At 61.7% G+C, this 68,706-nt stretch overlaps 3 protein-coding genes across 6 annotated transcripts; 1 reads left to right on the forward strand and 2 right to left on the reverse strand.

Moving 5' to 3' along the window:
* Nucleotides 1–3,577: 3,577 nt before the first annotated feature.
* On the reverse strand, nucleotides 3,578–14,324 carry SLBP (stem-loop histone mRNA binding protein; the record flags this gene model as incomplete). 4 transcript variants are annotated; one of them, XM_079705192.1, is made up of 8 exons in its annotated part: nucleotides 3,578–3,694; nucleotides 5,896–5,977; nucleotides 6,988–7,137; nucleotides 7,726–7,863; nucleotides 8,161–8,220; nucleotides 10,579–10,683; nucleotides 14,042–14,158; nucleotides 14,266–14,324. In XM_079705192.1, 8 exons carry the CDS (start codon nucleotides 14,322–14,324, stop codon nucleotides 3,578–3,580), a joined length of 828 nt encoding a protein of 275 aa, XP_079561318.1. The 4 variants fall into 4 exon arrangements, with proteins under 4 accessions (XP_079561318.1, XP_079561321.1, XP_079561320.1 ...); XM_079705195.1 differs by lacking the exon at nucleotides 14,042–14,158; XM_079705194.1 differs by lacking the exon at nucleotides 10,579–10,683.
* Nucleotides 14,325–15,678: 1,354 nt separating this feature from the next.
* TMEM129 (transmembrane protein 129, E3 ubiquitin ligase) lies at nucleotides 15,679–20,686 on the reverse strand (the record flags this gene model as incomplete). The annotated part of the gene is given in 5 exon segments (XM_079697046.1): nucleotides 15,679–17,278; nucleotides 17,401–17,608; nucleotides 17,610–17,678; nucleotides 18,260–18,734; nucleotides 20,482–20,686. Coding segments are annotated over 5 exon segments (1,206 nt in total). The 3' UTR covers nucleotides 15,679–17,029.
* A 2,745-nt stretch (nucleotides 20,687–23,431) lies between these two features.
* Nucleotides 23,432–33,109, forward strand: TACC3 (transforming acidic coiled-coil containing protein 3; the record flags this gene model as incomplete). Its single annotated transcript, XM_079714179.1, is given in 17 exon segments — nucleotides 23,432–23,593; nucleotides 23,755–23,897; nucleotides 25,371–26,282; nucleotides 26,835–26,910; nucleotides 27,082–27,235; nucleotides 29,214–29,266; nucleotides 29,526–29,629; nucleotides 29,800–29,861; nucleotides 29,864–29,888; nucleotides 29,890–30,013; nucleotides 30,206–30,310; nucleotides 30,903–30,979; nucleotides 31,055–31,098; nucleotides 31,617–31,777; nucleotides 32,454–32,560; nucleotides 32,658–32,778; nucleotides 32,908–33,109. Coding segments are annotated over 17 exon segments (2,496 nt in total). The 3' UTR covers nucleotides 32,974–33,109.
* Nucleotides 33,110–68,706: the final 35,597 nt, after the last annotated feature.

Genomic DNA, 68,706 nt, shown 5'->3' on the forward strand with positions numbered 1-68,706 from the left:
TCCGGTTTGTCAAGTAGCGTCACATGACTCTACCTGAGCGGCTTTTTGAGTTTGCCTACACAGGCAACCACGCTCCTGTAACCCCTCTGTTAACTAGAAGAGCCACCCACACGGGTGGAAGAGCAGCCTTTTGGTTCAGGTGGGCTGCTGACTCACCTGGGAGGATCTGCCACCATCTTCCTCTCGGAGGCAGAGGGACCAGCAACCCGATGTCAGGATCCCAGCGGGCCGGCAGGAGAGGACGACTTCACAGCACAGGAAGGAAGCGAGTTGGGGATGGAGGGTGACAACCCTGATAAGCTGACCACGTCTGTACTCAGGAGACAGGAAAATGAACCTCCACCGGGAACGAGATCACAATCAGCCTGGAACTGTGCAGAATTAATCATGCTGGACAAACATAATTGAGTTCTGACACCTCTGGGTTCAATGTACGAGAGTCAAGAATAAAGACCCCTCAGTCCCAGCCGATCGGCTCCTCGTCACACTCACACGGAAGTACCAGCTTATGTTAACAGTACTGAAGAGCAAGAACTAAAGTCTGAAGATTGATTTCCTTGGTGCCTAAGAGCATTCTAAGAATGTAGATGTGAAGTACAAGCCAGTAGCCGGGGTGATTCTTCTAGAACCTGAGTCAGATATCACAGCCCCTGCTCAAGAGCCCCTAGCTGCCCACTCCCCACCCCAGACCACACCCGTCACTCCCTGCTCCAGCCAGCCTAGCCTCCTTGCCCACTACTTAGGGCCACCGCAGTGCACGCTCTGGCCACAAATGATCTACAGTCTTCCCGAGGCCCCCAAGTCTCATTCTGCATCAGCGCCAGGCCAAAGTCCCGATCCCGTCCCAGGAATAGGCTCTGATGGAGGAGTCCCCTAAACACAGCTCCTGAGGTGAAGGTCCTCTCAGTCTGAAGAGGGACGACGTATGTGCACTCTGTCCCCAGGACCCACCACACACACACCGACATACGGTGGGCCAAGCCTGGGGTAACTGTTTCAACCGCTCCTGTAGGGGCGGGGGGTACAGGGGGGAGGGCTGGGCAGGACCACTGGCGTGGCTGCTCCCCGCCCAGGTCTCAGTCCTGCTGCGTCGGTGACTCTCCACGCCTCTGGGATCCACCTCTGAATTACGCTCCCTTTTCCATGAAACGCAGCCTGTGTTTGCAGCTGTGTAGTTTCTCCAACCTGCTTCCTGACACTAGAATCTTGAGGCTCTAAAGGCCTCTTTTCATTCTATACTGCCCGTCCATTTCAGTCCAAGCTGGCAGTGTTTCTGCCAATATGATTCTTTCAAAAGCTTTTTGAGTCTCCTGTGACTCTTACTGTGGTTCGATTCATTAGACAAGAGCCACACGCACAGGTCCCTCAAAATAAGCCCTTCTCTGCCTTGGGCTCCTGGGGGACATAAGCGTCTTAGACGTCCTGTTGTCTGATGCAAAGGCTCTCGACCTTCCGAGGTCCTAACCAAGCATTTGACAGCCACGGCCTCAGCTTCATTGCAGACCCGTCTCCCCCGGCATCCTCTGGGTTTGATCTTTGCTCTGAAGCCGTTTCTTCATATTCACCTTGTTTGCCACCCAGAAAGGTGGACATAACTGAGACCACAAAGGGCTCCCCCACACCCCGCAATTAAACAGCCCTTCCCTCTTGTGTTCTCACCTCTCCGAACGAGCCGTGGGAAGTCAGAGGCAGCGCCGAGGGTCTGCCTGGAAACCCTACCGGCCCATCTAAGCCATACGTTAGTGTTTTCCACCACCCTGTGCACAACAGGGCTGCCAGCGGTCACTACGCAGCAGGGGTGCACTTTGCTTCAGTTCCCAGTGTTCTCACCCATCCTGGGCAGCCTCCTCCAGGCCCTGAGATGTCCCCTGCCCCCCACCCCACAGCTCTTGTCTTTCTCAAACAGGCTCCAGCCCATGCCAGCTGCCAAGCCTCTCCCATGTCTGAGCACTGCTGGGGTTCTGTACACCATATTCCTACCCCAGGGCCTTTGCACTTGCTGCCCTCTGGGGTGAATGCCCCCACCCCGTCCCGGCAGCACATCTCTGCTCACCCACCACCTAATAGGGCATCTCCCAACCGCCCCCTGCCCTGCTTCGCTGCCCTCCTGTGAGTGCAGACTTCGGGGCACCCTGTCTCCTGTGTGTCCCAACATCCACGAGGCTGCCTGACATACTACGAGCTCAACACATGTGTGAAGCCAACAGGAAGGGCTTCTGGCCTTTCAAAGCACCTTGAACAAAGTGACCGATGCCCACCCCTTGCTTAAAGGGAGCTCAGCATCACTTCCAAGGGGGTGTCCACAGGGCACAAGCTGCCAGGGGCTACGCACGCCGCTGTGGGTGGGGCAGCCCCTCAGGCGAGCCCTCGGCTCTGGCATGGACTGCCCGGCCCTGGTCTGTCTCGGGACACAGGGAAAGGCCCTGTCACCCCAGCTGCCAACCAAGCAGCAAACCGAGGCCTCTGGCTTCCTAGTAAGTCTGTGGGCACACACTCCCTTCAACCAGGAAAGCCTGGGTCCAGGGAAAGCACACACCGGGCCCACCACTGACACCAGGTCTGGACCCGGCTCCAGCCCGACCAAGACCCCAGGCCAGAGCTGCAAACCTATCAAAGTGTGGTGCTCCTCGCCAGGTGGGGTGGGGCAGGACGACAAGCCCGGGCACGACTCCCCCACCACTGCGTGCCACCCTCCCTGGGCACAAGCCAAGGGCAGGAATCACCACAGCAGGCAGCCTATCTGGCAATGTAGTAAGTCAGTTAAAGAAGGTCCTTTTTATTTTTGCAATGTCATTCCATACAAAAGCCATAGAAACATAACAGTCTTAACAAGAAGTTTACAATTGAGTATTTGAACAGAAAATCTGTACACGTTATCATTTACAGCAATTGTACACGGAAAATTAATTGACTATAAAAAAGATGTTCTTTCTAAATCCTTCTGCTGTCTTAACTCTTGGAGTAGTATAGGTAGAAGGGCTACTTAGCGCTATTTACAAGTACCAAATTAAGACCATATAACTTACATAAACCCCATTAACCTACCAACTCAATTTAATATCTGACTATTCAGTGCTCTGTACGAGGAAAAAAACCCATCTTGACATACTGACAAATGGCCCAAACCCTAACCCTTTCCATAAAGGTATTAAAGGTATCTGATTATGAGAATACTGAGCCAGATACCACTAAAGAAAGCCCCGTGAACATATGCTTAAACCCAAACCAGCCCTCTGACAAGTAGCAATTAATGCCTAAAAAACTTGTGGAAAACCAGTTACGGTACACTTGTCAGGTTAACTTCAAGGATGCGGAGATTAAGCAATTAAGATTGTTGCAAGATTGCCTCGAGTTCAATTTTCCTCGGATTTAGTTCCATTTACAATTTAAAACATGCAAAATACATTCCCTATACACAAAATTAACGTTTCTTAAGAAAATAAGGCAAGAACATCAATTCACCAAGAGACTGTACACTGTGAACAGAAACCCCCAGTTACAAAGGCAGGACACATGCTCGGTGGCCACCCCGCCCGTGGAGGCAGCGCTGCTCCCAGGGGCCTCCAGGTGGCGCCGGTTAGCTCATGGCTGAGAAGTCTTTCAAGGGTTCAGTTAAACAGGCTTCCAAGTCAAACTCATCCCCCGCCTGGCAGTCCACGTGTCTAACTTTCGTAGGGGTGCCACAGTACATGTCCTAGAAAACAGAAGCACGGTCACAGCCGGTCCCTCGGGCACACTGGACTTGCTGCTGGAGGTGCTGAGCAGGGCCGCTCCCCCTCTGGCGGCTGAGCGCCTCCCAAGAACGCAGGACACGCCCGGGAGAACATCCAGCAGATACCGCCAAGCTTCACTTCAGCTGGATCTGTCAAACTCCCACCCCCGCCCCATTAGTGACCAAGTGACCTTTAAGGCCCCTGAGCCACAGCCGCTCACACCTAACAGGAGCCACTGTGTGGACGGGATGCACCACTGTGTGGACTGGACGCGCCACCGTGGCTTGTAAAGCAGAATCACGTCGCACCGCCGAGCGCTCGGCACTGGCGCTGGGCTGAGGACCGCCCCACCTAACCCCCAAAACGGGGGCCAGAGGGTTCAACCTGAATCTAATCCTCAAGGAGACAGTATGACAACTCCCAACTGAGGAACATCCTGCTTCGTAAAAACGGGCCTGAACCCTTCCAAAGAGGTCAACGTCGTGGGGGAAAAGCAGGAAGACTATTCTAAACTAAAGGAAATTTAAGAGACACGGCAATTAAACGTGTAATCCTTGATGAAATTCTGGGCCAAAAAAGAGAAAAAAAGACCTGTGACGAGGACATTACTGGGACAGCGGGAAACCTGAGCGCGGCCTGGTTACGAGGTTCCGTGAGCATGACAGTGACGCTGGGGTAGCGGCCAGTGCTCAGCGGCGAGCGCACTGCCCCCCAGTGCCTCGGGCTCAAGCAGTTCAGGCCCAAGCCGGGGGGCTCTGCTTCACCACCCAGCCTGCTCTCCTGTCCCCCGAACGTCCCGCTGGCTCCCACCTCTCCTCGGTGCCGCAGGACCTCCCGCCGGGACCGCTGCCCCTGATCTTCAGGGCCTGGCCCCCGACCCGCCCGTGCAGTCGCCGCCCCCTAACTTCTGTCACCACGAGCGGCACACTCAGAATCGGCTCTTGAGCTGGGACAACGGTCACTCTTAATCCACACCGAGGACACCACCCACTGAGATGGTCATGGGTTTTAATCCTGCCTGTGTATAAATGTCCACAAAACTAGGATAATCCTATGGTTAAGTATCCTGTTTTTATTTATCTTGACGATTTTCCACGTTATTTGTCTTCAAAAACAATCTGCAGTAGCTGTATTCCTTATGAATGTAATTTTGTCATTCCTCTCTTTTGGACATTAGTGTTACTTTTTTTTTTTTTTTTTTTGCCCACGCGGCTTGCAGGATCTTAGCTCCCCGATCAGGGATTGAACCCGAGCCCCCTGCAGTGGAAGCACTGAGTCCTGACCACTGGACCAGCAGGGGAGTCCCTGTGTTACTTCTAACGCCTCGAATAGTCACAAAGAGTACGTGGGATGCAGATGGTCCCCAAGGCTGGAAGGACACGTCCCAGGCTTATCAGGGTGACACAGATGGAAGGCAGGCAGGAAAAGGCAACTACGCACTTTTATTTTATATGCTCCTGACCTGTTCAACTACAGTACAGGTTGATCTTCTATAAAGCATGAGTTTTTCAAACAAATATTTATGAGTTCTAGTTCTTAACCTATTTTTTTAATTTATGTGCAAAATATTTCCACATGTAAATATTCGGGCCGTCTCCTTTAAAATAACAAAGGGATCCTTTTACTGTAAACTGCTGCTATGTATTTGGCTTGTATAAGTGCAGAGAAGTCTGGAAGAACGTGCACCCAACCAGTAACTAGAGAATTAGAGACGAGGCAATTCTGTACGTCGTTTTTCATCTTTGGAGGTTTTTTTCTTCCGAAAACATGTAATTTTTTAAAATTGGCAAATGTGGGGAAACCCCTAGGCCCAAAGCATTCCTCCACTTATAACAACTAGCAGATGATTCCCTATACTAGCAATTCACCAGAACAAACTAGACAGCCTAAAATTAAAATGTGACAAAGCCTGTGAACCAGACAAGAAAAGGCCTTTTACTTTTAAATGAAAATGGTGGTACTGATTGGTTGATTAAACCCAAAATCTAAAATAAGGCCACTACCTACAAACTCCATCAAATTTGACATTTCAATAAAGTCAGAGAAAGGGGTAAGGAGCCCCTTTTTCATAAGCATCAGAATCAAATTTCAGCGTAAATTTCAGTTTTCAGAGGGGCATAAGTTGTCAACAATTAACCTGTAACACTCACGTGGAGAGACAAAACCAAGGAAAGGTACTTACGAAGTTATCCTGAGAGCTCGTCCGGGACTCAGAGCTGCTCTCCACAGATTCCGTCTCCATCTCCCCGAGGTCCACAGGACGTCTGTGCGGTCAGAACAAGCACATCAGTCACCATGGAACAGAGCCAGAAGGCAAACGCCACCACAGCCACGTTGCCCGTGAGTGCTAACACGCACCTCCTCTGCTCCCTGAGGGACCCACCAGCTTTCAGCAACTCCCCGTGTGCCAGACGGACCCTCTGCCCAATCACCTCGCAGAGGTAAAGCAGCCACTGCAGGTAAACAGGTCCACCCGGCTCGGAGCGCACAACCACCTGCCCACTCTTGCCTACGGCCCACTATCTGTACACACCCACAGGCATCCTTCTAAGTAGGAGCGTCAATAATAGAGCCCAGTTTTGGGGGGAGACAGACACCGTGACAAGCCATACTACACATCATCACTCATCTGTCCAATTTCCTACCCATAGAGAGAATGGGACAATAGTGACACAGGGAAAAAAATCAGTGTGTGTCTGTGAGGCCAAACTTCTTTCTAATCAATTTCCCCAGCACAAAGCAGAAACTCCAACACTTGAATGAATAACTGTGTCTCTGAGGGCGGGAGAGGCTCAGGTCGAGGGAGCTGAGAAGAGAGTCCGCACAGACAGTCTCTCCGCCTCCTCGCTCAACCGGCATCCTGACCACGTGGCAAAAACTCAGGCCTGAGATCTTTCCAACTAGACACAGTTTAAAAAGATAAAAGCCTTCCTTAGATTTAAAAAAAGACCTTTCACGTTTATAGCTCAACGTAAATTACTCACATGCTTTTTAAAATGTTATCTTAAAAACAAACAAACCCCACATATCTCTAGGTTTCCTAAGATGAGTTTGTCCGAGCTAGAGAGTAAAGCCAGCCCAGGAAGCACACCCCTCCCTCCAGCCTCTCCCAGAGCCCGCCTAGCCGGCTTTACACACGCGTGCAGAGAAAACACACACACGAAGCTGTGACCACAGGCAGATGTTATGCACGATAACCTGCCACAGTGACAGAGCCACTGCAATCACTGCCCGAACTGCAGACACGGAGGACGAGAATGCAATAAAGACATACATTTCTTGCAAATCACATCCTTCTTCTGCTGGAGGATCCCAAAAATGCAGAGCCACCTTCCAGAGTTTGATCTGCTGGTCCCACGAGCGTCGACTATACTTCTTGAATTTGTTGGGGGTTTTGGGATGAATGCCAGGCTGTCGAAGGTGCCTACCGGGAGAGGGATTATCCTGTCACACACCATCCACATTTGCAGGTGAGCTTAAAAGCACTACCTGTCTGCCTCTGCTTCCCTTCACAATCCATGCCCCAGAACAGGACATCTGCACTTTAATCCTGCCAAGCAGCTGGTATACTCTCTAAAGCTCCCTTTGTATCGTTGTGTGCGTGGGGGGAGGGGGGATGCTGCTTATTACACAAAACGGGGCAATACTCATCTTTCTCTAATGAAATCTTTACAATCTGCAACTTGAACTTTACTTTTCCCCATCATGTACTTTAATAATCTTACATTTACAAGACAGCTATGAGTCCTGAGACATGAAATGTCATCTAACGTTCTAAATTATGAAAATGTTATTTATCTTCACGTCCTTGGTTTCTCAGTCACCAACCCATTCTTCTTTATTTATGTAAGTGACTGAAAGTCATTAATAATTAATAATACACTTAATATAATACACTTAATAATACACTTCTTAGCAGAACTAGACCCAGAGTCAGATTTACCACCAAAGCAACTCTTTAGACGGCAATGCCACATGACTTGACCAGGACATGCTGGCGAAACAAGACTACCTTGGGACTTCTTTAATATAGCGATCGTAGGCGATGGTGTTCTTCCCATAGTTGATCTGCTTCTGTCTCCTCATCAGGACACTTTCATCGGTCTCTAAGTCAGCTGGCAATGCTGACATAGACTCCTTCGAATCCGAACTGAAGAAAATGAAATGAACAGAACAAGCCTCACAATTAAGATCACTACATAAGAAAACGTTTAAACACAATAATGGAGTATTTGCCCTCTGGATTCCAAACCATATTAACCCCATGACAGTCCAGAATCTTTGAATATATGGGAATTTAGTACATGATAGATACATATTTCTAATCAGTGAAGAACAGAAAAACAGTAAATGCTATTGAGACACTTAGCATCTCATGTTGTTTTTTTTTTCATTAATAAACTACAGGTCTACTAAATTAGAAAAGAAATAATTACACAACATTTACCTTCCTGATGATGATTTTCTCTCTCTTCCAAAGTCATTTATGAGGAGTTTCCTTTTATATCTGAGAGCAAAGTAAATGTTGCTGTTTTTAAAAAGGTATAGAAATGAACACAATGCTTTTAGAGCTAAGAGAGAGCCACAGGGAACAAAGCCCCCTCAGAGCGTGGTCTGGTAAGTGGATTAATAACAGTAGGTGGCTTCTTTTATTTTCAACCTCCCTCAATCACCTTTGAGGCGAAGATAAAGGTTATGTGCCAAGATCATACAGGGTGCTTAAAACAACCAGGTTCTAAAAAAAAAAAACTACTGCCGCCAGTTAAGTAGTGAGACCCAAACGACACAGAAATTTACATCCCTCTAACCCTGAAGCCTTTAGAAAAAAATAAACATGAGTTGAAATACAAAGCTTTTATTTCTAATACCACAATTACTTATTAATGAGATGTGAGCCTGTTGGGACCGCTCACCTTCTTGGAAAGACTGCACACCTTCCCCCCTCCCCCCATCCCTTGTGGATTTCACCAGGCATTTGCCTTCTATCACATCAATGACCAACACCCAACTTTGCAAAAGTACGTCACCAAAAAAGCATAGTGCAATCTAACATGGAAACCGTGAACCACCTCTAGCTAGAAGCTCATGCAAGTGTCTAAAAGATGTCACGTATCACGGTGCCTCCTTCCAAATCTAAAATTCTCAACCTTCCCCAAGTTTGCTGGGGCATCCCAGTGAAGCCTGGATACCAGGAGATAATGAACCACCCCGTGAGAACTGCGAAATTAGTCCCTGAAATCATTTTCTGTAAGATTTCATTCCTTCTGGAACCCCAGTTGAAAAGACTGGCTTCAGGTATGACTAAAACCCATTTTCAAATTTTCAGACCGCTGGTATGTAGTGTGTGCTAGCCTCCTTGACATACAGTGAGCTGAATTCTTACCTCCCCCCTTCCTGGTGGGAAGTAAGACAGACCATCATCATCAAAAGCTCACATCACTTGGGTCTCATCAAAAGCAGCAGCTTTCCATCAGAAAGGATGTGATCCACAGAGTGGCCCAAAACAGTGCTCTGGACAAGATCAGGCCTGCTTTGCAAGGCAGGACAATTTTCAGAAAGGAACAAAGAGGGGTCCACCAACAGAAAGGTCAAGACAAACAGGGGTCTCCCTGCAGCACATAAGGGCTGCAGACAGTCCCCAGCAAGAGGTGACATTGGGGATCCAGATACACAAGGACATGATGAGAATTGTTATAACCCTTGTGAGCAGAACACAAAAACTGCATAGACCCAGTCAAACAGCCTACCGTTACAGCTGGGCAAAATCAAGATCTATATAAACATGAGAACTCATTCAAAACACTGAAGCCCACGGCTGTCAGCTCCAGTTCACCCTTCTACCCAGGCATCCTACTCACCTACACACATGCATTCTAATGTCTGAAAGGAATTAAGTGGTCACAACCAACCCCCACGTGTGTCCGAGCCTTTCCAAAGAAGGCAGCTCTGGGCTTCCCTGGTGGCACAGTGGTTGAGAGTTGACCTGCCGATGCAGGGGACACGGGTTCGTGCCCCGGTCTGGGAAGATCCCACAGGCCGCGGAGCGGCTGGGCCCGTGAGCCATGGCCGCTGGGCCTGCGTGTCCGGAGCCTGTGCTCCGCAACAGGAGAGGCCACAACAGTGAGAGGCCCGCGTACCGCAAAAAACCAAAAAAAAAAAAAAACAAAGAAGGCAGCTCTAAATACCATCGACCACTGCAGAGGGGGAGGAAGCAGTCTGGCCCTGCTTCCCTGCTGACAATGAGGACATATTTTCTCATCAGAATTAAGAACAGATTCTTGGTTCAATATACTTCAATTAATTTCGAGCCACAACATTTTAACTCAACGTTCATTCCCTGGGTTGGATGGCATCTATCAAAGGGAAGAAAGGCCCCAAAATACCAGGGAGAACGTAATCCAAGGGGGTGAGCAGTGGTGAAGGATGCATCATCTGAACTGTAATGAGCTGAGGAAGAGGAAGTGGCTTGGAGTTGAACTTGAATACACAGTTCTGAGTACGACTGCAAGGGGTTCACAGACCCCAAGTCAGGGACCCGTCCCCGCACGCACTCTGGCATTTCTGAGCTGTTAGCAGCGCCACCTCCCACTTACTGCCACCCTGGAAGGACAGCCCCAAGACACCGGTTCTCAAATTTCAGTGAGCAGACTCATCTGAAGGGCTTAAGCCAGGGCTGGGCCCCACCCAGTTTCCCATCCAGCAGGCCTGGGGTGGGGCCTGAAAACCTGCATTTCTAACAAGTTCCCAGGAGCTGCTGATGTGGCTGGTCTGGGGGCCACCAGACTTAAAAACCACCACTCTAAGATATGCCACAAATTTAATATATAATTAAAAACACCAGTTCAAACTAGTCTGAAATGCATACCTTGCAATTTCTTTGTTAACTCTAGTCCTCATTTCATCTTCTTCGACTGCACTTGCCCAGTCTGAACATCTAGAACGGGGCTTAGGGCCTTCAGGAGTGGTAAAGCTGCAATAAAATGAAAATGCACATTTGAACCATGACACAACTTTCAGTTTCCTTTCAAATCGTGCATCAGGAAATGTTCTGAGGTTGTTTGGAGAGTGCCAAGAAAACAGGCTCCAGAGTAATCTCTGCTCCATAACTTACTAGCTCACTGAGTTCAGGCAATTCATCTGAAGCCTCCTGGGCTGTTTGTTAAACAACTTCTGTGTGCCAGTGCAGGGGAAAGGCAGACAAAATCAACAGTTATCATCAGCACCAAGAAGCGTACCTACCTAGTACAACTTCTTTTATTTCCAAAAAGAGGGGTTTTTTTTTTAGGATTTTAAAAAAGATTTCAGCTAATACATTTTTAGAGCTAAGCAGAGTGACCAGCACCTAATAAACGTGGCTACTATTTACTTCTAGATGCACACAATTAATGGTTCAGGATATATCACATCATAATTAAAATGGGGGGGGATAAAAATGTACTTCAGAGTTCTTACTGCATTAGGACTTAGTCTACAGGTAAAAGTGCCCCCTAGAGTTGGGTTAAATTTAATCTAGAAGCTCAGTTCTATCTAGAGCTCAAGGAAATCTTTAGTCAAGTTCAGGCAATTTGAACTTGATGCCAAGAACTTTGGCAGTTAGAATTGTTGCTACATCTGTTAGTTAGAGATTAGATGTAAACTTACATTTTTACTTTTCCTCCTCAACTTTCTACCGGCCATCAGTGGTCTATCAAAAGTGGAAACTAACTTCAACTCCATCAATAAGCAACTTTATACATTCTAGCTGGAAACCCAATGGCATGCTTTGAAAATGCAACAGCAATAACAAAAAAGTAATCCCTTTGGGCTTCCCTGGTGGCGCAGTGGTTGAGAGTCCGCCTGCCGATGCAGGGGACGCGGATTCATGCCCCGGTCCGGGAAGATCCCACATGCCGCTGAGCGGCTGGGCCCGTGAGCCATGGCCGCTGAGCCTGTGCGCCTGGAGCCTGTGCTCCGCAACGGGAGAGGCCACAACAGTGAGAAGCCCGCGTACCGAAAAAAAAAAAAAAAAAAAAAAAAAAAAAAAAAAGTAATCCCTTTATGTAATTATCATTTCTCTCCTTATAATTACTCCACCCAGAGAAACTCAAATTGGATCTGTAAAAATAAATTTCTACAGTCTAAATATGGTTGGCAGGGTCTGAAATCAAATTAATGAACAAATTAAAATGACTCAATGACTGTATGGTAGATACAGAAGAGAACCAAATGGAGGCCTGTCTAGGGTTAGATGTCAACATCCTCATTAGTGTACCAAGAGATCCAGGTCTGGGTTTCCCGGCCGTGACAGATTCCTGAATTTCTAAAAGGTGCTTACAAACGACCTTTCACTCCATCTCACGTTTTGGTAGCTTGATAAAAACTACCTTGTGTGGAACTAAAATACATTTCTTAGATTAGGCAAATTATATTCACCAACTCACCCTATCTTAGGACAAGAGTACTTCTGGGAAAAGTGCTCAAGTAGAAAACAACGCCTATTTTACACAATGAGCTAACGTCCTGCCAAAGGAACCAGTTCTTGCGCCCGTGGAGATGTAAGTGGCTCCACTCACCATGCACCCCTGTGTACTCCCCGCTGTCACCACAGGGGGCTGTGGGAATAAAAGCACATGCACAGAAAGAATAGCAGGGGCAATGTGCCTAGGACAGGAGCATTCCTGTCAGAATAAGGAGGCCTATGGGGTTGCTGTGAGCCAGAGGAGTACCCACAGGACACAAAGGAATGCAAAGCAATGTAAGTATTTAACACCTTGTCTTCAGCTAAAATAGAGACCACTGCAGGACTCATTCGATCACCTGTTCTTCACATCTAGCCCTAGGGCTGTCAGGGCCTCTTCTCCATTCACATCTTTTCCCAGGTAATCTCAAATCCCAAATCTTTAAAAGCCATGTATATGCTAATTTAACATCTGCACCTCCCCGACCAGACTGTGAGATCCCATCCGCTATTTCCTCAACATCTTCTCTTTACTCATCTGAAAAGCTTCTTAAGCCTAATCACCAACTCCTTCCCCAGAGCACGTCTGCTCCACCTCCATCCTCTTCATGGTGGCAAAAGATTCCACAAACGAGGAAGGTCTCCAGGCCTAAAAGCTAGAGTCACCCCTGAACTCCTCCCAGCACCCACCTCTAACCCATCAGTAAGTACTGGGCCTCCTGCCTTAAAAGTCCATCCGGAGCCACACACACTCCTCACCACCTGCACTGCTCCATCCTCACCAACCCCTTTCACTTGAACTTGGCAGCTGTCCCCCTCACCCTTTGCCCCCTTTGCCCTCCTCTCGTCGGTGCTCATACAGGCCCTGGGGGGTGGCTCTCCTAGGGACCCCTCCCATCTCATCCCCAACAGAGGCCTTCCCTGACCACGCTGGCCTTCACCGGCCGCCCCCTGCGCGTGCTCTTCAGCCGCTCCCCGTCTCTGACGTCCCTCATCTGACTCGCTGACCCACCCGTGTCGGGGTGCAAGCAGAACAAAAAAGAAATCTAGGTTGACACGGTATCCTGGCCTCCCCAAAACGCTGCTCAGCCTAGAAAACACTCAAGTAAGCGTGCAAACACGTAAATGCTGCGACCGAGACTCGTCAGAAGGGAAGTGCCTAGGGAGCGTCAGGGCGGAAAGAGGGACGTGGAGCTTAAGTCTTGGTTTGCATCCTGGCGCCCACCTTCCGTGACTCTGCTGTTGACACCCAACTTTTCTGAGCTGACTCTTTTAAGGGTCAACCTAACTGCTCTGGAAAGTTCTAAGTTCGCGGTGACCCCCAATGCCATCCCTGGAACACAGTAGGGCTCGCTGACTGAGACTGAGCCCACTTTCTGTTGACATCCATCACTGAGACACCTCACCGTCGTACTGTGATGCACAGGGACCGGGACTAGTCAGGGGTGGTGACCCAAGGGAGTCCTGACTAGTCAGGGGTGGTGAGGCAAAGGCACCCTGTCTAATCGGGGTAGTGAGGCAAGGGCACCCCAACTAGTCAAGGGTGCTGACCCAAGAGCGTCCCGACTAGTCAGGGGTAGTGAGGCAAAAGCACCCTAACTAGTCAGGGGTGGTGACCCAAGGGCGTCCCGACTAGTCGGGGGTAGTAAGGCAAAGGCACCCCAACTAGTCACGGGTGGTGAGGCAAAGGCACCCCGACTAGTCAAGGGTGGTGATCCAAAGACATCCCCACTAATCACGGGTAGTGAGACAAAGGCACCCTGACTAACCAGAATTGTGACCCAAGGGCGCCCCGACTAGTCGAGAGTTGTTGGTGACCCACGGGTACCCCCTAGTCAGTCAGGTGCAGGGACACCGCCGCTCCGGACCCCGAAGGCCGCGCCGGGCCCACCTGTCGGGTCTGCGGTCGCCCGGCGGCCTCGAGGGGCCCTCGGCGTCCTCCGGCTTCCGGCGCCTCCCGTCGGCCGTGCGCTTGCGTCCGAGGCTCCATCTTGAGGCGGACGGCGGGCTGGCGACAAGACACCACGTCAGGGCGGGGCGGCCCGGGACCCCCGCCCGGACCCCGCGCCCACCGCTCTCCAGCCCGGGAGCTCCCCGCGCGCGGCCCGGCCTCACCTGGCGTCGCCGTCGCGGCGGCTCCCGCACCCGTGGGGACTTCGCAGCCGGCAGGCCATGGCGACGCGGCGGTTGGTATCGTGGGGGACTGGGGTCCGGCGGTGGCGGTGGCTGCGACAACGGACACTTCCCCTCTTCGCGACGCAGACTGCGCGCGCCCCGCCCCCAACAGCCTTTATGGGCCGCCGCCCCGCCCCCCGGGCTCCCGCGCGCGCCGGGCCGGTCGAGACCATCGGGCCCGCGCCGGGGGGGAGCCGCTCGGAGGCGCGCGCCCCGCAGGCCGTCCAGGCCGGGACGGGAGCCGCGAAACAGCTGCCCCGCGTGCTGCCATCCGGGAAGCGAAGGGGCGCCGCCGGGCTGACTGAGGCGAGGTCCTCAAAAAAGGTTGCCCCCTCCGCCTTGGAAGCGGCCTGGTCGCCGCGACCCTCGGTCGCTGATTGGCCGCGCCTTCGTGGGCGGGGATAGGGGTATTGGCGGGAGATTCGGACGCTGGCGACGCGGGCGCGCCAAGGGAACAAGGGACGCGTCTCCGATTGGCCCGGCCCCGGTTTCCGGCGCTCTCCGATTGGCCGGCTCGGCGGGGACTGTGTCCGCGCTGGCGGGAACCCGGAACCCGGAAGGGGAGGCAGCAGAGCAATATCGGGCTGCAGTCTTCAGGCACGGAGAAGCGTGCGGTAACTCGCTGCCCGCGACTGATGCCCGGCGCCGCGAGCCTATGTGAAGTTCCCGCCGCTGAGCTCACTTCTGCCTCTTTCAGAACCGCCTCCTGCGCTAACCGCTCCCCCACCCCGCACACGGCCCACGGGCCCTCCGTGACCCCCACCGTGTACCCCACCCGGCGGGGCCCTGGGCCAGCCTCCACGCAATAAGTGGTGATGCTGTGTGCAAAAGAAGAGAAGGACTGAAGTCGAAAGAACATCAAAGATCTCCGGGATGTAGAAAATTCGAGACTACCTGTGTTTTTTAAATGGGTTGCAGGTACCACTTTCTAAAAACTTTTGGGGGCCAGCAGCAATATAAGAGAGCAGGAAGCACGTGCCGTTGAGGAGCTCCCCGACCTGAGCTGCTCTCCTGGGCCACCCAGGCATCCCATGGGACACAGCAGAGAGCTCAAGGTTGGAGGCCTCGACCAGCAGGGCCCACCACCTTGGGCCACCAGTGTGCCCTGTACCTGGAGCACCTGCATGCTGACCCCCCTACAACCCCCAGGACCCTTCAACGAGGGTGCCCTGGAAATGGGCTTTCTGACCCCAGCTGGGAAATCAGAGGAAGATTCCCACATAGTCTGCCTCCCTTCTCTTATTCTGAGCAAAACATGCATATTAAAGCTGCCACTTCTAAGATGGCATCTCCCCAATTGTTACCAGAGCTTGAATATCAGGAAAAACAAAATATTCCAATCAAGAAAATATATAAACTCATAGTAACATTTTATTAAATAGTGTATCACTTCACTACAATAGATTTATCTTTATAAAACTAAGTAAGTTTCTTTTGTAGAAAAGATAACCCCAGGCCTGGCTCTCCCTTGCCAAGGTTTGAAGCTCCAGGCTGAGGCTGGGCATGGCTCCCGCCTGCCCCTCTGATGGCCTTCATCTGTGGGCACCCCCAAGGACCACAAAGCTGGGCTTCTCGCTCCCAAATCCCTGGCTTTAGTGCAGCCTTGGGTGAGTTGGGCCAGCTGAGTCCATCTCCCCTGCTTAGAATGACCAGGTTTAGGGGGCTTAGGGCCCCTCCGACAGTCCCATCTGTCGGAGCTGTAACCAGGGACCTGGCACTTGCCTCCCTGCTCCCCTCCTGCACCAGCAGGGACTGTGAAGATGGCTGCCATTGTCTTGACTGCTGGGCACTTCCCTTCCTAAGTGGGTGGACCCTGCGGGGCTATGGCCAGCCCCGTGCTGAGTCCCAGCGAGCTTGTCATCCGGATGTAGGACGCTGCTGTGGAGCATGGTCTTCAACTCAGTGCCCTCACTAGCAGGAGTCTGAAACTTGGCCCTTTCCCTGGACTCGCAGGAGCTGCAGAAGGCACGTGGTTACAGGCCCCTCCAAGGGGTGGGCAGCCCCCACAAGCACGCGGCTAAGAGAACGGCAGCTGAAAGCAGCCAGCCCCTGATGGGAAGCCCAGGGTATCCCTGGGCAGGGAGCAGGCAGGGGCCACTCCCCTGGAGTGGGCCCTTGGCTGCCCACAATCACCAGGAGACCCTGGGCAGCGCTCTCACCCTCCACCAATGAGCTCTGCGCCAGGTCCTCAGAGCAGCCTCCGTGGGGGGAGTGGAGGGTGCCGATGCCACAGGGCCAGCAGCCGGCTTGGGGACAGGAGCAGGATAGACTGCAATCTCGGGCAAATCCGAGTCTGTCGTGTAACTGACGAGCAGTTAAGGTTTATGCGCCCCATACGTTTAAGGCAAGTGGCTTAAGTTAGGGCCATCGGGGGCAGACGACGGGGTCTCCCAGAACACAGCTCAGGGGGCCCCAGAATGCTCTGGAGATGGACCCGACACCACGTTCTGCGTGCCCAGCATCTACACCCTAATCAGAAGCACGAAGAGTGGGGGAGACAGAGGCGCTGAGGACCCATCCCGCTGCCACAGACAGAACTTCAACAGAAAACTTCTTTTTAAAACCAAAACCCCAGCCCTACTGCAGCCTCAGCCCTTCTGCACCGGTGAGTCGCCACACCGGGATGAGCCACCCATGACAGCCCAAACCAGGGCCCAGAGGTCCAACTACTCCCCAAGGCAGTGGCGGGGTCCCTCTGGCGGGCTCAGCGCACGGCACACACGTCCAGGATGCAGAAGCGCGCGCGACAGGTGGGGCAGGGCACACGGCTGGCCAGCCAGGTGTCGGGGCGCTGCGGGTCCTGGCGGCTGGCGAACCACTTGCCCATGCAGGTGAGACACCACATGGGGCGGCAATAGCACTGCTGGCACTCGCCCTCGTCCGCCTCCTGGCAGGTCTTCACCAGCCTCACGCTGGCCCGGGTCTGCATGCAGCCAATGCACGCCTCCAGGTCCTGCAGGCGGCCCAGGCGGTCAGAGGGATCCCTGCCAGGCCGCCCTGGGGGCCCCCCACCGCAGGAGACATGGTCCATGGGGGCCCAGCTGGGGAACCCGCCACCCCTGCCCAGCCCCACACCTGGCTGCTGGGGACCGAGTAGGCCGGGTTGACCTCCACCAGGGAGGCGAAGGTCTCCAGGAACAGGTCACCCAAGCTCTGGTGGATGACCACGTTGGCCGCACTGCGGATGGGCGCCCGGAGCTTCTCACACAGCTCACCATACTCCGTGGAATTCAGCCTGCACGAGGTGTTTACTGCTGGGTGGGGACCACCGGGCGCATCTGCGGGGCAGGGCTGTGGTTCCCAGCGGGCCGGCAAGGACCCCGGGGGCGGGCAGAGAGGCCAAGGCTGCACCCCTGTGCCCAGGGCGCCCACGACCACACAGACGTGGCGGCTCAGGCACAGCCCAGCAGCCAGCAGAGAGGGCCCTGGGGCCGGAGCCCACAGACCCAAAGCTGCCCACTGGCCCCCAGCGACGTGGGAGGGCAGGAGGGTGGGAGGACTGTAGCTGAGAAACAGAGAGCCTAGCCCTCGGCAGGTTCAGGCCCAGGGCGTGTCCCAGGAGGGGCAGCGCAGGCCAGCCGCAGCCTGAACTAGACGGGAACACCCGGGCTCGGGCCCAGGCCTCAGACCCGAGGGAGCCACCGAGCCTCTGTGCTACACAGCGACCCCAAACATCCCCCGTGTGCTCCCCCCCGACATGCTGTGGAAGGCGGCTCGGAGCAGGGTGTGCAGAAAGGGGAAGCGGAGAGTACCTGAGGGGGGCGGGGGGGATGGGGGCGCTGAGGGAGGGGCACGCTGGAGGGGCGGCTGATAGGACCAGCTCCCACCATCATCACCTCCTGGAGCAACTCAAAGACCAGAACTTGGGCGCTGGCTGGCCACACCCACCCCAGCAACCCCAGCCTCACCCCCACCCAGCCGCAGGCCCGCCTACCGGATGTCGAAGGCCGGCACGGCAGGGTTGGCACTGGCCACGCGGATGGTAAGGAGCTGCACGGGCAGGTTCGAGTCTGGGGAGAGGTCGTGCTGCTGGGACTCCGTCACGGTCAGGTGCACGTCCTGCTGCTGGGCCACGCGCACACGGTACGTGGTCACCTTCATCACCCACGTGTCTGTCACAATCACACGGGCACCCGGCGCCCCCGTGGCAAACTTGTCGATCCGCCGGAACTCGGTGTCCACGGAGGAAGCGACGGCCCGCCAGCCTGACTGCGGGAGGGCATAGTGGGCCAGGGTGCGGGCCAGTGGGTGGTGGGCCCACCGGTCCCGGGACCAGTAGTAGATCAGGGTACAGGCGATGGTGGGCAGTGTCAATGCCAGCAGGAGGAAGACCCGCCAGGTCTCCGGGGCCTGGCTGGGGGAGTAGAGCCGCTTTTCTGAGGCTGCGAAGCACATGCCCACGTAGTAGCCTAAAAGGGACGGGGCAAGCCTCAGCAGAGGTTGGGACTGCCACACTCACCCTCCTCAGGTGGTACCCACCAAGGTCCACAGTGCTGTCCCTGACCCTCCGGGGGCGGGGGGGGCACACTTCCTTTAGTCCCCAGCCCTGGGCGTGACCCTCTGCCCTAGTCGGCTCCCAGAGCAAGACCATGGTACCCCAAGGCAGGTGGGCCTTGCTCGCCTCTACAGCTGACTCACCTCAGTCCTTGCCCTGTCAACAGAAAACATTTTTATCTTACTACTTTAGTTTTGTACAAATGACATGTAATTACCAGAAATAAAACGAGAAAAACCTAGAAAAGCAAAAATAAATACAAGGATCTGGCGTCACCCAATGCAGAGCTTCCCACTGGCCCTCCTGGGGCCGGATCTTGGCCTCTGGACCCCACCTACTCTGAAGAGGCAGATCAGAGCATGGGCCATCCCAGAACTGGGATGTCCTGCACCAGACAGTAAGCAAAGAATGACAGGAGCATGTCACAAGGACACAGGAGCCAGCTCCAGGGCTCCTGCTGGCCAGATGGGGGCCAATTTGCATGTCGAAATTAATGAAGCAGACGGTGACCTGCAGCACAGACTTGAAATTGCAAAAATAATAATAAATGTTGTTGATCAAGTTGATATGCTTTAAGTAACTCATCGTGTGGAAATAAATAACACATCTCTAAAGATCCAAAAGTATTTCTAAACAAATTTAAAAAAACAGACTCCTTGTCTGACCACAAGGCCAGGCTCCACCCCATTTCCTCCTCGAGTGGCCCCCATAAGTCACTCGGCTCACCTTCCAGTTTCCCTGTCCATCACAGGATGGTGGTGGCCCAGCCCCCCACAGCCTGGTGGGAAGATGCAGTTAGAGGCTCCATAAAGCTGCAGAAATTCTCAGTTCCCAGGGCGGAAACCCAACACACGACCCTCAGGAGAACCCAAACTCCTCGTGTGGGAAGCCGGCTGACAGGCATCCCTGCCCCCCTGGGGGCTCAGCAGAGCTCCCAGCTCACCACATCGGCCCTGCCTCTATGCTGGCGTGGCTTCTCCTCTGCCGCCTTCCACACAAAGCAGGCAGCCCCCACGCACAGGCCAGCCTCAGCCCAGCCCGCTCCTGGCCACTTTCCACGCCCTGCTGCCAGCTGGAAACCCCTCCCTGTGTCCACCGAGCTGCACATGCTGCTGGCCACCGCCACCGCCCTCCCAGACCTACTTCTGACCCCAAGTCCTCAAGCGAACCCCACCTAGTACCCCATCCAACCAGCCAGCTTCCCAGAAGCCAGCTAGCACTTGGATCACAACCCAGTACAGCCCCTGACAACGTCTGAGCGTCCCCCGCCCCACACGCCTTCCCTGGCCTCTGCACCTGTGACACTCCCAACTGGCGTCACCGTCTGCCTGCCTTTCCCGCACCCACAGTCCAAGGACTGGGGCGGGTCACCCCTTTTTGCATCAGTTAACTCATGCCCCTCTCCTGGGAGCTACCCCCCATGTGACAGCTCACCACCCGCCCCAGTGAGCAAAGCACCCCTTCCCCCAGGGTTGAACCCGCCTTTCCGCCAGATACCTGCAAGAGGCAGCTGCCGCCAGCACCGTTCTCACCATTCCTAGGAACACACGGGTGCTTGGCCCGCAGCCGCGGCTCTCCCGCACGGGTGCCCTCCGCCGTCCCTCCCCCCTCTGGGGTCCCGGAGCTCGGTCTCGAGCGCCGCCCACGCCCGCCGAGCTCACCTAGCGGCAACAGCGAGTGGCACAGCAGCGTGGCGGCCGTGCGGCGCAGGTGGTAGGGCACGAAGGCGGCGTCCTCGCTGCCCAGCCAGCCCGACAGCAGGTTCTGCACCGTGAGCCCGGCCGAGTGGAACTCGGTGGGAGTGAACACGAAGCACACGGCGAACACCACGTAGGCCAGCGTGAAGGTGACCTCGGGGCTGTCCATCGCGCCGCCGTCGCCTCCGGGACGCCGTCCCAGCGAGGCTCGCTGCCCCAGCGAGAACAGGCCGCGGCGTCCGGGTCCGGAAGACGCGGGGCGCTCTGGGAAATGGAGTCCCCACCCTCAGGCCACTCGCGGGGCGCTCTGGGAGATGGCGTCCTGCGGGGCGCTCTGGGAAATGAAGTTCCCGCTCCCCTCGCTCGGCCAGAAGTTGTGAGCGGCCGCGACAGTCCTCGCGAGGGTTTGGATGCTCCTCAGGACCCGCCTTGGTGGCGGTGCTGCACTTGGCCCCACTGCACAGCTGGGGAAACTGAGACTCGGGCGAGCGGCTCTCAGGCCCTGACCTTTCCACGCAGCCCAGGCGCGTCTGCAGCAGAGCCCGAGATTCCCGGGCGACGGCGGGCCCCGCAGTCACTGCCCGCCCGCGAACGGCCTTTCCCCTACGCCCGCCTGGCGAGCTGCGGTTACCGAGAATTCCGGCGTCCTCCGCGCCCAGCGTGCCGTCACCCCGGAAGCGGAACCTCCTCGTGGGCGTGACCTGTGACTCGATCTCCCATTGGCTGGCGGCGCCCGTTCGTCCCGCCCCAGCCACGCGCTGATTGGCCACGCGCGCCAACCGTCGGTATTTGAATCGGCGGCGGGCAGAGGGGCTCCCGGACTCCTCGCCTCCCGCTCCCTCGGTTCCGCGCGGCGGCCGACAGGTAAGGCGGCGGTGGGGTCCGGGCTCGGGGCTCCGGTCCCGCCTCTGGCCTGGCCTCGGGTCTCTGCCTGCCGTGCTGGCGGCCACCCTGGACGTGGGCCTACGACCCCTCCGGCTAGTCCCGCGGCTCCACCCTGCCCGCCGTCTGGGCCCCTCCTCGGGGTCCCCTCTCGCCTGCCTTAGTCCCGCCCGCCCGGGCGCAAACGGAAGCGGAGCCGATGGGCTCCCGCCCCTGCCTCCCGAGACGCCTGGTGGCTCCTATGTCGCCCTCCAGGAGGCCCCTCCGGCCCGCTGCGCCGGCCTCTCCTCTCCCTATCCCGGCAACCTCGTCCAGCCGCAAACCACCCGTGGCTGTGACCTGCAGAGACACGTCTCCGGCTCTGAATACCCGCGGGCTTGCAGCTCTGCGCCTAAGGCTGGCCTCCTAATTCCCGCCCCTCCTCTGGGCGCAGCCCCACCTGAGAGCCTTCACCAACTCCTGCAGGACCTGACTCTTGACGCATCTGCTGTGGAAACCTGGGCTCCACGCTCCCCGCCCCGCTGATTCCGGAGAGCCCGCTCGCCCCGGGCCACCAGCCCTCCCCCCGCGCCTGGTCCGGCTCCCTCTGCTCAGGAGCCCCCTCCGCGGCCCCATCATTATAGAAGCCAAACCCCTAAAGGCTGCTGTCATTGTTCTCCCACCTTCCCCAGGCGAAGGGGGTCTTCCGGCAAGATGTCTCCCTTCTGTGTTCTCCAGCCATCCAGACCCCTTCCCCGTTTTACCCCGTTGCTCAGGCCAAACCTAATAGTGACCCTTGGCTTAGGCTTATCTTTCCCGCCTCCACACGGCAGGTGCGGGATGCTGCCGAGCCAGGGCAGACCACTCCACCCTGGCCCAGTGCCAGAGCTCTGGCCGCCCCCTTCCCTCCGAGCCCTCCCTGTCCACACGCAGCGCCCTACCTCCGCGCCCTTCAAGGTGGCTTGTCACCCTGACCTCCCACGCTGAGCTCACCTCTTTTCAGGCCACCCTCTCTCTCCCTGCCCCAGCCACCTGGCCTCTTCCAGCCACAGTCCCCAAGGCCCCCACTGCCAGCAAGGACCTGTAGTGCCCCCGGGCAGGTCAATGCCCAGTGCTCTGGTGTCTCCGAAGTTGGGAACGCCACGGTGTTGACCATTATGAGGGCTTCGGAACGAGGAATGGGATTGTTCTAGAACCTCCTGGGCCCCACTGGAGGCCCCTGCTGCAGAAGCTCCTCGACTCCCCCCAAGTGACTCTGCACCTGCTGCTTGTTACTTCCTCTAGCTCCTCCTCTGAGCCTCGGCCCTCCTGACGCCCTAGTCCAGTCCCTGTTTCCCAGCCCCGTGGGTGGAGAGCAAGCTGCTGTGCCCTTCTGCTTTCTTTTTTTTTAAATTCTCTTTCTTTTTCCTCCTCCTCTCTTTTTATTTTTTTGAAATAGTATCTTATTGCATTACTTATTCATTTTTCATTTATTTACCTTGGCTGTGCTGGGTCTTAGTTGCGGCATGCGGGCTCCTTAGTTGCAGCATGCAAACTCTTAGTTGCAGCTTGCATGCGGGATCTAGTTCCCTGACCAGGTATCAAACCCAGGCCCCCTGCATTGAGAGCGCAGAGTCTTACCACTGGACCACCAGGGAAGTCCCCCTCCTGCTTTTGTTGTCCACTAACTTGGCAGCTGCTCCGCCTCTGATGCTGAGGCCTATGGGGAGGCCCAGGCTTCCTCTGCCCCTTGCAGCTTTGCCACAGATCAGCCCTTATCTGTCTCCCAACTTTTACCCACAAAGTTTGAGTTATTTCTAGCACTTGGGTCTTCCTTCTTGCCCTGTGGGCTGAAAGCCCCTCTAGCTCTTGCTCCTGGGAGGTGGCAGCTCCCCCAGAACAGGATGGGGACTGCCTGGCAGAGGGCACACTGCCTGAGGTGTGACCCACCTGTGCAGGAAGGCGGACGTCCTCCTTGCAGCACTGTGGAGTCAGCTGTCACTTTCACATATGTGCATCCAGACAACGTGGTGTCACTGCCCTACTCCTGACACAAAACTATCTGCCTTTCAGAATGAGTCTGCACATCTTCAGTGACGAAAATGTCACTGGTGACAAAAGTACAGAAAACTGCGACTTCCTGTTTTCACCACCGGAACTTACCAGAAGATCATCTGTTCTCTGTCTGTCACAGAAAGAAAATGTACCACCTAAGAGCACAGCCAAAGCTATGAAGGTAAGCATGTCTTGCCTCTGCGTACTATCTACCGTGCGTCACACATGAGGTCACCTGCTTTCCCGGTGACTTACTGAGCTGGCAGGGCAGGGCATGTTGCTGCCAGCCTGGTGCTTAAACACTTGAATTATTCAACAGGTGCTCTCCTCCCTCCCCAACAGGTTACTTTTCAGACACCTCTGCGGGATCCACAGACACACAGAATTTTAAGTCCCAGCACGGGCAGCAAGCTTGAAGCTTGTTTTGCTCTGGGCGACACCACTGGATTAGAAAACTGTCATCAAGTCTGGACCCAGAAAGAGAAGTAAGTGTTGGCACTGTTTGATGTACTGCAATTTGTAACCTCTCTGATGGACTTGGCAGAGAAACTCTGTTTTACCCGCCACATCCTGTTGGGCTCCTCCTGGTCTCCGCTCTGGGTCTGTGTAGTGTGCGGCCCAGAGCACCGCCGAAGTCGTTTGTTGTTGGAAAAGTGAATAATAAAACAGGAAGTTTAAACTTCACATTCTGTTCCTCTGTTGTGCTCTTGCCAACATTTTGGCCTTGGTTTTGTTTCTCTAACTTCATGAAATGTCCTGGCTGAATCTCGAAGGAGGGACGCTCTGTGGTTTTGCTTCTTTTTTAGCATTCCACTGGGGTCTCCTGCTTGCAGGTCTGTCTCCTCTCCTCAGCAGCAAGCCCTGGAGAAAGCTTACAGATAGCTCTTACTGCTAAAGGCAGAGGAACCCGTCTGTTGTGTAATCTGACCAGAACACGTGTGGCCTGACGAATCAGATTTGAAACACTTGACTTTAACCAGCAGAAGCTTCTTTGCAGCCTCGCCTGGCATTAGGTGGTTGGCTTGCGTGAGGTGGTCGACAATGTGAATGCCAAGGCTTTTCCTGCCTCTGTCTGGAGACGAGGACCCTGGCGGTGGCTCTTCACCCCCAGATGAGGCTGAATTAACCCGGCTGGCGCCCCCAGGGACCCTCTGCATCCAGAGTGGGAAGGGGCCTCACTGGCACATTCTGTTCTGACTTTTGCTGACTTAAACTGTTTAAAACTTGCTTTTACTTTTAAACGGATTTCAGATGTGCAGAGAAAGGTATAAAAGCAAAAGGTCACTAACATACCCTTCACCTCGCTCCAGTAAAATGTCCTTGGGCAGGGTATCTCCGCATGGCTGGAAACTCCTCAAACCGGAATCTCCCCCTCTCCCCAGGTTTCCTTGCTATTTTTCAACTTCAGTTTTTTAGTTTTCATTTTGAGATTCAGCTGAATGAGATTAGAGTGACTCAAATACTGTTCTTTTGTAACAATCCCCAGGAGGGAAGGGAAACCCAGCTGTTCGGACGCTGCCTCCTGGCACCCGGGTCTGAGCTGCTCCAGCCACAGAGCAGGGGCGTGGAGGGGCCAGGAGGACCCGGGAGCTGGGCCCTGCTCCTTGTGAAGGCAGCGTCCTTGACCTGGCCTTTCTCTCTCCAGCGGGAAGCCTGACCCTGGTGTGCCCTGACTGTCCCTGGCCGCGTAGCTGGTGGTCCCCAACCAAAAGGGGAAAATAGGCCGGCATGGAGGACCTCAACCTTGGCTGTTGTCAGTCAGGTTTCTCCTCTCTCTCAGTCACCTGTGTCTCTAGGTGGCCCGCCAGCATTGACTTGTGGGAACGTACTTGTGAAGGTTAATCTTTAGGAGAGGGTTGACCAAATGCTCTTCTTTTTCCTGTATTTAGCTAATGTTTTCACGTGGACTAAAATCTAACTAATTAGTTCTTTAGTGTTAACTAAGTCTTTCTAAAAAGCCAACAGTTCACCAAGGAAACAGACACTAGAACGACCAATGGAATTCTCCAGAAACCAGCAGTGGCCGATGCCAACCCCCCTTCAGAGGACATGAGACCAGCCTCTGACGACAGGCATCGCAGCGGGCCCTCCTTGGCTCCCCAGGCCTGCCTGGATCCTGCAAGCTCTTCCCAGATGCCCGAAAGTGTTGAAAACCCAGAGGCATCTCCAGGACAAACGTCGGGCAGCCCTGAACCCACCCAGGAAGAACATGTCCATCCTCATTCCTTAGAGGAAAGTGCTACCTCTACCTCCACAATTCTAGAAGACCCTCCCGGGATGGCATCCCAGGACAGAAGAGAGGACCCGCTGAGAGCCACAGGAGAAAACTCGAGCGGGGTCCCTGCTCCCTCTGCCGGGGCCGCTTCGGCTCCTTGTACCCACCCCGGAGGAGCCTGTGGAGCAGAGCCCCTCGTGGACCTGCCTAGCGAGGCCCCGGCGGGCTCCGAGGTCACTGCCAGCCACGAGGACACCACCCCAGCTGGCCCCATGGAGGCTGGAGGCGCCACGTTCCCCAGTCCTCAGAGGGAGGAGGCCGAAGGCCAAACGGCCGACTCTTTGAGGAGTGAGCCCATAAGGCTGGAATTTGACTTCTCTGATGCCACCAGCAAAAGGCCGCCCCCACTGAGGAAACGAGGGAAAACCCTGGCTCTCAGACCTCCCTCGAGGAGACCAGAGGCGAGGCAGGAAAAGGAGGAAAAGGCCCTCATGAAGGCGGGCGAGGGTCCCTATCCCCCTCCCCACGGGTCCAACAGCCTGGACCGGGACAAGCTGGATGACCCAGACTGTAACCCCACCAGAGGTGATGGAGAGGCCCAGCCCCCAGAGCACCCCAAGTGTGGGCCGGCCACAGAGGCCTCGTCTCCAAGCCGGTGAGCATGGGGTGGCAGTGGTAGACTCAAGACCAGAGATGCCACCTGCAGCCCTGAGCAGGGGCCCCGGGGCAGCTGCCACAGCTCTTGGGGAATAGCGGGGAGGGGGTGCCCACGCTGTCTGAGATGAGTTCCCTGTGGCGCATCCGGAAGGTCTAGCAAGATACCTAGCCTAGAGCCCCAGGATTCCCGCAGCGCAGCTCAGGGGAGCCGTCTCCCGGTGTGAGCCCCGCCTCAGGCCTGTCCCCACTCCCCGGGGACGCCGCTCAGTGGCCGAGGGTGTGCCCAGCCGTCCAGCACCGGCTTCTGTTGCAGTTTCCTGGTAAAAAGGATAAATGGATCCTTGTGGTTTTCTTTTTCTTGAGTTGAAATGACCTCAGAGTGCCTTGTCCACTTCTGAGGAGCGAAGCTTTTGCAGGTGGGGTCAGGGGATGGCTTTGCGGGGCCACCTGGCTGGGCCTCGAGCCTGGCCCCTGGGGGAGGGCCGATGGCAGCTCGGTGCGGGACGGGGGGAGGCGTGGGGCGCGGGCCCTGCTGACCCCATCTCTTTAGGCAGGTGCTCTTGGCCTCGGCGGATGACACACCGGGGGCGCAGACCTCGGCAGGGACCGCAGAAGCGGCGGGCGAGGTACGGGTGTGGGCGGGCGGCCTCATGCTGTTGCCACATCTGCGGATCGTCACGGGGCAGAGGCAGGCCGGTGGTGCCCAGGGCTGGGGGGTGGGACATGCTGCTTCCCCCGCTCCCCCCACATCCCCTCGTCTTGACGAGCCCCTGCAGTGACCCCGACCTCCCTTCCAGGAGGGGACCGCAGACGCTTCGGGGGCATCGGCTTCCACCAGCAGCCCGGGCAGCAAGCCGCCGACCGTGCCCACTGACCCCACACCCCCGACCCCCCGGGGGCCAGAGCCCGGCCTGGACCTGAGTGGAGAGCACTTCTGGGACCCCGCCGAGGGTACGTCGTTCACCCATCCTCGAGGCCAGGGTGTTAGAACCGTGTTCCGTGGCGCCCGCAGGCAGTCATCCTGCGGGCAACCCCGTCCCCTGACTTTAGTGATTCACATGGAAACTTCTGGTTTATCAAACGATGGGCATCTTCAGGAGAACAGAACTAATATCTGTGATATTAAAAAAAAAAAAATTTAGGCCAACTTAGAAAAACAGGCAGCAGACCTAACTGACCCAGGCGGTACAAATACAGACACAGGAGGCAGTGGGAACTCGCTGAATCGAAGTGCTGTTTGAAACGAGACCCTGTAGAGATAAAAGGAGAAGCCCTGCCAGTCCACGCACCCGGGATGAGGGGGTGGAAGAGTCGCGGGTCTGAGCTGCCTTCAGTGAGGACTTCCAACTGAGGCGCTTTACAGGACAGGAGGCAGCTCGCCAGGATCTTAGTTTTGGTTACTTAAAACCCCCAGGCCTAGAGAAGGCAGGAGAGGAGTGTAGGGTTTCTGTGTGGCAGGGCCATTGTGGGGTCCTCCCCGTGCGGGCGGGACCAGGAACCATGGATCAGCTCCACTGGGGCAGCCTGCTCCCCGGCCAGGGACCCTGGAGACACGTGACTCTGGGTTTGTGTCCTGTGACGTTTCCAAGTCCCTCATGTCACATTATGTGAGGACTTCCTTTTATGGCTGAGTAACATCCCCCGTGTGGATAGACGGCATCTTGTTTCTTCTTTTACCAGTTGATTTCCACTCTTTGGCTCATATGAACGAGGCTGCTGGGAACACTCACGTTCACGTTTTGTGTGAGCGTACGTTTCCCATCTCTTTGGGGCAGACGTACCCTCAAGGGGACGTGGTAACACTGTGTAACTGTTGGAGGAGCCGTCCAGCTGTTCCCCACGGGGTCTGCACCCTCTACTCTGCCCCCGCATCGTTTGAGGGTCCAAGTCTGCACCCCACTGTCCCGGTGGGTGTGCAGTGCAGTCTCGGCGTGTTTTGGTCTGTTTCCCTGCTGACTGACATTGACCTTTCGTGTCTCTTCTTTGGAGAAGCATCTGCTCGGATACTTTGCCTTTTCTTTAATTGAGCTTTTTTTTTATTGAGTTATAAAGATTTCTTGTATAATCTAGGTAAGAATTCTTCTTTGGGTACATGATTCACAAAAATTCCCTTTCTTTCTTTCTTTTTTTGGCTCATCGGGTCTTAGTTGTGGTACTCGGGATCTTCATTGGGGCACCCGGGCTCTGTAGTTGTGGCATGCGGGCTTAGTTGCTCCGTGGCATGTGGGATCCTAGTTCCCCAACCAGGGATCGAACCCACGTCTGCTGCATTTGAAGGCAGATTCTTAACCACTGGACCACCAGGGAAGTCCCTCTCTTCACTTTCTCGGTGGTGTCCTTGGAGGCACAAATGTTAACTTTCCAGCCCAATCTATTCTATTGCTGCTTGTGCTTTTGGTGTCAATTCTAAGAAATCATTGCCAAATCCAATGTCATGGAGATTTGCCCTCATGTTTCCTTCTAAGAATTTTATGGTTTTAGCTCGTATATTTAGGCCTTTGATCCATTTTGAGTTAATTTTTGTCTATGGTGTGAGTTACCCTTAGGTTTTTTAAGCAAAGGTCATATTATCAGAAATTAAAGGACTTTTTCAGGGTGGTTCTACACAGTGGTTCTCAACCGGGGCGATTTGGACCCCAGGGGACGCTTTTGGTTGTCACGCCCCCGGGGTGCTGTCAACACCCTGCGGGACACGGCACGGCCCCACGGAACCATCCAGCCCCAAGCGTCCTGAGCCTGAGGACAGCGACCCCACTCTATAGCAAAGGGCCGTCAGTCAAGGGTGGACGGGGAGGGGTGTCGCTCCACGTGCAAAGCCCAAATGCTGGTGGCGGGGTGCCAAGCTGGCCTCGGTTTCCCCTGAGCACCCGGGCCTGTGGCAAGGGGGCGGCCCGTGGGATGCGGCTGGCAGCTGGCGCTTCCCTTTCAGTTCTAGGCACAGGCGCCGAGGTGGATTACCTGGAGCAGTTCGGGGCATCCTCGGTAAGTCCCCGGGTGCCTTCGCGGCGGCCTCTCCTCAAGTGCCAGTCTCAAAAGGGGCTCTTTCTAGAACAGCCCCGGGCCGCGATTCCTCAACCGCGAGCCGTGTCCGTGTCTGACAGGACGTGGTGGGCGGCCTGGCTGCTTCTGTGGCTCTTCCCCGCAGGCCACTTGGGTCAGGGCGGCTCCTGGGCAGGACGTGGGGCAGGGCGTGGAGGCTGTCGTGGCGGGGGCACCGGTGACCCTGCTTCCTCCCATGCAGTTTAAGGAGTCGGCCCTGAGGAAGCAGTCCTTGTACCTTAAGTTTGACCCGCTCCTGCAGGACAGCCCCCGGGCGCCGGCACCTGTGGCCCCGGAGCCCAGCAGGTGCGCTGGGGTGGGCGGGAATCCGATCCACGCGGGCCGTGTGACGATGGGAGCGCCCAGCCGCAGGGAGGGGGGCAGAGACAGTGGCCGGGCCCCAGCTGCCCTGGCCGAGCTCGTAAACAAGTTTGTAAGCGGGTCTGTGCTCTTCTGTGCCCATGCGGCCCCTCCAGCATCAGAGGTGGGCAGCCTGATGGGCCGCATGGCCCACGTGTCCCGAACATTGACCCCGTGGCCCGGGGGAGAGTCTGGGCCGACCCCTACACGCAGAGAGCATGCATGTTCTCTTCTGGTCTCAGTGCACGGGGCACAGACGCGCATTCCTCAGGAAGCCCCCCGGAGGCCCAGCTGCTGGACCTGGACTTCGCAGGAGCCCCAGACATTCCTGTAAGTGGTTCGTCCCCTCTGTGGTGTTAAGAGACACCTGTTCGAAGGGCCCAGCTTTCACGTGCTGTGGATCTGAAGGCTTAAGGGGTCCGTTGGGCCGAGGGGGGCCACGCTATGCTATCTGGGGGGCCGACGGGGCAGAGAGGAGTGCCAGGGGAGCTTGCAGCCCAGCCAGTCTCTGTCGCCCTGCAGACACTCGGCCCAGCTCCTTGTGACCTCGGACCCAGGGCTCCGCTGCTGCCCGTGGGGCCCATTGTGGACGTGCTGCAGTACAGCCAGAAGGACCTGGACACTGCGGTGAGGGCGAGGGGTGGGGAGGGGAGGTGCCCAGCGAGCGACCCCCACCTGCTGGCTGCAGCCTTGGGGGTGGCGCCTGAAGGCTGCTCTGAAGAACCTCAGGGAGCTGGGGGTGGCAGCTCTGTGCGCTGGCCTTGCTCCCACCGTGCAGGCAGGATCGCAGGCATCCACTCACCGACCCCCGAGCCCGGCGCCCAGGCAGCTGAGTGTCCTGCGTCTCCATCCAGTGTCTCTTGCAGAACCTGTTTGCAAGCGAGGGTCTGGGTGTCCGCTCTGAGCTGCCCAGGGGGTAGCAGCCCCCGAGTCCCCTTGCTGCCTTGGTGATGCCCTGGGTGGCGTCCGGCTGTTCCCCTCTCAGGGAGGCCTGTGCGCCAGGCCGCGCTGGGCCCAGCGGCTCCCGGCACCCGCCCGCCGTCTTCGGGCGGTGTCCTCTCTGTCGCGGGGCTCTCCCCCACCCCGCCTGTGTCGGGAGGTGTCCCACCCGCGCACCCACCGCACGCCGACCCCCCAGCACTGCGATGTCCGTTGAGTGGGGCGGGAGACCCCAGCACGGGAGGACACTGGTGCCAACTCGGGTGTGTGGTCTGCACAGGTTGGGGCGACGCAGAAGGAGAACGAGGCACTTAGGGGCAGGTGCACGGCGCTGCAGGAGAAGATCCTGGAGATGGGGTGAGTCTGCGTGCTGGCTGCCCAGGACCTCTCCACGCACGCTCGGGGCTCATGGCATCTGCTCTCCTCCCACAGGAAAATCATGGACGGGTTTGAGGGGACCGTGTACCAGGCGATGGGTGAGTGCCAGGCGCCCGCGGGCCCCTGGGCTGGGGCAGCTGGCAGTCAGGGAGGCTGCGGGGCACCGGGCCCCGGGTGCTTATCAGCCCTCAGGTTGGCCGGGCCCCGAGTTGGCATCCGGGGCCGTGGCGGCGAACAGACTGGGTCCCTTCACTGGGCGCTGCGCCCGCAGTCTGACCCCGCCCTGGGGGCCGCGCGTCCAGCTGCAGTCTCTGTGGGTGCTGGGCACCGGGTGTGTCCGGGCTGGGGCTGGGGCTGGAGGCCCTGAACGTGGGGTAGGTGTGGCCTGGGCTCTTCAGTCAGGCCCTGGGTTCGTTGTCCGCTGCCTCGGCTTCCGGGTGGAGCTGGTGTTGAGGAAACAGCTGTTTTCTGGGCACTTGGGACCCCCAGGCCCTGCCCTGGAAGGTCCTGAGAGGAGGGGGGCTGGTCAGCGCCCCAGGGGGACCCCCTGACGCTGGTCATCTGTGGCGCCACCTGCTGGCCGCCCACTGATCCCGAGTGCTGGTCTTCCTTGAAGAGGAGGTTCAGAAACAGAAGGAACTTGCCAAAGCCGAGATCCAGAAGGTTCTGAGGGAGAAGGACCAGCTGACTGCAGACCTGCTCTCCATAGAGAAGTCGTTCTCTGACCTCTTCAAGCGGTTTGAGAAACAGAAGGAAGTGATCGAAGGCTACCGCACGGTGGGTGCCCGGCCGGCGAGAGACGGCGGGGTCGGCATTGTTGCCAGTGGGGCAGCGTGGCAAGCAGTGACGGGGAGAGGCTGGGGGCCCTGCAGGAAGAGGGGGTGAGCTGAGCCTTGGTGTTGAGTCTGGGAAGAGAGGAGAGGCCCCCCCCCCCCCGGGGGTGTGGGCCCCAGGCTCCAGCCCTCCTCCTACCTGCATTCTCAGCTCTCGGCTTTGTCGCCTACTGCGGACATGAGTGCCCGCGAGGCTGTCCCTGTGTGGCCTGCACAGAGACTGCTGCGTCCAGATGTTCCCTGCCGCTGCTATCTCCCTCCTGGGGCAGCAGGAGACCCGGCCCCCAAAGCGCAGGGCTGGGGGGCAGGAGGGCAGGGGCTGTTCCGTGGACCTGGGGCCCGGCCTGCTTTCCCCTGAGGTGCCTGGACATAGGCACGGGGACTGAGCAGGAGGGCTCTGTGTGCCAGGCAGGGTCGCCTCGGGGGCGGGGGATCAGGCCCCGCATCCGGAGGCCTCCTCAACTGCGGGATGAGGAGGCCTGGGGCTGTGTGAGTGCTGGCCGTCTCAGGAAGGAAACGGGAAGAGCTCTTCCCCTGTAGCCTGGCCCACTGCTGCTTCACGAATGACCCAGAGAGCCTGGGCCCTTAGCTCAGGGCTCAGCGTCTGCTCTTCCTTCCAGAATGAAGAGTCGCTGAAGAAGTGTGTTGAGGATTACATAGGGAGGATCGAGAAGGAGGGCCAGAGGTACCAGGCGCTGAAGGCCCATGCGGAGGAGAAGCTCCAGCTGTGAGTGTCGGGGCTCGGCAGGTGGGAGGGTGCAGGAGGCTCCCTCGGGAGGGGTCTGGTCCCCCGTGGGCTCAGCCCAGCCCCTCTGCTGCTCCAGGGCAAACGAGGAGATCACCCAGGTCCGGAGCAAGGCCCAAGCAGAGGCCCTGGCGCTGCAGGCAGTCCTGAGGAAGGAGCAGATGCGTGTCCACTCGCTGGAGAAGGTCGTCGAGCAGAAGGTGGGCACAGGGGACCCACGGGTCCAGGCGGAGTGGGGCAAGAGAAGCCCTCCTGGTTCTAGAAGCTCTGGGCCTGCTCCCAGCTCCGAGCGCTGGGAGAAATCTAGGGATTTGATTTTCCTCCTTCAGACTAAAGAAAACGATGAACTGACCAGAATCTGTGACGACCTCATTTCCAAGATGGAGAAAATCTGATGTGGCAGCTCTGACCTGTGCTGTCTTCCCCCTGTCTGTGTGTCTGTCTGTCTGCGTTTTTCTTCTCTGTTAACCTCAACTCGTTTTTAAACTAGGTTGCTTTAGGAAGAATAAATAAAGTTTCCCTTAAGTCCAAGCAATAGAGCTCTTCCTGGTCTTCGTTAAAGGGACAGTTTCCAGCTGAACCGACCACAGCTGCTGTCCCCTCTGTGCCTTTGGCCCTTCCCTGCCCCGCACCTCACAGCTGCCCGAGGGGTAGGTGGGTGGCTGGGCGGGCGGGCAGCCCCTCCCGGGGGTCAGCCGAGTGGGCTCTGGCCCCACCCCATCTGCCTGGTCGGCTCTGTGGTTAGGGGTGGAGGCTGTGTCTCTGCCTCGGCCACAGATCAGAATCCAGACAGACTCAAGTCTTCGAGTAAGAAAGCAAACCAAGGCAGCCACAGCGGCAGTTGGCTTTGTGTCACCTGGCAAGGCCGCAGCCCCTGGTAGTCTTAACACTCACCGAGGTGTTGCAGGGTGTTTGTAGCCGTGCCGAGTTCACGCCTGCCGTGGTAGTACCAAGCTGTCCTCAGCGGTGTGGAGGCCTCCTCCAGCCCACGAGAGAGGAGGGGTCCATCTCGGGACCAGCAGCTCCCGCCTGGGTTTCCAGCCTGCCGGGCTGCCCCCCAGTAGGACCCCACAGTCTCCTGAGAGAGACCGGAGAAGACGGAGGGGGTGAAATATTCGAGGGCAGATGGGTCTCCTCTGGCTGTCTCTGGAGAACCCTCCCTGGACAGAGATTCGAAGCTCCTGACAAAAGCTCTGCCTCCAAAGGCTCAGAGGTAAGAACGTCTCAAAGTGGGGGGTCTGAGTCTACACCCCCAGCCCCAGTGGGCTGCCTCTCAGACCCTCAGGGCCTGCTCCAGAGGAGGGGCCTGCAGTACATGCTCACTGGACCCTTGGACACTGGCCAGAGCACTGTCCTTGTCTTGGTCCCTTGCTCACTGAGGGCAGGGGGGAACGCTTGGAGGGTGGAGGTGAGGCCCTGGCAAGGGTGCAGTGGGCGCCAGACAGGCCCCGGGAGCCCCTCTGAACTGGGCAGGTCCCAGCCTGCAGGGCATCAGGGGACCCTGGACACAGGTGGGCAGAGAGCTGGCCAGAGACTGGTCTCTGAAACTGAGCCCTGGAGCCATTCCTCATTCTGCGTGTCCACCCTATTCCTGGGCGCTGCTGGAGCAGGCAGAGGACACCAGCCCCGACGGGAGCCTCCGACACAAGGGCGCTTTCCCCTCAGGGAGCCCCACCACCAACCACGGCCTCCACCCCAGCCCCATACCAGAGGCCCAACCCCCACATCCGCCCCCGCCCCGGCATCCGGGCCCCCGCATCCCGGCCCCCGCATCTGCCCCCTGCATGCGCCCCCCCGCATCCCGGCCCCCCGCATCCTTCCCCCGGCCTCCTGCCCCCGGCATCCCGGCCCCCGCATCCGCCACCCCCTCAACTGCCCCCCAGCATCCGGCCCCCGCATCCCGCCTCCCAGCATCCCTGCCCCCGCATCCTGGACCCCCCCCGCGTCCCGGCATCCGGGCCCCCGCATCGCGGACTCCGCATCCAGACCCCAGCATCCGGCCCCCCGCATCCCGGTGCCAGTGAGGGATGAACCCTCGGTGGGCCGCAGCGACATGCTGGCCACCACCAGGGGTCGCTGCCGGCCATGGGCTGCAGCACAGGGATGGGAACCTGATGACAGTCCCACTGAGGAGGCCCCCCTCCGTGGGCCCCCACGGGCACACAGCGCATTTGTCCTCAGCACTTTCAGAGTGACAAAAGGCCAGGCAGGAGCCCAGGCTCCAGGCCCCCCACGGACCCCTGTGCTCCAGCCCCACCATCTCCCCTGTCCCTGTGGCACCTCCTGTCCAGCCTCCTGGGAACCCTCTGGGACCCCCCTGGGACCCCCAGCTGCCCCCATTCTCAGTACAACTGCCAGAGGGTCATTTTCTAACCAGAGTCACAGGCGGTCCTCGTGTGCTCAAGAGCCTGTCGTGGCTCCCGGCTCCCAGCGGCAGGGCCAAGCCCCGGATGGGCCAGCAGGACCTGGCCCCAGGGCCGTCACCTCTCTGCCTAAAAGCCACTACTTGGAGGAGCATCCCTGACACCCCCGACCCAGCCAGGCGTGGCTGGGGCACTGGCTCAGGGGGCCTCCACCAGCCCCGCCCAGGCCAGCCCCAGGACGGGGCCCTCCGGAAAGGAGGCTGGAGGCCCTCGAGGCCTAAGCGTACGTGCTCTTATGTAGAGGCCACCCCTCCGCCTCCTGCAGGCAGGCCCGCTGCCCGTGATGACCGGCTTCTCTGCTCAGGGGTCTGTGATTCCTCATCATGCTGAGCCCCCTCCCCAGAGTGATTCGGGCTCCTGCTCTCCGTGTGCCGCCCCCAAACCCTGGAGCCCCTTCCCCACTCCCACCCCATGCCACGCCTCCCTGCACGGGAACCTCCATTTCACACCCTGCCTCAGCACAGGGGCCCCCACCCCGCTCCCAGATAGGCACCCCCCATCTCACTTCCACCCCAGACAGAAGTGGGGCGCACTCCCACCCGGGAGGAATTGAGAAGCTGAGAAGCCATCAAAGCCTGCGGAGGCCGTTTCACAGATAAGGACGCTGAGATCACAGGGACCAGTGGCCAGCGGCAGGATGCGGGTGTGGGCAGTGCCTCTTCTGCCTGGGGGGAGCCACAGCGACCTGGGTGGGCAAGGGGCAGGACGGGGCCTGCAGCTCCCGGGCCCACCCGCCACCCCGCCGCAGCTCCCCGGCGTCCTTACGTCCCTCGGGTGTGCCTGGCCCAGAGGGCAGGGTGGCCACACGGCTGCAGGGATGCACTGCTGTTTGGGTGGTCAGGGCTGCTCTGACAGGGCCTGGAGGGGCAATCTCTGCACCCAGCTCAGCCTGCCTGGCCTCTCTGGCCACTCCAAGGGCCGCCCAGGGCCCCGTCCCCAGCTGGGGCCTCTGAGCCAGGCCAGGCGTCTGCCCAGAGAAGGCCACGAGGGGCGGCTGGCCACGCTGAGGACACGGGCCGCCGGGCAGCGTCCTGGGCCAGGAGCCTCGTCCTGGACAAAGGGGCCTTGTGTGGCTGAATGGGTGTTTATCCTGGAGCCCGAGTCAACTTAGGGCTGCGAGGCCGGGTGGGGGCCCTGGCACTGGGCTCCCGAGGGTAAACATGACCTGAGCCGGGCACGCAGCCGCGGCCTGGGCTTCCGCACCCCTGCGCCCTGCACATCGTCGCCGCGGGCCAAGGGGCCTCCTGCCAGGGCGGGGACGGCGGAAACGGAGCTGTCCTGGGGCCGCGGCCCGGGCCTCCTTGCTGAGCGGGAGGGAAGAATTATCAGACACAGGGTCAGCAAGCCCTCCCCGCGGTGTGGTGGGGACCTGGAACCCCACTGTTAAGGAACAGATGTTTGTGTCCCCCCAAAAGTCACGTGTGGAAGCCCTAACCCCAAGGCGATGGAATCAGGAGGTGGAGGAAGATTAGGGCTGGTCCCCGTGATGGGGCCAGTGTCCTTACACGAAAAGGAAGAGACCAGACCTCTCTGCCCTCACTGTGAGGGCACAGCGAGAAGGCGGCCGTCTGCAGGCCAGGAAGCAGGGCCTCGCCCTGAAGCAAACTGGCTGCCACCTGATCTTGAACCTCCAGCCTCCAGGACTATGAGGAAATAAATGTTTGTTGTTTCAGGCCCCCAGCGTGTGGTATTTTGTTGTGGCGGCAGAGCAGACTAAGATCCCCGCCACCACTGGGGCCGCCTAGCCCAAGGCCCCCCCCCGCCCGCCTGTCCTTACCGCGAGCTGGCTCCTCACCTCATGGAGAAGCCCAGGTCTGCGGGGCATCACCGCCCACCCCTACCCCCTGAGAGGGTCCACCTGGGGCCACCCCGGTTGGTCTTGGCCCCCCACTGCCCACCGTCCCCACTGCGAGCTGGCGCCCCACCTCATGGAGAAGCCCAGGTCTGCGGGGCATCACCGCCCACCCCTACCCCCTGAGAGGGTCCACCTGGGGCCACCCCGGTTGGTCTCGGCCCTTTCAGTGGGCTTCGCCTGGGCCATCTGTGGCCAGGGGCTGCCGGCCACGTGGCTGAGTCCCCGGCGGGGATGGGAGCGTGGGGGACTGGCCAGAGCAGGCTGACCACCGGCCTGCCCCCCGAGCCCCACCCTCCGTGCCCCCGCCTTCCGGTCCCCCAGGCTCTCTCCAGCCACGGGCTCCCCTAAAGTCAGGTGATGCCTCCACTCAGTGACCCCCAGCCAAGGCTGAACCCCCAAACTCCCCTCAGCCCTTCCTAGTCCTAGCGAATAGGGCTGCGGCACAGCCAGGCAGGGGCGCAGAAGGTCTTCCTCAGGCCAGCCACCCCGCTCTCTGGGAAGGACCCACTGGTGGCATCTGTGCCCGTGTGTGCCTGTGTGACCTGGGCATGCAAACCCAGCGCCCCCCCACTGGCCCCTTGGGCCACCCTGGGTGTGCCGGGCTCATCCTACGGGGGGTCCCAGAGGGGATGGCCCAGCAGAGCTGGAGCCACTCGGGAGGCAGAGCATGCTGGGGAGCAGCCAGGCCGCAGGGGCTGCACAAGGCCAGAGCAGGGGTGCCCTGACCCAGCTGAGGCTCTCCGGGGCTGCGCTCTGCCGTGTCCTCGAGATGGATGGCACACCTGCGGGGCTGGGCGTGTGGGGACAGGCATTCACTTCCCGGCCCTGGCTCCCGGCCCCAGATCCCAGGCCCCCTGTGCTCCCCTGGCCCGGCTCTACTGACCCCCAGGTGCCACGACGCCCCCAAACCCCGACCCAGGCTGTCGTGGCCGCCTGGGAGCCGTTGAGCACAGGCGGCCTGCAGGGGGCGCTGTAGGGCCGGCCTGAGACTCCGGACTAGCACTGACCACGTGGTCAGCTCCGTCCAGCCTGGCCCCCTGCGCCCGGGTCTCCCGGAGCCTCACCGTGGGGAGTCGAGGGGCCGCCTCCTTATTGCCCTGCCCAGCTTTTTGGGGTGCCGGTCCTCCCCTCCCCGCCTCCCCTCTGTCCTTCAGACCCGTGTGCCTGGCCCAGCACCCAAGTTTGTGGAGGGCAGGCCCAGCCACTACAGAGGGGCCAGCGGGCAGGGCCCCGGCCCAGGGCAGGTGGGGGGCTGGCCAGCCCAGGCAGCATCACCGCTGGGGGTCTGGGCAAGCCCGGGTGGGGCTGTGAAAATGTCTATGGCAGGACCTGCCCCCGCTGCCTTCCTCCCCAGCCCAGTCCCTGTCCGGTGATTTTCTGGGCTACCCCACGGTGGGGTGGACACCACACCCACCAGCCAGGCACACGGAGTGCTAGACTCATGGCCCTCACTTGCCTCACACTCCAGGAGTGGGCCAGACTCCACGGAGAAACTGCCCTCACTCCAGACCTGGTGGTGGGCACCAGCTACACAGTACTCGGGTGTTTGTAGAGAGAATGAGTGGATGGACAGGCACCCAGAGCCTCCCTCAGCTTCCCTGGCTCCAGAGCAGGAGCTAAGGGGAGTGTCAGGGCTCCTGCCCACAGTGGACGAGATGACATGACGTGTGCATGAGGAGTGGAGGGGTGAAGGAGTGAATAAATGAGCAAGCGAGCAGGGAGGCTGTGCCTGGCGTGGTGTCAGCCAGGTCCCCACAGGTGGTGTCCTCTGAGCACCCCGTTGTGCTGGAGGACTGTCCCTCTCCTGTCCCCCTTTCGTGCCCTGGGTCCCCTCTGTCCACCCCTGGTGTCCACTCCTGAGTGGGGGTTAGGGGCGCTGACCAGGCCCACCTGGCTCAGGGTGGAGATGGGGGCCGGGGGACTGTGCAGAGGAGCACCCCCAGGTATTCTGATGGGGGCGCGAGCATGAGACCCAGAACCCGGGTTGGACCTGGCAGGAAGCGCCCCTGTGTGGGGCAGGGGGCTGCCTTGGGTGTCTGTGGGTGGGCCGCTGGGACACCGCCTGGCCTGCTGTCGGCCCGCCCACTCTTCGTCTGGACCGGTCCTGCCTGAGGGCGTATTCTGGCAGGAGCCACTGCGTGGGCAGAGTCCAGGGAGGGGTCTGAGGCAGGGAGGGTGAGGGTCCTGCAGAGAGCAGGGGTCACAGCGAGCCTGAGGCATCCCACAAGACGGCGCCCTTTCCTGGAGGGGTGAAGGCCAGGCGAGGACAGTGCCCCTAGCTGGGCTGCAGTGTCTTGGCCTCCCGGCTGTGATACAGCAGCAAAGGGGCCCCGGGGCTCCCACCAGGGCGCCTCGTGACCTGCCCAGAGCGAGGCCAAGGCCATGCCCGCCCCCTCCCAGGGCCCAGGGGCAGAGATGGGGCAGGAGCCGTCAGCTCCGGGGAGACCCCCATCCAGACCCCTACCAGCCACCAAGCCCGTCGTTGCAAACAGTCAGTGAGGGGTGGGACCCAGAGACTCAAAGGCTGCTTCATACTCTTGGCCATTTGTTCCTTTATTCACATGACAAACATGTGCTGAGCACCTTCTCTGTTCCAAGCACTCTTCCAGGCCCTGGGGGTCAGCAGGGGACAGACCGGTCCAGTCCCCGCCCTGGTGGAGCCGACTTTCTGGCTGGGCTGGGGTGGGGGGAGCTGAGTGAAGGAACAGACGAGCAGATAGGGAATGTGTTGGGGGAGGGGGTGACGGTGCCACGGCGGGGGGACAGAGTAGGGGGAAGGGGAGTAGCTGCATCGTGGCGGGAGGGGGTTCCAGGCACCCCCACAGCCAGTGAGGTCCAGCCGCTTCTTCACAGCGGCCCCCGCCCGTCCCTACACACCTCTGTCAGGCTTCCCGGCCTGGGATGCTTGCTCTCCACACAGGCCAGCGGGCAGAGGGCCCCTGGTGTGTCCAAGGCCAGAGCAGCAGGCAGCACAGGAGAGGGACCAGGGTGGGCTTACCTCCACCCGGGGCAGGGGAGCTGACCAGACTCAACCGCAGGGCGCAGGCCATCCCCACCCCAGCTGGCCCAGCAGCTCCTGTGCCCTGGAGGGCGGTTGGACTGGCATGGCACTGCCCCTCACCCTCTCCGCGCTGCACGGAGGTCACGGGCCAACGACCTGCAGGCTCCTTGGGCCTGGAAGGCGGCCTCACACCAGGGTCCAGCCCACTCCCTGCAGCCACCAACGACCCCGCAGCACAAGGCCCGGGAGGCTGGCTTAGGGGTTCCCTTCACTGCCCATGAGCAGAAGGCGAGGAGTGCGAAGGCTCCCTCCAGGGCGGCAGGCTCGGCGTCCAGGCCCGGCCACCCCGCACTGCCCAAGAGGCCCAGGCCGGCCACTAAACCCTCCGCTCGGTGGGTGCCCCGCTGTGGACCAGCCCAGTGTCCGGGGGCTTCCCAGAGGGGCGGGCGTGCCAGGCAGGGACCTGTCTCCTAAAGGAGGTATCTGAAGCCCCGCCTGCCCACCGCCAAGAGGGTGGCGGTGTCCCCTGGGGAGGCCGCGCCCAGCCCAAGGGCCGCCGGGCCAGGCGGGTGCGGCCGGGTGTGCACCCGCCCCGACGTGCCCACCGCGCCAGGTGCTGGCTCGCCTGCCGGGAGAGTGATCTCATCCCCCCCACAGGGGACGAGACTTGCCCGAGGTCGCGTGGCCATGTCCCCACCCTGCCTCATCACCCGCCTTCCTCCACTTCCTGAGGGGTCCCAAGCCCACGTGTCCTCACGCGGGGACAGTGACAACCCAAGCAGGACCCTGACCAAGGAACCGAGGGCAGTGGGGCAGCTGGCGGGCACAGTGGGCAGAGGCACAGGCTCCGTGGCATCCGAGGACGCAGCGCCCAGCGTTGCCGGGGGCAGAGGACTCGGGGGGCTGCCTTGTCTGGTCTGGATCCCGGAGGGGAGGCCACCCTGAGCCCCGGGCGGAGGGAGGGCCAGGAGGGCGGGCACTTACGGTTGTTGCTGTTGCCGTGGGTCTTCCTGCCAAGCAGGAAGCGCCAGGGGCTCTCCCCGCGGGCTGCTGGCCAGGCCTCCTCAGCGCTTCTGGGAACCCCCTCTCCACAGGCTAGGAAAGCAGGAATGTGCCCTCGCCCTGAGCCCAGGCTTGTCTGGCCCCAGGTGCCCCACCGGGCCCGGCTGACACACCTCTCTCCCGGCCAGGGACAGCTGAGTGAGGCCAACTTCCTGCAGGAGGCGTTCTGGGACTTGCCAGATGCCGGGCCAGGGGGAGGCTGGGGGCGAGGACTCAGTAGGGGCTGAGCTTGGGCAAAGCAGGAGGCGGAGGGTGCCGGGAACCGGGCGACATGGCTCTGGGGCCCAGGCCGGGGCTTCTCCCTCCAACTGTCCCCTCCTCCATGCCAGGCTCTGGACCCTCACACTGAAGTCCCCAGGCTCCTGACCTCCACCTGGGAGAGGGCTTGTGTGGTCCCTCCAGGCCAGCGGTGGCGACAGGGACAAGCGCTGGGCAGGCCAGCTGTGCCCCCTGCTCCTGTCTCCAGTCCCTGCATGCAGACCCTGTGCCCGCACCCCCTCACCGAGCCCTCACCTGCTGGGGGCTCTCAGAGGAGTCCCCCCCAGAAACGCTCCAGCACTTCCTGCTCAGGAGCCCCCGGCAGCCCGAGAAACTCCATCCCCACTTGCCAGGGAGGCCCGGTGTGAGCTGAGCGGCCAAGACAGTGCCCTCCGGGCCCGGCCCGTGGAGATGCTGGGAAGGCAGTGGGGCCCCGGGGCACGAGGCCGCGGCCTCCGGTGCAGGGCTGGGGGACGTGGGCTGGGAGCAAGATGGGTGCCAGTGACTGAGGGTCTCCGAGCCTGCACAACCCCGGGTCAGGGGCCGGGTGGCACAGCCACACGGGCCATGCGCTGCCCCACCCCAAACCTGGAGAGACGGCCCGGCCCAACTGCGTCCAGCCTGCGCTGCTTGGACGAGGGCCAGCGTGCTACCTGCCCCCAGGGCTTCTTCCCGACGAGAAGGGCCTCAGGGCAGGAGGCCAGGGGCCACAGCCAGGCCACAGCCTGTCGCCCATTCTGCGGCTGAGCAGGCAGCTACCCGGCCTGGGCACCCGCTCTGGCGGTCCCGGGGCCAGGTTTCTGGGGGGCCCGGAGCTGGGCAGCCTCTCCGGCCCTTGCTGCTCCTTCCCCAGCCCTGAGGGGCTGTGATGGCAGAGCCTGCACAGTGGCAGGAGCAGCAGAGGCTTTGGGCAGGGCTCTCCGGCATCCTCGGGGTCACCTCCACCCTCATCCCCAGGCCAGGGGGGAGGCAGGCGGAGACTGGGCCTGTGGGTACCTTGCGCCCCTGAGGGGAGCCAGCCTGAGGGAGGGGCAGGGAGGGCTCCCCCGAGGGGGAGGAGCCCCCCAGGGCCCAGCCCACACCTGCCCCTCGGGCTCCACCAGCAGGAGCCACCACTAGCCGAGGGTTCGTTTGGCACTTCTCAGCCCCTGGATCCCTGGAGCCCAGGGGTTTAGCGGACCCCTGGGCTGGGGGAGCAGCTGGCCTCAGCCAGGCAGGCACAGCTCTGAGGCCTCCTCTCACCCCAAATCCGCCCTGGGCCACACCAGCCTTGGGGCCAAGATGACCCTCGAATCTCCCAGATGGGTCGCTTCCGGGGTGGGGGGTGAAGCCTGGAGGATGAAGAAGCAGGAGGGAAGGGTGCTCCTGGTGGGGGGACAGGATGGAGCTGGGGTCTCACTGTCTACCACTCAGCAGGACACCCTGTTGGGGAGGGCAGGCTCCTTCCCTGGGGCCTGGGAGCAGCCAGTACAGAAGACGCCCTCACGTGGACAGGACCCCTAGGGACAAGGGGCAGGGTCACAGTGAAGCCCTGGCCTGGCGGGCCTCAGAGAATCACCCTGTGGGCTCTGATCCCTGGTGCAACACAGTCTGATGCTCCAGGCCCAATGTCAGAGCGATCCGGTTTCCTAACCAGCCTGGATTCCTCCCCAGACGAGGAAGGAGCATAAAAACCCAATATATTTTAATTATATCTTTGAGGGCCACGAGCACAATCGTTTCCAGATGGGGACCCCGTTGACAGCCGCTCTGTGCTGGGCCTGGGGTGGGGGGAGGAGGGAGGGCGGGCCAGGCCCCTCTGCCTCTGGGGTGATGGTGGCACAGGGCTCACTGCCCGTTCACTGCCCAGATGGATGGGAGTAGCCATCATTGGTCCTGATTTCCATTCTGTAGATGGGGAAATGGGGGCTTGGACCTGCTGGGCGCAAAGCCTGACACTGGGGGGTCGGTACCCTGACCTGGGGGCCCTTCCAAGCTGGGAGCTGCAGGGGTGGGCTGACCCAGAGCCTGGAGCGGGGGTGCCAGCTGGAGCCCAGTGTGTCAGGTCCGTGAGCCACTCACCAAGGCCTGGGGTCAGGAGGGGCCTGGACCACACTGCCCAAGAAAGGCCATCTCCTGGCCCCAGAGCGGCATGGGCCTCCCACACATCTCCAGCTCCAGCCAGGCAGGGAAGCGCCCAGCAGCCTTCTCAGCAGGGAGCGAGAACCAGGGGCCCGGACGAGGCGCAGGCTGGCCAGGACCTGGCCGAGGGCACTGACGGACAGCGGGAGGCCCAGCCCCCAAGGGCAGTGCGCGCACAGGGTGGGCCGTGAATGAGGCAGGTCGCTGGGCGCTCAGCGATGGGGCTTCGGAAGTCTACCAGCTAATAAGATTTGCCCGCTCAGCCTTCCTGGCTCTTCCTGTGGAGATGGCGGCCAGTGTCTGCCTAGAACGCCCCACTTTCTCCCGTCTGGCTGCATCTCCCACCCCAGCTCAGCCCTGCCTCAGTGGGCAGGGCAGCCACGGCCGTGGCTCCTTGTGTGGTGATCAGGGGATGGGCAGGTTGGTGAGGGGCCTCGAGGGGCTGAGATTTCATTTCTGCCTCTGTGTCCGCCTGTGGACCCCCAGCCTCACCTGTACTTAGCTGGTGTAGACCAGTGGCTCTGGGGTAGTGATGGCAGTGAGGAGGGTGCGAGCGGACAGCCCTCACTCTCCAGGGTGTTGCTGATGGCCAGGCTGGCCCACGCTGGGAGGCAACCAGCCCATCAAACCGGGGGCTCTGGAGCCAGAGCCATGGGTAGTCAGTCCCTGGCCCTACCAGTGCCTGGCCTGTAAAATGGGCACCGGGCAGAGCGTCCCTCCCAGAGTGTCCAGGAAGGTACGGAGGGCTTGCTGTGGGACGCTGGCATTCTGGGTACCCGCCTCTGCCTCCTCTGGCCCTGCTCTGGGGGAGCCTCCACCCTGACCCCCCACCTTCTGCCACAGCCCGTGCCCCTAGAGGTGACCCAGCCTGGCCCGACTCCTCACAAGCCCCCCCAGAGGCCCGGAGTGGGAGACAGGCTTGGCCCGGGGCCAGGGACTCGGGAAAATCAGGTGAGGCTGCCCAAGGAAACAGTGCCCTGCCTGCTCGGTGACCTTGGGGCAACCTGAGTGAGCGGAGGCTGGCAGGGTCGAGGCGGGGACCCTGGACTGTGCGCCTGCTGCCAGACACCGGGGCACCCCCTCAGCAGAGAAGGCATGGGCGCTCATCCGCACCAGGCCCCCCCAGGCTGATGACTCACCACCTCCCTGCCCCGACCCTTCTCCAGGCCGGGGACTCTGGCGGGGACTCTGGCCTCCTGGCACTTCCTTCCCCGGGACCCCCTGCACTCACGCCGGCGGCCGCCTCCCAGCGCAAGGCCCGCCCGGCCCAGGCAGGGGCCGCGGCCATGCTCTCCACATGCAGGATGGATCAGGCCGAGCCTGTCTTCCCCTGGGACTCTGGCACCTTCCTGACAGCTCAGAACGCCGTAGTGCTCACCCTGCAGAGACTCAACCTTTGACCTCCCGTCCACAACCCACCCCCCCAGGTGCCCCCCGGCCGCTCCCATCTCCTCACCTGCAGTGTGCGCTCAGCCACCCGTGCCCCACGCGGCTGCACAGACCTACAGACTCACCAGGAGCCCACGTCCTGCTCCTCTGGCCTCCGCTCCGTCACTCTGCATCCTCCCACCCCGCCACTGGACCCATCACCCATCGAGGGTTTCCCAGTTCCATCCGTCCACTTGACACACACTGGCTGACCGTGCCCACGGTCCCAGGCACAGTTGGGGACCAGAGTTTCCACCCTGGTGGGGAGTCAGGCAGGGGGCTTCCGTGGGCAGAGAGCACAGACGGCAGGAGTCAGGTGAGACTTGTGGGCCGAGAGCAGGGCGGGAGGCCTGAGGAGGAAGTGGTGAGAGCCAGTCCTGGGACAGACGTGGTGAGCGCCTGCTGTGTACTGGGAGAGTCTGGGACCCTGAGGAAGGTGCTGAGTGAGGGCTCGCCTTGGAACGGCTGGGCCTGGGGTGAGGGAAGGGGACAGTGTCCCTCTCTGCTGAGGGGCCCTGGGCAGGCCTGAGAGGACCCCTACTGCCTGTGTCTGCCTCCAGCCCCAGCGTGGGGTGGGGGACCACACGGAAGGCCCCAGCTGGAATGAGGGCAGGCGGCACAGACCCCCGACCCAGCACCACAGCCTCGGGTTCTGGGAAGGCCCAGGCGGGACAGGCCTGAGCAGGCGCCAGGAAGGCAGGCGGCAGGCGCAGGCTCACCCTGGAGAGCCTGCACACCCGCTCCCATCCCGCTCGCCCCCCGCCACCCCGTGAACATGAGGACTGACATCTTCATCCACCCCCCACCTTCCCCCTGCCCTGAGTCGCAGCCCTCAGGCCCTCCTCCAACTCTTCCATCGCTCCCTGCCTGGAACCTGGTCCCCCGGCCCCGAGCCGGAGCCCATTCCCAGATCCACCTTTCAGGCCGGGCACAGAAGGAGAGATTCAGTTTGAAGGGATCCCCCGAAAAATGGATTTCGAGGGTGCTGGCTGAGGAAAGCTCCCTCACCTCGGGAGAGCTAAGCGGCCCGGGGGGTAGGCAGTAGACACCGGGGGCCCTCCCCATGGTGCACCCGGACTGGAGCTGCCAACTCGCGTGACCACAGGGCACATGCGTGGCTGCTAAGTGGACACGCGGTGGAGTTCAAGGCAGAGGTGGGGTGAGGAGGCCCTTCTCGGCCTTCCTCTGCTCCCAGGCCTGCATTAGATGGAGCGGGGAAAAGAGGGTTAAACCAAAGACAACTCAGGAACACCCCTCTGCCTGAGCCGGGACTGGGCCAAAGTCCCCAGGGGAGCAGAGTAACCCGCAAGTCCCTGAGATGGGAAGTGGGGTCCTGGCGAGACCCCGGGACCCAGCCAAAACCCAGGCCCATTCTCCTCCCCTCGTGAGCACGGGGGAGGGGAGGGAAGCCGCCCCCTCACATGTTGCCCCCCCCAGGCCACAGAGCAGCTCCCTGGGGAGAAGGGGGCCCTGGGACCCTCCTGGCTGGCTGGCCCTGCAGGGGCTATGCAGGGGGCTGCTGGGCCTTTGGAGCCCACCAGCCTTTTCACCCCTGGGGAGGGTTGAGGCCTGAGAAAGAAGGGCCGTCCAGGCCCCGCCTCGCCCCACTGTGCCTGGCCCCAGGGCCCCACCCCAGCCAGGACACCGCAGTGCCCCTCTCCCCAGGCGGAGATAACGTGTGACTGAGGCACAGATAAACTTCCCCGCCCAGGGGCCTGATTAACGGCAAATCCCAGGAAGTCCCCGCCCCATCCTGAAACCCCATCTGCAGCCTGGCTCAGCGGGGGCGGTGATCCCACCCATCCGGGGCAGGCCTGGCCCCAGAGGCCACCTCCACTGGTATGCCCAGCCGCCCTCCCCCGAGGCCCCAGCCTTCCCCACCCAGAGGGTGTCATGCCCACTTTAGGGATGAGGAGACCGCAGGGTCCAGGGGCCCACCCTTCCTCCACGGGCCTTCCCCACCCCAAGTTCACTCTAAAACAAGTGAAAGCTCCCCTGGGGCCACCTGTTCTCTGGAGACCAAGGAGGGGTCCCAGATCCTGCTGTGGCTGAGCAAGGGACCCATGAATGCCCAGGGAGCTACCGGGCTCCCGTGGTGAGGGCTTGGTGAGGAAGCCAACTCCTGGTTTCTTGTGTCCTCAGACACTCCCCGTCCCAGTCTGCGGCCCTGCACCCCAAGGTCCCCACCAGGCTGGACTCATCCCTTGAGGTGGTGGGGGGCTGTGCAGGGAGGTCCCGCGTGGCCCTGTAGATAGAGACTGGGGAGCCCCCTCCTCTCGGGTAGGCGCGACGGGCAGAGACCAGCCCACCAGGGAGGCCCCCAGGAGGAGGGGGAGGCCCCCGGGGGATGGCGGGGGGGGGAGACATCGGGACCAGCGTTGGGGACAGCAAGAATGGCAGCTGGGGGGCACGTGGACCTCCCCACTCCCTTCCTTTGAGCGAGGCGGCCCACCTACCCATCCCGGCCAGTTCCTAGGGCAGCACCCCCAGCTCAGACCAAGGCTCAGGGTGTGGGGCTGGAAGAGGGTCGGGGGGTTATATGGGGACAGTGCAGCCTTGGCACTGGGCTGTAGAACAGATGGGGACACTGAGGCAAAGGGGCCTCGGCTGTGGTCCCCTGTGGGCCAGCAGCAGGGCTGGGAAGATGCCACGGGCACCTGGGCAGTAGAGGCCCCCCGGCAGGGTGGTATGGGCTGGGGCAGGTGCCCCTGACCATGGTGGGGGACCCCGAGCCTGGCCGGGGGGCAGGGGGCTGGCTGGGCTGCGGTGGCCGCAGGGTGTGGCCAGAGCAGCCCTCAGCTGGCCAGGGGACGTGCGTGGCGCCAACGGGCAGATGACTTAATCACAGGCTGGCTTTGTCCATGGGCGTCCGCCCCCCTGCCCGGTCCTCCGCCAGCCGCACGCCCCCACCCCCGCCCAGCTCCTAGCAACCTTCAGTGGAGCGTGGGCAAATGTGAGGGGGCCAGGGGCTCTCCGCCACGGGCCTGGGAACAGCCCAGGGGTGGTCAGGGGTGCGGCCCGGGTGCATATGTCCCAGGCCGGGCTTGGGGGACGCCTGCCCAGCCTGGCCCATGCCAGCCCCCTAGGAGGGCATCCTGGGAGTGGCTCCGGCTGGCACCCTGGCAGAGGAGGCTCCAGGGCTGGGGGCTTTGTACGCTGTGGCCGCCCCCCCCCCTTCCTGGGCCCCCACCCGACCGATCCTGTCAGAGCCTTAGAAAGTGAGACAAAGGCCCGGGAGGCCCTGGGAGGGCTGGGACCCAGGCAGGAGATGGGGTTTTAATGACCCAACTATAACGGTGGGAGTGGAGACAGCTCCTTAACCCTGTGGGGCCCTTGCCCGGGGCCGCCCACACTGGCCAGGCCCCCATCGCTGACCCCACGAGACTGGGAGCGAAGTAAAAAAATCTCTTCCCCAAAGAGACCCGGGTCACAGATGCCGTCTGCCCGGGCAACCCGTGCCCAGCCCCCTGCCAGAGGCTCTGGGTGAGACGGACCAGACAGTAGCCGGCAACACCCCTCCGTCCTGCGCTTTCAGCTTTCCTGCTGCCTGACCTCGGATGAGGGGCCAAACCCCAGCCGGGCGTCACCTTCAGCATGGGGACTGCCCTCCTCCCATGTGACACCCCCCCGCCCAGCGCACACAGGTGGAGGGAAGTGGAGCCCTTCGTGGACCAGAGCCGTGGTGTGACACAGTCGAGATGCCAGCTACCAGCTCACTCCACACCATTCAGGGGCCTCTTCGCCAGCCCGCCTCGGTTTCCCCACCTCTAAGATGGGCACATGAGCGGGGAGGAGGCTGGGTGTGGGTGGCTCTCTCCGACACTCCTTGGTGAGTGACAGGCTGGGGTCCTAGGCGGCAGGAGTCCTGGGGACACCCTGACAACCCTGCTTGTTGTCCTGTCCAGCAGAGTGAGGCACTCAGCAGAGTGTGGCCTACCCACGTCTCCCCGGGGCTCCGCCACTGAACAGACCATGGGGGCCAGGTGGACACAGCGAGACCAGTGAGGGGGGCCTGCGATGGCCCGTGAGAGTGTGGAGGGGGCCAGCCGGGTGCCCTGGTGGTTAGAGGGTGACCAGACTCAAAGAGGACTCGGGGTCGGGCCTGAGAGCTGGGACGGGAGCCAGGACGGGAGCCAGGATCTGAGCTGGGCAGGGCTTGGGGTCAGGAGCTGGGTGCGACACTGTCAGGTTCAGGATGCCCATTCAAGCTGTCCACTGCAGGCCCAAGTGCAGACATGAGTAGGGAGGGACACATCCGTCTACGTCCACGTGCCTGTCTGTGTGTCCTTCTGTGCACGTGCCGTGTGTGCATGCCCGTGGGCCTGTGTGTGCCTACCCAGAGCTGGGCCTGGGCCCCCAGACACCACCACGGTAGGTCTGTGTGGCAGAAGTATGTGCCCGTGGGTCAGGGGCAGCAGCCCCCTTTAAAAGGACCGGTCACAGCTCAGGTCCTCCATGGGAGCCCCTGAGTTCTGCCCACTATAGCACGCCCCGTCGCCAGGGTCCTGAGCTTCAGCCTGTCTCTAGGGCCCCCCGATCCCTCTCAGGGGGGGCCTGGCCCCGTATGGGCACCCTCACCCCTTCCTCCTTGGGCTGGGAGGCCTGGGATGGGCGGGGGGCCCTGCACAAACCAGCCATTCAGTGAACACACCATGAGTGAAGCTGTGTCCTGGCTGCGGGCAAGCAGGCCCTGGACCTGGAAGCTTCCAAACAGGACGACGTTACCAGGACATGATCAAGTCCCTCTCCTCCAGGCAGTCCATATCCCCGGGAGGAAACTGAAGTCCGGAGGAACAGAGTAGTGACGCTGCCCTCACAGCGCCGCCTGGGTCTGCTCACCCGTGGACGGGTGGGGGGGGGGCCGAGGGGTCTTGCCGTCTGGGCGGTGGCCGCGGGCGCCCAGAGGCACAAACAGCCCAGCTTGTTTTCACCCCAGGGTTCCGCGGGGTTTCCACACATCTCAATGGGGAAGGCGACTGGGCGGCCGGCCGGCAGGGGGGCCGGGATAAATGGCCCCAGTCATGCAGCAGCGGCCCAGCGCGAGTGCGCAAAGTCGAAGCTATAAATTACCCAGCCGGGCCAGCGCCACCGCAGCGGGCGGGCAGGGGGGTGCGGCGCTCCGTAAATCGGCCCTTTCACCACTGGAGGCCGCGCACGAAAGAAAAACTTTGTTTTATTAAAGCAACATCAGCGTTGTGGCCGCCCGGCCAGGAGGCGCCGACAGCCAGGCTGGGCACTGGGCGGGTGGGGGGCTCCGCCGCACCCCGAGCCTTGGAGAAAGGCCCCTTCAGGAGGGACCGGCTCCAGCCGGGGGTCCACGCGGTGGCTCCCCGGGCAGCCTCGCCCGCCCTCGCCCCCCAAGCCCTGAAACACGGCCCGGGGCCCCTGTGGTTCCCTGAGCTGGCCTGCGCCCACCCGAGGGGTCTGCGCCCAGAGCAGGGGTCCCGGGCAAGCCGCCTCTCGGGGTCCGGGCCGGGCGAGGGCGGGAGGGGAGACACTGGCCCTGTGCTCGGCCCCTGGCGGGGTCAGGCCCCACTCAGCGGCGCGGCAGCACCCGCGGGGACCACGACCACAGGCCCTCGGGTGTCCCCCGGCCCCCGCAAGGCCTCCGCCCGCTCCTGGCTGCTCCAGCTCCGGGATGGGGGCACCCAGGAGGCTGTGGGAGCTGCCTGGAATAATATTTAGACAATTTAAGTGGAAATGAATGGGAACTCGGGGCTTATCTCCATTCCCTGCACAGCCAGGAGGCACGGGGTCCTGCAGACCATGGCATGGTGGGCAATCGGAGACCCGGGGGTTGTGAGTGGGGGCTTCTGCTATCACAGGTCACCCCTCGAAGGGGGCCCTTGGCGGCCTATGGCCCTGCCACCCCCGGTGCTTGCCCCTGCAGGGGCTCCGCCGATTGGCGTCCTCTGCCCACCACCTACTGTGCTCCCAGGCTCCTCCAGAGCCCCCCAGAGCACCTGTAGCCCCACGAGCCACAGTGGGGACTGCAGCTTGAGGCCCAGCCTCCCCCCCCACCTCTCTGCACCGCTGCCGGATGACAGGGCTGAGCTGCCTCTCTTGTCCCTGAGTCTCCACGCAGGACAGTGCCTGGCTTGTCCGGGGTGAGGGGTGGCAGCGTCTCTGGTGAAGGTGCCGCTGGTTTTGGTCCGTGCCCTCTGGGTTTTCCAGATACCTCGGCTGAAAACAGGGCCTGGTGGGCTTCCATGTGAGCTGAAGCCCACCTCTCTCCAGAGTCCCCATCAGGCTGCAGGGACGTCCTCCTGCTTCAGCCAGACGCCCGCCCTCCGCACCGCAGGCCTGGCCTAGGACCATCCCAAATCTTGTCACCTCTGGCTTCCCTGACCCCTCTAGTCCTTGCAGCCGGCAGCCTCCTGACCCCCAGCCCCGGCTCTCAGGTGAGCGCACGTTCTCAGGGGCACAAAGAGCTGGATGAAGACGGGGCCCTGCAGGAGGAGGGGCTGCCAGGACCAAAACATGTGCCCAGGCAGCTCCTCGTCTCCAGGAGCCCTGGAGAGGGCCGGGCAAAGCTCCAGGGACAACCCAGGGTCCCCGAGCCCACCTGCCAGGCTTGGTTCACACTGCCCCCTCCTCTCACCCCTCACACCCAGCCCAGAGGAAGCCCCCCTGAATTGACCAGGCCAGAATGGGGCAGCGAGGCTCATACTGACCACAGCCCCCCTCTGGGCCTTGTCCCTGTACCCTGCCTTCGGGGGAATGGCAGAGGGGAGGTACCTTGCAGGTAAACCCCACGGTGGGCCTGGGTGTGGTCCCCACGCTGCAGCCCCACTCTGTCCCGACCTAGGCCGGCATGGGGCAGCCCGGTACCCGAATGAGCGCTTGTGTGCCTGGCTCACTCAGGCCTCACTTATTCTCTGTGGGGATTTGGAAATGAGCGGGGGCTCCCCAGCTGAAGAAATGGGCTCCCCAGGGGTCACACAGCCCTTTGCAGATGCCAGCCCTATGGGGCACCAACAGCTGACATCTGCCCTCCTCCTCTGGGTGGGGGTCCCAGGAATGAGACTGGCTGGGGGTGGGGCTGGCTCCCCAGTGGAGACAGACCACAGCGTGTGAAAAGACCCCATGTGAGTACAGTCTCAGGTAGTGATGTGAGGGCAATGAGGGTCAGGAAGGGCACCCTGGGGAGGGCACTTTCGGGTTGAGCCCTGAATGATGAGGAGGAACCAGGCCTGAGTGGCCGGAGGTGCCGTGGGAGATTTGGGGTACAGGGCTCCAGGGACCCTGGCCTCGTGGGCACTACAGGGACTTGGCTTTGACTCAGAGGCCCCAGGAGCCACTGCCGATGCAGAGGACAGAACCGAGGCTGGGCAGGGGTGCCAAGTCCTATCAGGGTGCCAGGGGAAGGGGCTGGGAGGTGGCCGCACCCCCGGGGACCATCCAGCCCCCAGCCTGCCACCCAGGAGATGAAAGGCCTTTACCCGTGCAGGCCCCACAGTGCCCTTTGAAGGCTGTGGGAATGCCCGCAGGGCAGTCAGGTGCCAGGCGCTGGGAGGGGGGGCCGCTGGTGCTGTGGCTGTGACCCAAAAGGCCTCCTGGCTGAGCCCTGGCCACCCTCCCGAGGCCACACTATCATGCCCTTGTCCTGCCTGAGATGCCAGCAGGCAATGGGGGTCAGGATGTACCACCCTCCTTGACCCAGCCGCCAGGAGCAAGCCCTATGTTCAGTGCCTCAGTCTCCCCATCTGGAACACCAGGAGAGACAGGTTCCGGCAGCGCGAGGGGCAGGGGGAGGTGGGGCAAGACTGCTCGCCACACAGCCCTGCAGGGTCGGCCTCACTGACCACTGGGGCCCGGGAGGCCCCTCCCTAACCTCCAGTCTCAGGTCCAGGGTCCAAGGACGTGTCGGAGGGCCACCACCACCACACCACTTGGTGGTCACCACAGGAACTGCAGCCAGAACTGGGGTGCTGAGCCTGTTCCCTGCCCTCCCCGAGACTGTGACCCGGGAGGGGATGCCCTGCCCCGGGAGGGTGGGCAGCCTCCACCGTCACTCTGCTCTGACCCCCTGATGGCCTGACCTGGGCTGCCACCAGGGATGGGGGCAGACGCCAGGGACCTGTGGGAAGGGGCGGGGCCTGTTGCTCCCCAGGGCTGGGCCGGGGCTGGAATGTTTGCATTCACTGTTTGCCTGAGGGGGGTGCCCGCGGCCCCTCCTGGGGCACCCCTTCCCTCGCCTTGCCTGGGGGCCCAGGCCCAGCTGAATCTACAGCTCGGGTCAGCTGGGGAGGAGGAGGAGGGACCCTGTGGCTCGGATGGGGAATTCCAGGCCGGCTCCGATACAAAAGGGTCCTCCTGCCTTCGGCCTGTCTCCTCGCCACCTCCAGGCCCCTTCCGTCCTGTGGACTGGGAGACCCCAGCCCAGAGAGTTGCTCAGCCGTCTCCTCCCCCCGCCCGGGGCTTCCCAGCCTGGCTCGGAGATTATGCAAATCCCCGCCGGCTCCTTAATTAAATCCCTAACGAGGCGCTGGGGCCGGGCCAGGGGCGGCGCTGAAAGCCGGGGTCACGCTCCGGAGGGGCCCGGCCCGTCTGCGACGTGAGGCCCCCACGCCCCTCCCGGGCCTGGGAACCGCCGCGCCGCCGGAGGGGGCGGACCGGCTAGCCCTCCCCGCGGCGGGCCAGCCCCCTCTCCCCCGCCCGCCCCCGCCTCGGTCTCCCCAGCGGGTACGGAGCGGCCCGGGACGGCCCTTCTCCCCCGGGGCGCGAGGGCTCCGGGGGCGCGGACGCACCTGCGCCCCGTCTTGCGGGCTCGGGGTCCCGGGGCCGCCGGGGCCGCCGGGGTCGGGGGCGGGGCGGCCGGGGCAGCGGCCTCCGCGCCCCCCTTTCAGATTCCTGTTGTTGGGCCAACAGCCGGAGCCGCGACCGCCTGAAAGGCCGGGATTAGCGAACATTAGCGGCCCTTTGAGCGGCGCCCGGGGCGCCCCTTCCGCCGGCCCCGCCCCCGCGCAAGCCGGACCGCGGGCCGGAGAAGGGGCGGGGGGGCGGGGAAGAATTGGGGGAGGGACCCGGCGAGATGGGGGGGCGGAAGCGGGGGAGAAATGGGGGAGGGGCGGGGGGAGAAATGGGGGAGGGGCGGGGGGAGAAATGGGGGAGGGGCGGGGAGGGGAGAACGGGCGGGGCGGGAGCGGAGCCGCCCCCGCCGGAGCCCGCGGTCTGCCAGCTCGTCCGCGTTCCCCCTCCCGGCGTCCGGCCTCGGTCAGGGCTCCGGCCTGGTTTGGAGCCGAGGGGCTTCCGGGGCAGGAGGTGGACTTGGGTGCCCACCCCGCGGAGCCGCCGCTCCTGCTCAGCGCTGGGGCAGGTGTCGCCGACGGGGAGGGTCCCCCCTTATCCTCCGTGGCTACCAGGGGTCGACGAGGGGAGAGCCCCAGCCACCTTCCAGTCCCAGGCAAAGCCTCTGGATGGTAGAGGGCCAGGCTGGCCTGGCGGAGGGCCCCTCAGTCCCCACGGAGCTCGGTAGAACTCCCGCAGGGCCGTTCCCACACCCACCTCCAGGATCTTGCTTCCAGCGTACTCCCACCACCCCAAGCACTGCCTCTGCCAGCCGCCTGCCTGGATTTTCCGGGACAGAGCTCCCCACCCCTGGGTCCCTGAAACCTTCTCCTACTGGAGTTCCTGCCTCCGCGATCACATGGTTGGGTTAGCATCCCTCCCTGGGCACGCAGCTGGGCTCTCAGCCTTTTCTCTGAAAAGAATTCTTGGGCCCTGGGGTCAGTGACTCCCGAGGGGGCCAGAGGGGAGGCTTCAGAGTAGAGAGGACACTGTCCCCAGATGGAACTCGGGGAGGACATAGTGGCTTAGTGCCGTCTACCTGCTAAACCTTATGCCGGACACCTGACTCAGGTTAAATTACAAGGAGGTGTTACTGTTATCCCCATTTTACAGATGAGGACACTGAGGTTCAGGGTGGGGAAGCAGCCCCAGGCCACACTGTGGAGCGGGCACTTTCCCCTCAGCCCCCTCACCCAGGGTCTACTACTCGTTCTTACCCAGCCACCTGCCTGTCTGGGGCAGCTCTTGGCCCAGGGGCCTCAACATCTGCCCAGCATGACTGGGGCCTGGGGTGGGGGGCCTGCCGCCCCGGGGTGTGGCCTGGACTGGGCCTCCCCTCTCTGAGCCTCCGTTCCTGTTCATTGCTGGGGGCCAGCTCAAACCCTACCTGCTTCCTGGGACCTGAGCACTGGGACCCGCAGAGGTACGCACGCACACACATGCACACACAGGCACACACAGGCACACGCAGGCACATGCGCCGCTGCGAGCACCCCCGCCCTGGGAAGAGTAAACATTTTCGCAGAGGAAGCAACAGGCCTGTCTCCTGAGAGAAAAAATGTGGCCAAACCAGACCCAGGCGGCCTGTAGGCCCCACTCTTGCCACCAACCCCAAGTCGGGATGCCCTCTCAAGTCTGGCGGTAAAACACTGACGCCCTCCACCCCCGCCCCGCGACGGGCCAGGCACCCACATGGGCGGCTGTGGGGCAGACCGTGGTGCTGGGGAGGCGGGCACAGCAGGTGCTGGGGTCCGAGCGTGCCCTGCACGTGGGCTGCTGTGAGTCCCTCCCTGACCCTGCTCCTGGAGGGCTGACTCTTGGGGCCTATAGGGCCCCCAGGGCCGCCCCGTCTGCTCCTGGGATCCTGCCTGAGAGAAGACCCGGCCACCAGCATCGTGGGCCCGCGGCTCTGCTGCTGTCTCCCTGGGCCCCCCTGCCCCGGACCCCAGATGGCTCAGAACCAGCTTCGGGCAGGCGTGGGGCACCCTGAGCTGCGGAGGCCCAAGACAGAAGCTCCCTGGGTCCCAGGCCCCGCTGGGATGACGCTGAGTCCAGGAGTCCCGCCTTTGCTGGCTGCAGGGGTTTCTGACCGACCCTGAGCCCTTGGCCTCTGGAAAGGCAGGAGAGAGGCAGGCCCCCACCCCACAGGCCAGGACAAGGACGGGCCTGGCCAGATCCTATGACTCTGGAGAAACCACACGGAGCCTGGGGTTTGCAGCGAGAAACCCGATCAAGTAATGACAGGGTTGGCGCGGGGGTGACCGGCTGAGGGAGGCACCGCACCATGGGCCTGTCAGCAGCAGAGGACCCCCGGGCCCTCCTCTTCCCACGGACAGCGGACGCCAGAAGCCAGGCCCCAAGGCCTCATGCACCAGCCCCCCCCGGCCCCCGCCTTTGCCCTCCTTGTGCCCTCCAGCCTCTCAGCCTGACCACCTGCCCGCCTGGGCCAGCCCATAGCAGGGTCCCCCAGGAACTTTCTGGAACTTCTGGAACAGCTCTTCCGGAGTCCACCCCAGGGGGGTTGCCGTTGCAGAGGGGAAGCCGTGCCCCTGCATTGTCACCTGCACCCCTCCTTGGGCCGGTGGGGCCCCTCTGTCCCAGCCTGAGCTGCCTCCAGGCCCCAAGGCTCCGAGGTGAGGGCCTGGGACAGAAGGAAACCCAGGCGAGGTCCAGGGAAACCAAGGTCATGGTGTCCTGCAGCCGCCTAGCCAGGCCTTTGGGCAACTGCTGGGAGGCGGGGGCGGGTCCCCAGAGGGTGCTGGAGTGGCTGGCAGCTCACTCCCGGCTCAGAAGCCAGGTCCACTCATGAACCTTGCTTTCCCCGCCACCCTGTGAAAGACCATGTCAGCCCACCTTCCAGGAGGGGACACCGAGGCAGGCCCCAGCGTGCGGCCATTCCCCGGCCCTGGGCCCTGGGCACAGGGCGCACACTACACTCTGCCGGCGGGCGGGCGGGCGGGCGGGCGGGCGGGCAGCTTTAATTAGCGCTGGCTGCGCCCATTGAGCCGCGCTAATCCGGGCCGCCGCTGCGGGCGGCTCGGGCGGGCGCCCCCTCCCCCCGCGGCCCGGGCACGGGGTCCCCGGGTTCTCACGTCCTGCCGGCCCCAATTAAAGCGAGCTTGGCGGGGCTGCCGCTGTGCTAATGAGCTCCGCGGCCGCTGGGCTTCGCGCCAGGGGGGCGCAGGGGCGGGGGAGGGGGGGCGGAGCTGGCTTGGGTGGGGTGACTTGGGACCGTTCCTGAGGAGAGGCCGGGGACTCCCTATCTGTGCCCACCTGCCAAGTGGAGCTCCATGACCACCCCCAAGAAGGAGAAACACCTGACTGCGGGAAGGCGCCCTCCTGGTGCCAAGCCCCCAAGCCCCCAAGCCCCCAACTCGCCGCCCTGCACCCCTTCCCCCCGGCCACGCCCCCGCCCGCAGCCCACAGCCCGTGGGAAATGCACTCAGAAGTCAGGATGCCCAAGTGCAGGGCAGGAGCCGGGCAGGAGCAGGGGTCCTCAGGGATTAGTGGTGGGGTTGGTGGCCTGACCAGGTCATACCGCCCTGACTGCCCTACCCTTCACCTGGACAGCAACCTGGGGCAGAAGTGACGGAGGTGCCCACCCCGGCATCTGGCTGGCGTCTGACACCTTGTGCGGCTTAGACACGGGGCAGCATTTCACCCAGAGGAGCGGCCTGGGGCCTGGGGGCAAGGAGCCAAAGGGTCCAAGGCCCTGGCACTCCATGCTCTGCAGCCCAGGGGAACTAGAGGGGCAGCATGGCAGGACCAAAGGAATTTGCCAGAAACTTCCAAGGCCCATCTGGGGTGCATGGCTCAGACTGGGTAGGGTGGCCCTGGGAGGTCCCTGGGGGCTCTGTGGGTTTTGCAAACCTCCTCCCACCCAGGGCTTCAGGTCACTCGGGAGCGGTGGCCCAAGCACGGCCCTGGCTCAGAGCTGAGGCCCTCTCCTCGGTGATGGGGGTCCTGGTACAGCACGTGGCTGGGGGGATGGGATGGTCCCTGGCCAGACTGAGTGCCGGTGGGCCGTGAGAGATGGCTGGGGAGTCGCCACCCCGTTTGCCCCCCACCCCGGCGTGCTGTGTGACCTTGGAGGGGCGGCCCCTCTCTGAACGCCAGGCTGGGTGTGTAGGGACCCTGAGGTCTGGGGCTGCAGGCCGGGAGATCTCCTCCCTGCCCCCAGCCTGCCAGATACGGGGCTCTCAGTGCTGGGGCCTCGCGGTCTGGCTCGCCGTGCGGCCCGCACTCCCACTCCCGCCCCAGCCAGCTGCGGACCACGGCCACAGGGCCCAGACTTTGCAGGGGGGTGAATGGGGCCTTGGCAGGCAGAGGCCTCATCTCAGCCCACAGAGGCCCAGAGAGGAGTGACAGGCAGTGCGCGGGGTTGATTAGGAGCACAGGCCTCGGCTTCCCGGCTGGCCAGCAACACGACCCTGCTGACCCAGCCACTTAGGGTGCCTGGGGGCCCAGAGCCTGATCAGCAAGTCCTACCACCGGCTGCAGCCTGCTCCCTCTGCGCTCACAGGCATGCAGGCACATGGGGGTGTGCATGTGTAAGCGTGTGGCCCCTGGGCAAGCAGAGGCCTGGGGCAGAGTCGGGGCTCAGTGGAGAGTTGTGTGCAGCCATGGAGGAGGCCGAGAGCCTGTGCAGAGGGCTCTGGAGGCCGTGCGATGCCCCCGTTTGCTGGGAGAGCTAGAGCCAGGCAGAGAGACCAGGATAGGCCCGGGCACCGGGGCATTACCAGAGCCAGTTCTAGGCCATGCCGAGCGTGGGCACCCAGATGCACGTGCCAAAGGCAACAATGGTGGGACCCGCAGGGAGAGGCCAGCCCGTCTCACAGGGCGGGAAACTGAGGCTATGGGGGTGCCGCAGCCACTAAAAGAGCCCCGTGGTCCCCTGCTCGCAGGGCCTAGCTGGCATCACAAGAGCCAGATCAGGGAACCAGGCCAGGCCCGGGCGGTGCCCACTGGGGGGCCATGCTGTAGCTGGGCTGGGCACCCCGAGCCTCTCCTGCCTTCTCTCTCCGGCCACTTCATTTAATCTGGGTTTGGGGCCAGTCGGGTGCAGGGGTGGTGCGTGTTCTGTAGATGAGGGGACGCCCTTGGACCCCCTGCCCCATGCCCCTCCAGGAGGGCCCCTCCCTGCAGTTCCCTTGGGGCACTAGGATTCGGGGCTTGCCACCCGTGATCCAGAAGCGGATTGAACCCCTGAGTGGAGGTGATGGGAAGGCGGCAGGCTTCCCATTTCCCACTGCCCCTCCCTGGGGCCCTGGCCCACTGTGTCCACCTCCCTGCCCAGCTGGATCCCGGTGCCAGCCCTTGTTCCCCGGACAGCCGGTGAGCGCTGGAGGTGCTATCTGTGACAGCGGCAGAATGGGCCCGTCGCACCCAGGGCAGGTGTCGGCGCCTGGGAGGGGGCCAACTGGAAATCCAACCCCGCCCGCCCCCCCACCTGCTGCAAACCTGGCCGGCGGTCCCCAGAGACTAGACTAGCAGGACCCTTGTCCCGGCCCCTCCCGGGTCGATCTGTCCCAGATCCAGGCAGGGGCTGGGCCCAGGGGGCCTAGAGTCAATTCCAGGGCTGGGTGTGGGCTGGGGAGAGGCACTGGGAAGGGAGGGGGCTCTCAGGTCTCGGTCCCCCGTTTGCATGGAGGGGCCCTCACTCTCAGTACCCGAGTTGGGGGGGGCAGTCTCAGATCCCAGCTCCCTTCCTGCTCAGATGGCAGCAAGATCTGGGTCAGGATGGGGGCCGGGAACAGTGGGGCACAGAGGTGTGGGCTTACTGCTCTCACACCTGTCTCCCCCGGGCACCCCAGGCCCAGACCGTCCCCAGGGGTGACCACGACGGGCCAGCTCGCACTCTGCCTGCAGGGCCTGTGGCCAGCTGTGGCCTCCGCCTGGGGCCCTCCTCTGTCTGGTATCACCCCTGCTGCCCACCCAGGCACTGCCCCTTCACTGACCATACACATCCTCACTTCTGAGACCCCGGCCCAGCTGTGGCCTGCTCTGAACCCCTGACGCCAGGCCCTGCCTCTCCGGCCCAACCTCCCGGCCCTCACTGCCCGTCATGGGGGCTTCCGGGGAAGGCAGCTCAACCTCGGGGTCCCGTGCATGGGGAGTGGGTTCTGATCCCCCATGGCTGAGTGAGGGCCATGGGGTGGCGGGCCCGGGGATAGAGTGAGGTGTGCCTGGCGAGGGGCCCCGGCCCATGGGGCTTGTCTTCCTGGAGCCTCCCAACCTGCCCGGGCGTCTCCGTCCCCAGGGGCAGCCTCCCTGGGCCAGGCTAGAATGCTCGCAACTTGCCCTGCGTCCACAGCCCTGCCGCCGGCCCCTGGGTCCGGCCACCTCACCGGCCACCTGGGTGGCGCGTCAGAGTCTTCCCTGCTTCTCCACACCCTGCAGCCGATAAGGGGACAGCCCTCCGTGGGGCCCTGCAGCCCCAGCTGCATCTTCTGCTCGGGGAGCCGATCCCATGCCTCCTCTTCGTCCCCAAATGTCTCCCTCAACTTAGACCACGCACCCAGTGGGGGCTTTAGGGACACTGCCCCCAGGTTGACCAAAGGTCTCCCCTGGGCTCAGCTGGCTCTCCTAGACCTGCCCCCAGGACCCAGGGCAGCCCCATGCGGTGGGTCCCACTGGCTGTCAGCCATTTCTAGGCCCAGGGGACACCTGCCTGTGGCCCACAGTTCAGCTCCCGCATCCCCGAGAGCCCTGGCCCACTTGGGCTCTGGGCCCGGATGCCAGTCTGAGCACATCAAAACCACCCGGCTTTGGTTTTATGAAGGCGCCTCCCGGGCCAAATCAGGGGATGGGCTGAGGCTGTGGCTGAAGGGGGCAGGCTGGGGCTTCAGGGGCTCTGGAGGGTAGAGGTCATGTCAGGACGGGGCCACCTGGGACCCTATGGAGGTCACCCAAGGGACGGTGCCCACATTTCCCCCATGGCCCCTGGGGTCTGAGACGGGTTTCTTGGCTATGCCATAGCCAGCAGCCGCGCCCTGGGGTGGACGCAGGGCTGACCATTGCTGGAGGGAACAGCTGTGCACGTCAGCGCACCACACGAGAGCAGATACCCTCGGAGAGAGAGTGACCGCGAGCATGCAGGTCCAGGGGACGCTGGTGCGTGAGGGGCTCACCCCCTGAGGTCCTCGGATGGGCCCATCAGCCTCAGCATCCGCAGGGGTGCAGGGGTGCTCCAGAGGGAGCTGACCTCTGGGACTTAATTGGGGGCTCTGGCCTCCAGCAGGGCAGCCCAGCGGGGCCTGAGTCCCGAGCTGTGCCCATGCTGAGGGCGGTCAGCACCCCCTGTGAGATGGCCGCCTCTACAGGAGCAGGTCCAGCCAGGGACCTAGGGCCTCTTTCCCTGTCCTCCTGCTGCTTCCATGCAGCCTGCCCATCCAGAGGACACGGTCACAGCAGCTGAGGTCGAGGCTGGAGTCCAGCCACCCTGCGCCAGCCGGGCCCAGACAACCCCCCATGGACAAGATGGACAAGTGGACCCTGGACAGACATCCCAGGCCCACACCACTGCCCTCACCCTCCGCCAGGACAGCCAGGTGACGCTGATGCCGTCTGACTCCTGGCCTCTTCTGCCTGTGAATGGGCCATGTTTGTGTCTGGGGCAGGCACCAGTGGGAGCAGTGCCTGGAATGAGGTGGCCAGTGCTGGGTCAGCATTGCTGGCTGCCCTGGGGCAGGCAGGCAGGGGGCCCCTCCCACCCCTTCCCCACCCCACTGGGCCACGAGCCCAGGCCCAGCCCGGGAGGCAACACACCACCCACCCCAGCCTGTCAGCCGTGCTTCTCCATCCAGCCACAGACGCCTCCACCAGGAAGCTCTCCGGGAAGAAGATGGCCTCAGTGTCCCAGCTTTGTCCGGCGGCCTCCAAGGCCCTCGTCCGACGTCAGCCCTGAATCTGTGCAGGCACGGTGTGTGTGTGGGGGGTCCTGACCAAGAGACTCCATTCCACTGGGCAGCTGGGGAGGCCGGCAATGAAGGCTCAGCCAGCTGGAGCCCCTCCCCTCCCGTTCTCCCAAACATGCTCCCATCTCTCTGACACCCACAGCTAAGCCGGCAGCACTGGGCTCTGCCTTCAAGACGTTCCAGAATCTAACACCTCTCACTCTCAGAGCCGCCTCCTGATCCAAGACTCCTTCCCCTCCCGCTGGGACCGTGCACTCACCTCCTCACTGGCCCCGGAGCCCTCTCCTCCCCACAGAATCCCAGGGCTCCCATCTCACCCTAGTAAAAGTCATTACAGTAACCACCCCCGGGCCGCCGCCTCCCTCCCTGTGCCGGCCGGGCCCCAGACTCGGGGCCCTTGTAGTTTCCCTGCACACCAGGGTCGTGCGACTAGTGGTCAGGGACCCGGCCAAGGGCCCATTGCTCAGTGTCCACTCTCCCGCCCTCAGCTGGGAAGGCGAAGGCAGCGCGGCTGGCTGGCCCAGTGAGCACAGCGGCCATGGGCACTAGGATTGTGGTCTTCATTATTCTCCCCTGGGTCTGTGGCCCCCGCTCACGGGCGTCTGCCCCTCTCAGAGGGCTCGCAGCCAGGCCTGGGGTACGCACGCTCGAGGTCCCCCCAGCAGGCTGGCCGCGTGCCCCGCCCCCTGGCCCCCAGCCTGGACCACTCCCCCACAAACACACACTAGACTTTCCTCAAACACAACTTCATTTCCATTTGTGCCATCGATTGTCTGCGGGGACAAAGGCCCCTTTCAGGGACGTCAGAGGTTCAGCAAATAAATAAATGAATGAAGTCTCAGCGGAGGAAGAGGTGGTGAGAAGGGGCTGGGGGGCAAGCCAGCATCCTCCGTCAGCCAGCTCCGCCCTTGGAGGGAGCCCAGGCTGGGGACAGAGAGGATGGTCAGGAGTGCCAGGGGACATGCCCGCCCAGCCTGGGGGCCTTGGGCTGCGTTTGGGAGGGCTGGGGGTAAAGATGGAGGAATCGGGGGTGTCTCACAGAGAAAGGCTAGGGGCTGGCTCGGTCTGGAGATTGGGGTGTCCTGTGGGGAGGACAGGATTGGAGGCCCCAGGCCCGGGTGATGAGAGTGGCAGACCTGCATGTGGTCCCCTATGCATCCCCACAAGCCGGGTGCCACCCTTGACTGTGTACCTCCTGGGGCCCCAGCTTGGACCCGGAGACAACCCTTAGTGCAGAGGAGAGACTCGGCTGGCGGATCTGAGCTTCGTGATTCGGGGGCCCTCACATGCTGCCTTTCCAGGGTGGGAGACTGGAGAGGCATCCCTAATCCTGGGACTATCTTCCTCCCCGCCCACCGTAAATCCGGAGCTCAGGGGACATGTGACTATGCACCAGGATGCTGGCCAGAAGGGGACTTGTGCACAGAAAGCTGCACCAACTGAGAGCATGGCCTTGAGCCCTTCTGCCCTCCTGCCCGGACCCCTGAAGCCCCTGGAGTGGGGCCCAGGAAGGGTGAGAGCTATGTTTCACAGAGGGGCCTGGCTCAGCCAGTCTGGGAGAAAGCAGCCTGTGCGTGAGGCTCCCCGAGGCCAATAGATGCCACAGTCAGGTCCCAGCACTGGCAGGGACCCTGTAGGGGGTCCTGCTGTCCTGCACCCCAGGACAGACAGAATTGGAGCTGGGCGGCAGGTAGAGAGGGCTAGAGGGCTCCAAGAGGGCTGCCTGGAGGAGAGGGTAAGGAAAAGGGCTACAGGAGAGAAGGGGCTGGCCTGCTCAGTAGGCTGCTGCTCCAGTCCAGGCCAGGTCCAGGCCCCAGGGCAGCGCTGACTCCTGGCCATTCTGGGGACAACAATGGCCAGCATTTAAATTCCAATTGAGTCGGCCTGAGTGGCCGCGGGCGTGAGAACGGGAGCCCCCACCCCCAGTCTGAGCCCCGCCCGCCGCATTCCTGCCTCCCCGGAGATGGCTGTGGCCGGGTGTCGCCAGGGGGCCGGAACGCAGCACTCAATGGCCAGGGACAAGGGGCCATTGAGCGGTGACGGGCGGGATTGAGCCGTCAGCACCCCTCCACTCGGGACCCCCCTCCTCTGTCCCGGCCCCCTCCCAGCGCTACCAACGTCAGCTGCTGGGATGGACCCTGCTCACGCCCTCCTGGGCCCAGAGCGGGAGTGGGCTGGGGCCCACTGGCCGCACGGCCTTGGTCCTCTCACCCCCTCCCGCCACAGTCAGAGAGCCTGCATCTTAATCAGACCATGTCACGCCCCTTTCTAGAGCCTAAGGGCTGCCCTGTGCCCCAGGGAGCAAAGGCCCACTCCTGCTGCATCCACAGGCCAGCTGCCTGCCCGCCCCCGGCCTCCGCCCCTTCGCTGCCTGGAAGCACCCAGTAGGCCTCCCCTGCCTGCCCAGCCTGTCACCTGCTCTCATCCTGCCCTGCCATCTCCCCTGTGTGAACAGACTCGTTTCATGTCTGCCACCCCACACTGCCAGCCCCACAGGTGCTCTGCGCCCAGCACCTGTCCCCAGCCCGGCACTCGGGGTGTCCTCATGTATCTGAGGAATCCAGTTTTCAGTGCAAACGGGCTGCCGGCCACGTCCCCAGGACCCCAGACGGGGCACAGTGCCCTCATGCAGCCCTGCGGAGGGGAGGGCGAAGAGGGCATGCTGGCAGCCCCGTCCTGGCCCCCCTTGGGCGCTGAGGTCTGAGGTCCATCCCGTCAGGCAGCCCAAGGCCCCCAAGAACCTGATCCCATCCCCTCCTTGGATCTGCCGTCTGCCCGCGGAGGCGCAGAGGCCAGGTGCTGGCCAAGCGGTGTCCATCAGCGTCCGTCTCCAGCCAGACAGGGTCACCAGACGGGGCCCTGGTCCTCTCTGTCCTCTGTGGCTGGGCACAGCCTTGCCTCCCTCCAGGCCGTGCCAGGGGCCTTGTCTCAGGCCACGGCGGGAGGATGTCAGGCAGGATGCCAGGGAACCTGAGCCCAGGAGGGGTGGTCCCAGGGGGCGTGGGTGACCAGGAGGCACAAAGCGCTGGCTGCCGGGCCCCCGCCTGGAGAGGACTTGGGAGCCGGAGAGAGGCTGGCGCGGTGCCCACGGGCAGCATGGTGCGGACGCCTCCTTCCGCCCTGCTTGGGAAGATGAGCTCACCCGCCTGTCTCCTTGATGTGGGGGAGCTGCTGGGGGTCCAGAGAGAGTGGAGGTACCCTTGGCCAGGATGGGCGGCCTGCCAGGTCTGGCGTGTATCCCACATGGGCACAGGGAACCCCTCCCTCAGACAGGTGTCAGGGAACCCCAAGCAAGTAAGGTGTGATGGTTCAGGGGGCAGGGTCTGGGCTTTGTGGGTGCCTCCAGGGAGATACAGAGGGGAGGTTTCCAGGCAGGCATCCCCTCAGGCCCCGGCCACACTGACCACATGGACCGCCACCCCTGGGGCTCCCCAGAGTGGCCTGACCACGTCATCCTCACCCTCCAGGCCTGATCCAGGGCCGAAGAGCTGAAGGAATAAGGAACCCTCCTGCTGAGGACCGCTGCCTGGGTCAACACTGGCCCCCCTGCACAATGCATCCAGAATGCAGCCCACACCCCAAAACAGCCCTTCCAGCCTCCAGCCTCTGCCCTTGCTCTGAGACCACCCGTCAGCCCCTCCTCAGCTCTAGACACCCCCATAGCTGCCATCCTGCTGGGAAGAAGCCAACTCCCCGGCTTCCTGGGCCCGCCACTGCCCTGCCCCTCCCCTGCCCCGCCAGACCCCTTGGCCCCAGGCCCCCGGCCCTGCATCGGTCCCCCTGCCTGGAGCTCTGCTCCCTCATCTGTGGGCATCAGTAGTCAGCACCGTGTGTCGACCTTCCTTTTGGGCTGCAGCCAGAGCCCCACACTGCCCTCAGCACCACAGGGCTTGTCCTGCAATTTGCCACCCATGTGACTGTCCAGCCCTGCAGGGCGGGCCTTGGTTTACGTCGCTTGTGTGAGCCCCCAGTGCCGTAAGCAGTGCTGGGCACACAGGAGGTGCTCAGGGGGTAGTTACAGAATGAATGAACGACTCCTATTTCACAAGTTTGGAGCTGAGGCTGAGGCAGGAAGTGCCAGGGAGTGGAACAGAGTGGGCAGCTCTCAGTGCCGCCTGTGAGTCCAGGCCTGACCCATCGCTGCCCCCTTGTCCAGAGGACACCGAGTCCTGCAGCAGTCGCCTCTGCCCTCACCCTGCACAGGCAGCCCAGCTGTCCTCACGGGCCTCACAGGCCCAGGGACCCCTCACCAGCTTTGTTGTTGCTGTTGTTTTTAAATAAATTTATTTATTTATTTTTAAAATATTTATTTATTTATTGTTGGCCGCATTGGGTCTTCGTTGCTGCGCGCAGTCTTTCTCTAGTTGCGGCGAGCGGGGGCTACTCTTCGTTGCAGTGCGCGGGCTTCTCACTGCGGTGGCTTCTCTTGTTGCTGAGCACGGTCTCTAGGCGCACAGGCTTCAGTAGTTGTGGCTCATGGGCTCTAGAGCGCAGGCTCAGTAGTTGTGGCGCACAGGCTTAGTTGCTCCGTGGCATGTAGGATCTTCCCTGACCAGGGCTCGAACCCGTGTCCCCTGCAATGGCAGGCAGATTCTTTTTTTTTTAATTATTTTGTTTTTAATTTTTATCAGAGTATAGTTGCTTTACAATGTTGTGTTAGTTTCTGCTGTACAGCAAAGTGAATCAGCTATACGTATACATACATGCCCCCTTTTTTGGATTTCCTTCCCATTTAGGTCACCACAGAGCACTGAGTAGAGTTCCCTGAGCTATACAGTAGGTTCTCCAACGGTTCATTTTAGTTTTTAGGTTTGAGCAGGCGGACTCTTAACCACTGCGCTACCAGGGAAGCCCCACCAGCTTTGTTTTTGCCGGGAAGCCCTGGACCAGCTGGGCCAGCAGAGTGGGGATGTGGAACCCCCAGGAGCCGCTGCCCAGGGGCCCCTGCAGGCCTCTGTCTCTCACGTCTCATCGGGCGGGCGGCCGCAGGGGTGGCAGCCTGGCCTCGGCAGTCTGTCGAGGACGAGGTCGAGGTCGAGGATGGGCTGCAGGCACTTCCCGCCCTGAGGGGCCCCAGCCTGGTGGACCTTGTCCTGGGAGCCCACGCAGCCCGAGGCCCACCCGCTGCTCGGCGCCTCAGGGTTGAGCCGGGCTCCTCACTGCCAGCCTCTCACCCCTCGTCCCTTCCAACCCTCAGGGCCGCTCCACACCTCCCCCACTTCAAGCCCTGTGTCCAGGCTCAGGGGGTAGGGTTAGGGGGCTCCCTGGAGGTGAGCTGTCCTCAGGGGCGCTTGCCCCGGGCTGAGACGGAACAGCAGTGGCCTCTTTCATTGAACAGGTGGCCCTGGAAGAGCCCTGAGCGGGTGAGGTGGGTGCTGGGGAGGTGGAGGGACAGAGGCGGCAGGGCCCAAGGTGGGGCGAAGAGGCACAGATGTCCATGTCAGGCGGTGATGAGAAGACACGGTAGCCAGCAGGGCTGGATGCATCCAGGAGGCCCAGCCCCCCCTCCCCGCCCCCCTCACGCCCAGGCCTGGGCCAGCTCGCTGAGCCCCAGACAACCCTGCTCAGTGCCCCTCAGCTTCCCCTTGCCTGGGGTGGGGTCCAGGCCCCAGCTGGTCGCGACCTCACAGTGGCTCTGCCCCTCTGTTATCGGGTCACTGAGGTGTCTCCCCGGTCCCCTCAAGGGCACACCTGCAGGGTGGGGCCCTGGTCTCAGTCCTGGGAGGGGAAACATGGCCACGGATGCCTAGGGACCCTGCATCTTGCCAGCCAGACTCTCCCATACTGCTTTCTTGGGCATGGAAATCCACAGCAGCATCTTCTTTCTCTCTTTGTCCTGGCTGCTGGGGAACTCAGGATAAAGGCAATGGGTCAAGTGCAAAAACTCTCCCTCCATAGGTTCAGGAGTATTTCTCTTTTTTTGGTCTAAATAAATCCAGTGTGGGGACTTCCCTGGTGGTCCAGTGGTTAAGAATCCGCCTGCCAATGCAGGGGACACAGGTTTGATCCCTGGTCCAGGAAGATCCCACGTGCTGCAGGGCAACTAAGCCCGTGCACCACAGCTACTGAAGCCCGCGCACTCTGGGGCCTGAGTACCGCAACTACTGAGCCCACGTGCCACAACTACTGAAGCCCACACACCTTGAGGCTGTGCTCCGCAACAAAAGAAGCCACTGCAATGAGAAGTCCGAGCACCACAACAAAGAGTAGACCCCGCTCGCCGTAACTAGAGAAAGCCCACGTGCAACAGCGAAGACCCAGAGCAGCCAAAAAAAAAAAAAAAAAATCCAGTGTGAAAAAGGTGTGTTTTCTCAGCAGCATTTTTTTTTTCTGGCCGCACTGCATGGCATGTAGGATCTTAATTCCCTGACCAGGGATCGAACCCACACCCCCTGCATTGGAAGCGCGGAACCTTAACCCACTGGACCACCAGGGAAGTCCCTCTAAGCAGCTTAAAGCTCAAACCTGCACAGCAGACATGCCTGGTGCCTACTCCACCAGATGTACTTTCTTTCTGTCTCAGCCCCAAGGTCCAGATAAGGACCCAAGCTCCCCCAGCCCCAGCAGAGCCACCGTGCAGTCCTGGCCCACATCCGAGCTGGGCTGGGGGCAGGGCGGCTCTGAGCCATCCCATGTTCTTCAAACCCAGCCAGCCCCCAAGCCCCAGGTCAGGCCCAGATCCTGTCCCGTCCCCACACAAGTACACAGGCCACCTGCCTGCTAGGGACTTACCTGAGCCCTGAGCTGCCCCCTAGGAAGTGGTGTTCCGTGCAGCGGTGAGCTCCCTGCTCCTGAACGCTTCGAGTCGAGGCCACCAGCGTCCGAGACATCAGCAGAGCTGCAATGACGAGTGCTGGGCTCAGTGAAGTGTGGCCCTGAGGGCGGTGGCCCTGACGCCTGGCATCCCACAGGACTAGCTGAGGTCCGCCCTGCCTGGGTGCTCCCGGAGGGCAGGGCCCTGGGCAGGGCAGGGCTGGCTGGGGGCTTGGTGGGCCCGGGGCCTGACAGGCATCCCAGGGAAGATGGCCGTGCTCAGGCCACCGTCAATGGGCCGTTGTGCTCCACTAATCCTGCCCACCTGGCAGGACAGATGTGCCCTTGCCGGCCCGCTCCAGCTCCAGCTGGCAGCAGCTGGCAGCCGCACACAGCCAGGGGCTGGTGCGCATCCTGGGGGCTCTGGGAGCCCCGTCCCAGAAGAGAGTGAGCCCTGCACTCTGCCACCCCTGCACCCGGCCAGCTGTCAAGACCACACTCCCAGCCACGGCGGGAGGGCA

This window comes from Hyperoodon ampullatus, assembly GCF_949752795.1.
Source record: "Hyperoodon ampullatus genome assembly, chromosome: 1".
In the NCBI taxonomy this organism is placed as follows: Eukaryota; Metazoa; Chordata; class Mammalia; order Artiodactyla; family Ziphiidae; genus Hyperoodon; species Hyperoodon ampullatus.